This window comes from Canis aureus, chromosome 4, assembly GCF_053574225.1.
Source record: "Canis aureus isolate CA01 chromosome 4, VMU_Caureus_v.1.0, whole genome shotgun sequence".
NCBI classification, from domain to species: domain Eukaryota; kingdom Metazoa; phylum Chordata; class Mammalia; order Carnivora; family Canidae; genus Canis; species Canis aureus.
In genome coordinates this window covers 50,392,930-50,465,018 of record NC_135614.1, presented here as the reverse complement: position 1 = coordinate 50,465,018, position 72,089 = coordinate 50,392,930, and the positions used below count along the sequence as shown (strand labels likewise).

The 72,089-nt window shown below is 34.6% G+C and overlaps 1 long non-coding RNA gene across 1 annotated transcript; it reads left to right on the top strand.

Moving 5' to 3' along the window:
* Window positions 1-37,460: 37,460 nt before the first annotated feature.
* On the top strand, window positions 37,461-54,640 carry LOC144311881 (uncharacterized). Its single transcript, XR_013377371.1, has 3 exons — window positions 37,461-37,605; window positions 38,162-38,196; window positions 54,558-54,640. It is a non-coding gene; the product is annotated as an uncharacterized LOC144311881 (long non-coding RNA).
* Window positions 54,641-72,089: the final 17,449 nt, after the last annotated feature.

The following is a 72,089-nucleotide window of genomic DNA, read 5'->3' as shown; positions in this document are numbered from 1 at the left end:
GTAGTGCAAAGTAAATGAAAAATTTATATAAAATATTCCTCACAAGTTCTGACATATCATGGACATTTAATAAAAATAAGCTACTTTTAATACTATTATTTATCTTCTATGAGAGAATCTATGATAGATGTAATAAAAACGGATGCTAAATAGATATCTATAGATAAAGATTGGATGGATGGATGGATAGATACATGGATCAATGGATCAATGGATGGATGGAATTGATGCAAAGATCCAATGTAGAAGAAAGACCTTCCATGTTAGCTTTTAAAAATTCAGTAGTCTTATAAAGTAGATACAGATAAACATAAATATGTTTCTGTTTTTGTTCATCCTAATAAGTCTTGTCTAGAAGATGCATGGCTGATGAAGAACTTGTAAAGATTAACTGAGCAACAGACAGGGATTTATGTTAATTGAGCACCTCTGAACAGGTCATATCTTTTAATCTTCATACTGGTTCTATTTAGTAGGCCAGTTTTATTTAGTTTTAATTTACAAATGAAGGTTCTGATGGCTTAGGGACATGAAATCATTTGCCCAAGGTTTCATTTAAGTGGAAAAGATAAGACTGTCTTTAGCACTCTTTTTACTTCATCTTAATGCCTCTCATTAGGCTCTTCCCCAAAGGGTGGTTTGCTTTCCTGAATCATTTTTAAATGGTATGAAACACATGGTTCAAAACGTAGGGTATATCTTGGTTTTCTCTGCGAGTTTGAACTAAGGTGACTTCCTATTCTGTTAAATCCTCATATTAAGATATACAAAGTGCTAAAGACTGAACGTTGTATCACCCCAAATTCGTAAGTTGAAATCCAAATTTCCAATGTGACTACACTTGGAGGTGAGCTTTTGGGAAGCGCTTAGGCCATGAGGGGGGAGTTCTCATGAATGGCATTAGTGCTCTTATAAAGGAGACCAGAAAGAGTTTTCTTGTTCCCTCTACATTGTGAGGACACAGAGAGAAGACAGCATTCTATAAAACAGGAAGCAGTCTTCATCAGACAAAATCTGCCAATGCCTTGATTTTGAACTTCAAGCCTCCAGAATTGTGATAAATAAATGTCTGCTGTTTATAAGCCACCTAGTTTATGATATTGTGTAATAGCAGCCTGAACAAGACATAGGGCTGTAAAATAATTAGGCCCATTTGTAAAAAACTTTTGAAAATCTCAGATGGGCAAGACAGTCATTGCCAATTCATTATAATTTGTATTGTAATTATTCAACCAATTTGCCCTTCACTAATATATCCTGATCTTGGTATTGGTCATACCTTTACAGAGAAAAAAATTAATGTCAAAATGACAACTTTATTGTACTTTTTTTCTATTAATTCTGCACTGTTTGTTTACTTTATGAGATGAAATCCAAGTTTGTCTTATGATACCAAAACCAAACATCTAAATGAATTTGGTCATGAAAAGTTCATCATTCTTCTTAGGGGTCAGAAATAGTCTGCTATAGGCTTGACTCAGTTAAACTGCTTCTAGAAACACTAAGTTGACCCCGGAGATACAAGCCTACATACACATAATTTTTTAAGTGTTAAAACATTTACCTTTGTCATAACAACAACAACAAAAGAATTAGATCTTAAAAAAAGAGAGAAGACATCATTCGATTACAAGATGGCATCATATTAACCAGTGTTTTTTTTTAAGATTTATTTATTTATTTATTTATTTATTTATTTATTTATTTATGAGAATGAGAGAGAGAGGCAAAGACAGAGGCAGAGGGAGAAGCAGGTTCTATGCAGGGAGCCTGATGTGGGACTCAATCCTGGGACTGCAGGATCACACCCTGAGCTGAAGGCAGATGCTCAACCACTGAGCCACCCAGGTGCCCCTTAACCAGTTGAATTAAATGAAAATGATTATGATAAATGATAACAATTATTTTACATTCACTATCTGCTGAATGCTGTGATAAGCACATGGGTTATTTTACTTAACTCTTCACAGTAAGTCTAGAAGAAAAGAACAATATGATCCATAGATGAAGCACAGGATTTTGAAAGCCATTTCCATATAGGAAAACTAAGATTTAAAAGGGTCAAAGATATGAGCAAAGTTACACAATATGTAGTAGGGGAGCCCTGTATTCTACGTCTAGGGCACCAAAAACCATGCTCTTAAGTTACCGTGTTTCACATTAATACATAAGGGAAGAAGGCCACATAGTACTTATATACCAGGGGCAGGGATGATTAGAAACCACCATTATCAAGGATGCCCAATATTTAAAGTGAACTATACTGATGGTAGGAGAAAAGTTAAAGATAACAGAACATAGATTCATTTGCTCCTGAATCTGCTGTCAGTTAGTAGCTTATTTTGAAACATCTCTTTGGGAGAACTCCCCCTCTCATTTTTTTTATTAAATAAAAATATAATAAAGCACATATGAAGAATGATAATACATAATACTTGGCCATGTAGCAAATTAGTGACTTCTCCACATTTTTTAGGATCATGTTATAGTACAGTTTGGAAGAAGATGACAAGATAAATGCATAACATATTTTTGTTTTATTGATGGTTCTCACTGCTCCTTCCTGACCCTGTTTTGATTTGTGGGGCTCTTAGCAGTGACAGTCATAACAGCTGGATTATAAACACTTAGGGTCCAGATTTTCTACTTTACAATGTGAGGAGTGACCCACTCAGTACTGTCTTACTGAACTTTTGGGGACTGAAAGCAGCATTGTGGAACAAGTTAACTATTTTGCAGACATGGCATTACAATAAATGATTCCCTTAGCTGAATGATAATACATTTCCAACTCATTATTATTTCACTGAATGCCACAGCCCATTAGAGGATGAGTGAAATCATGATTACCTACATTTAAAAGAAGGAGAACAAGAAGCACAGGAACATTTAAAAAAAAAAAAAAGGAATTGTGTGACCAAGCATCTGTCTTTAACCTAGGAAGGGTATTATGACTCAGATGGTATTATCCATTGTCATGTAAATCTTATTTGGAGAAAATGTATTCAAATTCCAAAAGAAAGATTTATCTTATACAGAATGTGGGACTTCAGAACCTTGAGGAAAGGGAGGATAGTAGGAGATATGAAGGAACCATGTAGCTCTCAATTTATTTAATGCTTGAAGGCAAAGTATTGGATGGAATTGGACATCACAAACTAAAATGTGAAAGAAGCCAGGCAGGAATGTTGTGGGCAAAGGTATCCACTCAGCCTTGGCTGACAGCAGCCATGTAGAAACAGGCTTGGGGCAGGACACATTTCAATTCAATGAGAGAAACCACAAATCTATAGTTTTCTATCAAAAACCAATTTGACACAAACAAAAAGCAGAAACAGATGCACAAAGACAGAGAGCTGATGGTTTCCAGAGGGGAGAGTAGTGGGTAATGGGATGGGCAAAATGAGGGAAGGAAAGTGGGAGGTACAGGTTTCTAATTATGAAATGAATAAGTCACAGGGACCAAAGGCACAGTATAGAGAATATGATCAATGATATTTTAATAGGGTTGTACCCTGACAGATGGTAGTTACACTTGTGTTAAGTATAGCATATTATATAGAATTGTGAAATCACTATGGTATATACCAGAAACTAATGTAGCATTGTGTGGCAACTATATTTCAATTTCACTTTTTTTTAAATCAATTTTAAATTTTGAGAATTGTTTCAAGGAAGGAAGATAGATGTATGGTACCAAATATCATGGATCTAGATCACACTCCTCCTCCATAGATGACCTCTAGGTATAATCAATGCTAAAAGAAGCATCTAGTCATTGGGTTCTAGTATATTATCCTAGACTTATATCACAGTAGGATAATATCTTTCTGTTGGCCTGTTCCTAAGTTTGGTAATAATATTTGTATTACAGTCAACCTGGAAAGTAAAGAATATATAGAAATAGTCTCCATTTTCTGAAGACATACAGTTTTCAAAAATAAATTATTCTTTGTTCAAAATCTGAGAGTCCTAATTATTATTCCTAGTATTCTCCTTAAACTAAGACTCTCACTTATTAGCAGAAATAAATATGATTCGAGGAATGTATATTGACTTTCTGTGAAGGGGAGGGCATTTTATTTAAAATTATTCTTTCCTCGGTAAAGCTAATGAAAGAGCTGAAGATTTTAATATAGAGCATTGTGCTTAGAATCTGAAGCCATTACCAGTGCATTAGCCACCCAAACTGCCTTTGCTCAACCCACTTATTTTCTCATTTTTATAAATAATTTATTAAAGGTCCTGGCTTTTTATTTGTCTTACTATACCTAATTAAAATAGGGATAAAATAAAATTTGAATAAGATTTGCTTAAGAATACTTAATTGATTGATAAGATAGATGTTTTTTAAATTTATTTATTTTATTTATTTGTTTGATTGGAGTTTGATTTGCCAACATATAGCATATCACCCAGTGCTCATCCCATCAAGTATCCCCCCTCAGTGCCCATCACCCAGTCACTGCAACCCCCTGCCCACCATCCCTTCCACCATCCCTTGTTCATTTCCCAGAGTTAGGTGTCTCTCATGTTCTGTCGCCCTCACTGATATTTCCCACTCATTTTCTCTCCTTTCCCCTTTATTCACTTTCCCTATTTTTTATAATCCCCAAGTGAATGAGACCATATAATGTTTGTCCTTCTCCAATTGACTTACTTCACTCAGCATAATACGTTGAAGCAAATGGTGAGCATTTGTTGTTTCTAATGGCTGAGTAATATTCCATTCATACATAGACCACATCTTCTTTCGATGGACACTGAGGCTCCTTCCACAGTTGGGCTATTGTGGACATTGCTGCTAAAAATGGGGTGCAGCTGTCCTGGCATTTCACTGCATCTGTATCTTTGGGGTAAATCCCCAGCAGTCCAATTGCTGGGTCTTGGGCAGATCTATTTTTAACTCTTTGAGGAACCTCCACACAGTTTTCCAGAGTGGCTGCACCAGTTCACATTCCCACCAACAGTGCAAGAGGGTTCCCCTTTCTCCACATCCTCTACCACATTTGTTGTTTCCTGTTTTGTTAATTTTCCCCATTTTCACCGGTGTGAGGTGGTATCTCATTGTGGTTTTGATTTGTATTTCCCTGGTGGCAAGTGATGTGGAACATCTCATGTGCTTGTTGGCCATGTCTATGTCTTCCTCTGTGAGATTTCTGTTCATGTCTTTTGCCCTTTTCATGATTGGATTGTTTCTTTGCTATTGAGTTTATAAGTTCTTTATAGATCTTGGGTACTAGCCCTTTATCTGATACGTCATTTGCAAATATCTTCTCCCATTCTGTAGGTTGTCTTTTAGTTTTGTTGACTGTTTCTTTTGCTGTGCAGAAGCTTTTTATCTTGATAAAGTTCCAGTTGTTCATTTTTGCTTTTGTTTCTTTTGCCTTCGTGGATGTATCTTGCAAGAAGTTACTGTGGCCAAGTTCAAAAAGGGTGTTGCCTGTGATCTGCTCTAGCATTTTGATGGATTTTTGTCTCACATTTAAATCTTTCATCCATTTTGAGTTTATCTTTGTGTATGGTGTAAGAGAATGGTCTAGTGTCATTCTTCTGCACGTGGCTGTCTGATTTTCCCAGCACCATTTATTGAAGAGACTGTCCTTTCTCCAGTGGATAGTCTTTCCTGCTTTGTCGAAGATGAGTTGACCATAGAGTTGAGGGCCCATTTCTGGGTTCTCTATTCTGTTCCATTGACCTATGTGTCGATTTTTGTGCCAGTGCCTCCCTGTCTTGATGATCACAGCTTTGTAGTACAACCTGAAATCTGGCATTGTGATGCCCCTGGCCCTGGTTTTCTTTTTCAATATTTCCCTGGCTATCCAGGGTCTTTTCTGATTACACACAAATCTTAAAATGATTTGTTTCAACTCCCTGAAGAAATTCCATGGCATTTTGATACAGATTGCATTGTATGTGTAAATTGCCCTGGGTAGCCTGGACATTTTCACACTATTCATTCTTCCAATCCATGAGCATGGAATATTTTTCTATCTCTTTGTGTCTTCCTCAATTTCTTTCAGGAGTGTTCTGTAGTCTTTAGGGTATAGATCCTTTACCTCTTTGGTTAGGTTTATTCCTAGGTATCTTATGCTTTTTTGGTGCAATTTTAAGTGGGATTGACTCCTTATTTTTTTATTTCTTCAGTCTCATTGTTAGTGTATAGAAATGCCACTGATTTCTGGGCATTGATTTTGTATCCTGCCACACTGCTGAATTGCTGTATGAGTTCTAGCAATCTTGGGGTGGAGTTTTTTGGGATTTCTACATACAGTATCATGTCATCTGCGAAGAGGGAGAGTTTTACTTCTTCTTTGCCAATTTGAATGCCTTTTATTTCTTTTTGTTGACTGATTGCTGAGGCTAGAACTTCTAGTACTATGTTGAAGAGCAGTGGTGAGAGAGGACAGCTCTGTCGTGTTCCTGATCTTAGGGAAAAGGCTCCCAGTGTTTCCCCATTGAGAATGATATTTGCTATGGGCTTTTCATAGATGGCTTTTAAGATGCTGAGGAATGTTCCCTCTATCCCTACACTCTGAAAAGTTTCGATCAGGAATGGATGCTCTATTTTGTCAAATGCTTTCTCTGCATCTATTGAGAGGATCCTATGGTTCTTGTTTTTTTCTCTTGTTGATATGATCTATCATGTTGATTGCTTTACAAATGTTGAACCAGCCTTGTATCCAGGGGATAAATCACACTTGGTCATGGTGAATAATCTTCTTAATGTACTGTTGGATCCTATTGGCTAGTATCTTGTTGAAAATTTTTGCATCTGTGTTCATCAAGGATATGGGTCTATAATTCTCCTTTTTGGTGGGGTCTTTGTCTGGTTTTGGAATTAAGGTGATGCTGGCCTCATAGAACAAGTTTGAAAGTGTTCCATCACTTTCTATCTTTAGGAATAACTTTGGTAGAATAGGTATTGTTCCTTCTTTAAACATTTGATAGAATTTCCCTGGGAAGCCATCTGGACCTGGACTTTTGTGTCTTGGGAGGTTTTTGATGACTACTTCAATTTCCTCCCTGATTATGGGCCTGTTCAGGTTTTCTATTTCTTCTTTTAACAGTTTTGGTAGTTTGTGGTTTTCCAGAAATGCATCCAGTTCTTCTAGATTGCCTAATTTATTGGTGTATAGCTGCTCATATTATGTTTTTAAAATTGTTTGTATTTCCTTGCTATTGGTTGTGATCTCTCCCTTATCATTCATGATTTTATTAATTAGAGTCTTTTCTCTTTTGTTTCTAATAAGGCGGCTAATGGTTTATCTATCTTATTAATTCTTTCAAAGAACCAACTCCTGGTTTTGTTGATCTGTTCTACAGTTCTTCTGGTCTCTATTTCATTGAATTCTGCTTGAATCTTTATTAACTCTTCTTCTGCTGGGTGTAGGTTTTATTTGCTCTTCTTTCAACAGGTCCTTTAGGTGCAAGGTTAGCTTTGTATTTTGTTTTTTGAGGAATGCTTGTTTTGTGATGTATTTCCCTCTCAGGACTATTTATGCTGTATCCCAAAGATTTTGAATGGTTGTATCTTCATTCTCATTAGTTTCCATGAATCTTTTTAATTCTTCTCTAATTTCCTGGTTGACCCTTTCATCTTTTAGCAGAATGCTCTTTACCTCCACGTGTTTGAATTTCTTCCAATTTTTTTGTGATTGAGTTCTAGTCAAATCATTATAATCTGAAAATATGCAGGGGACAATCCCAATCTTTTGGTATCGGTTAAGACCTGATTTGTGTCCTAGTATGTGGTCTATTCTGGAGAAAGTTCCATGTGCACCTGAGAAGAATGTGCTTCAGTTGCATTTGGATGTAGAGTTCTGTAAATATCTGTGAAATCCATCTGGTCATGTGTATCATTTAAAGCTCTTGTTTTGGGGGCAACCTGGGTGGCTCAGTGGTTTAGCACAACCTTTAGCCCAGGGTCTGATCCTGGAGACCTGGGATTGAGTCCAACATCGGGCTCCCATCATGGAGTCTGTTTGTCCTTCTCCCTGTGTCTCTGCCTTTCTCCCTGTGTCTCTCAAGAACAAGTAAATAAAAACTTAAAAAAAAAAAAAATAAGGCTCTTGTTTCTTTGGAATTGTTGTGCTTAGAAGATCTGTCATTTACAGAAAGTGCCATGTTAAAGTCTCCCAGTGATAGTCTATTATTATCTAAGTATGTCTTAACTTTGGTTATTAATTGATTAATATACTTGGCAGCTCCCAATTTAGGGGCATAAAATTCATAATTGTTAGGTCCTCTTGTTGGATCGATCCTTTAAGTATGATATAGTGTCTCTCTTCATCTCTTAGTACAGTCTTTGGGGTAAACTTTAATTTATCTGCTATGAAGATTGCTACCCCTGCTTTCTTTTGAGGACTATTTGAATGGTAAATGGTTCTCCAACCTTTCATTTTCAGGCTGGAGGTATCCTTAGGTCTAAAATGAGTCTCTTGTAGACAGCAAATAGATCAGTCTTGCTTTTTTATCCAGTCTGAAACCCTGTACCTTCTGATGGGATCATTAACCCCTTTCACGCTCAGAGTTACTATTGAAAGATTTGAATTTAGTGTCATCATAATACCTATTCAGTCCCTGTTTATGTGCTTTGTTTCTTTGGGCTTCCTCTTTCTTTTACAGAGTCCCACTTAATATATCTTGCAGAGCTGGTTTGGTGGTCACATATTCTTTCAGTTTCTTCCTATCTTGGAAGCTCTTTATCTCTCCTTCTATTCTGAATGAGAGCCTTGCTGGATAGAGTATTCTTGGCTGCATATTCTTCTCATTTAGGACCCTAAGTATATCCTGTCAGCCCTTTCTGGCCTGCCAGGTCTCTGTGGAGAGGTCTGCTGTTAACCTAATAGTTCTCCCCATAAACATTAGGGATCTCTTGTCTCTTGCTGCTTAAAGGATTTTCTCTTTATCTTTGGAATTTGCAAGCTTCACTATTAAATGTCGAGGTGTTGAACGGTTTTTATTGATTTTAGGGGGGGATCTCTCTATCTCCTGGATATGAATGCTTGCTTCCTTCCCCATATTAGGGATGTTCTCAGCTATGATTTGTTCAAATACACTTTCTGGTCCTCTGTCTCTCTCAGAGCCCTCTGGAACCCCAATTAAAGGTAGATTTTTCCTTCTGAGGCTGTCATTTATTTCCCTTAACCTTTCTTCTTGATCTTTTCATTATTTTTCTCTTTTTTCCTCAGCTTTCTTCCTTGCCATCAACTTGTCTTCTATTTCACTCACTCGTTCTTCTACCTCATTAACCCTCATTGTTAGGACCTCCAGTTTGGATTGCATCTCATTTAATTGATTTTTCTTTTTGGCCTGATTAGATCTAAATTCTGCAGTCATGAAGTCTCTTGAATCCTTTATGCTTTTTTCCAGAGCCACCAGTAGCTTTATAATTGTGCTTCTGAACTGGCTGTCTGACATCAAATTGTAATCCAAATCTGTAATTCTGTGGCAGAGAGTACTATTTCTGATTCTTTCTTTTGTGGTGAGTCCTTCTTTCTATTCATTTTGCTCGATGCAGAGTGGCTAAAGACAAGTTGTACTAGATGAAAGAAGAAATAAAAAGAGAAAAAAAGGGAAAGGGGGAAAAACCCAAACAAACAACAAAAAACAAAACGAAACAAAAAACTAGGAGGGTATCATCTGATTCTATATACTGTAAGTCCCTCGACTTCCCCTGAAGCTTTACAGCTCTGCTCAGCCCAGAACTTGCTCCTCCCCTGTCTTCTAGCTGGTCACCTGCTATGCTGATTCTCAGGTGTGTGCACTTGGGGGAGCGGCCCTGCCCCCTGCCAGGTGCATGGTTCAGTGGGAGCTGTTTATCCTGTGAGGTCCTTGTTCCCTGGCAGCCTCACTCCATCCCAGGCACAGGGTGACACCAGGAGGAACAGCAACAGAGAGCGGCCAGCTCTCCAGCCCTGCCGTCAGCTCCCACAGTAAGTACCGCAGTCTCCCAGTCCGCACTGGCCTGGATGCTCCGGAGTGGGGGCCCCTGACCTGCACAGCTTGGGGGTCCCAGGCAGCAGGAGTATCCTTGCTGTCCTGTGCCCTCCTGGCCTCCATCTGTCCCCGGGGGAGCGCAGGATTCTGGGCTGTGTCCCCTGGCGCCCTGGGGTCCTGCCTGAGTTCCCTGCAAGTGCCTTTCCGTTGGGGAAGATTGGTAAAGTTCCTGCTTCTCTGGGACTGGGCTTTCTTGTCCTGGAGGCTCTGGCCTCCCGGCCTTAGCCGTCTCCTCGCGGGGGCCCCTCCCCCACTGAATTCTTTTATTATTTATTTTTTTCCGTCTTCCTACCTTGTTAGAAGCACGAACTCTTCTCCCTGTAGCATTCCAGCTGTTCTCTCTTTAAATCTCAGGCCAAACAAAAAAACAAAACAACCCCCCCCAAAAAAAACAAACAAAAACAAAACAAAACAAAAACAAAAACAACAAATAAATCTCAGGCCAAATTCCTAGGTTTTCAGGATGATTTGAAAATTATCTAGGTGTGTTGTTGGGGACAGGTGACTTGGGGACCCTACTCTTACCATCTTCAGGATAGATTTTTTTTTTTTTTAAGATTTTATTTACTTATGTGACAGAGCATGTATGTGCAAGCAGAGGATGGGACAAAGGGAGAGAGAGAGAGAGAATCTCAAGTAGACTCCTAGTTGAGCACAGAGCTTGGGGCTGGATCTCATGAACTTCAGATCATAACCTGAGCCAAAATCAACAGGTGCTTAACTGACTGAGCCACCCAGGTGCTCCTGATTGATATTTATAAGTATTAAATGGAACAAAGAAAATCTTCTTGGATGGCTGCTGAGTGCTCTTCTCTCAAAGAAAGGTAGTCATCTTTTAACTACCACATTAACAAAATCATCCATGTATTTTTACCTATGGGCTTGAGTCTAATAATTTTGTTTAAAAATCAGATTTTTTGAAGGATTGTACGTTTTTCCCATAGCTACTAACTACTATGACACTGGAAAATTGATGACATTTTACTACTATGGGTCTGGATAATTTGGGTTTATACTGTTGAGGAATACAAGCCATATTTGATATGTTATTAATAATATAAATTTTAAAATGCTGACATACAATTTTTATTTACCATGCTCTTTATAAATAGATTGACTATAAAACAACACTGAAATTTGCTTCACAGTCACAGGACAGTAAATCACTTATTTTAATGTATACACAGACTCTGAGCCCCATAAAAATGGGTCTTATTTTTACTCACTGAATACTTAGCACTTGGAACACAGTAGACCACATACACCTGGATTTAATGAGAATTTAAGAACACGAGGAAGTGTGACTTCTTTTGTGGTCATCTAATCACTTTCTTTGATATATAGATATTTTAAGAAACCCTAAAACTGGGAAGGCCATATTATAGATTATGAGTGTATGGGTAGCTGCTAGATTCCCTTTGTATTTAATCATAGCACTGGCAGACAATGGACACTGTTTTGAGCATTCTTATGAAACACTTGCCTATGTGGCTGGTGTCAGAATATTTGGGCTATCCTTGATAATGATGATAATGATAATGATAATGATAATGATAATGATAATGATAATGATAAGAGTTTAAAAAAAAGCAGCTCTTGACAGCTGTTGACATTCAGAAGTTGGCCTGAAATTCACAGTTATGATGTGCTATTTTATTGAACACAAACCATGCCACAAAATTCCATCCTCAGACAAAGTTATTCTGGAACTATAATCAAATAAGATTAAATTCTACTATTTAATAATTTTATCTAATCACAAACAAAAACTATGTCAGTATGCTACCCATAAATAAATGAGTGATTGCTAACCTCTTTAACACAACTTTGTTTTCATTCTCATCTTCCCTTCTAGTAGACAATATTTGTTGAGATTATGTAACAATAGAATTCCCTTCCCTTTCTGGCAGCATCCAATCTAGACATAACCCTGATTTCTTTAGACTCTCCTAAGCAAAGCCCAAATCCTATATAGGCTCTTTTAACACCTTCTTAGTACAACGCTCCATGGTTTCCCATGATATGTGGTCTTCCTTGCTGTAGCCACTAATAAACCCAGCTTGGCCAACTATGGATATATTCCTGGAGTTCTTTGGCTAGAAAGCATTGACAATGATGATAACAGTAGCAACAACAATAAAAATCGATTGTTCACTTTACTGTAGCCACAATCCTCCTAACTACTTCAAATGTGACACACACACTCAGATCATTCATGCTTGCTGCTCTTTCTGTCTGGGTGATTATAAACCGAACATCTGTATTACTTCAATCCAAGTTCTTCCATGTTGATCAAAATGACTGCTGAATATTAAGCTGTTCCAAAACTCAGAGGTTTAAACAGTGTGATTTTATTCTCATTCATGAGTATGTGGACTGTCTATGGGTCAAATAAACTAGATTGCACTTGTCTGGTGATCTCAGCTTCAAGCTGTAGGCCCAGCAGAATCAGGCTTCTCACTGTGGGTTGAGGTCATGTATGTTCCATTTATTTCATTCTGTGGCACTAAGTGAAGGGACAACAGCTACCCATAAGTAATGCTGTCAAACAAATGGCAGAGCCACAAAACAGGATGCCTAAAGCAAAGCACATTTCATGCCTTTGTTTTTTCCATAACTGCTAATATCCCATTGACCAAAGCAAGCTACATCACTGAGTTTGAAGTCAAGAAACATGGTAACGAACTCCTTTGTTAGTGGTAGCTATATGCAAAGTTATAAAACAAAGGATTTAGATATATGTATGGTAAAGAATTGGGATACAACTCGATCTCTCCATAAATTTCATCTTTATAGAGAGATTTTCCTTAATTATCCTATCTAAAATCATAACCCCTCCTTCCCGTTGCTTCCTTCTTATCAAGCTTTATTTTTATTTAAAGTACTTACCACAGTCTGCTTTATGTGTGTAAGAATATGTTTGACTGGGTATCTTTATTTTGAATTTGCACTTTGCTCTATAAGCACACAGATGTAAAAAAAACTCCAAGGAGTAGAGAATTTAGTCTGGTTTGTATATTGCTGTATCGTCAATACTCAGAGTGAGGACACTAGGATCCTACTACCAAGAGTAGGTCCTATGAAGATAAAAACATCTGTGGACTCAACTCTGACTCCTCAGTAGGTGGTGGAGATCATTAGGATTCTATAAAAATAACATTTACCAAGCTAAATGTGAAATAAGAATATTGCTGAAACATTATATTATAATCCTCATGAATTATCACTCAGTTGAAATGTGCATTTTAAGATGGTAGGGAAAGGTTTAATGGTATTTATTAAAAGATAGCTTGTATTTTATTTAAATAGGCTGTTTTCTATTTAGAAATCAACATATAGAAGCAACAGAGGGTTGAATTAAATCTAACAGAGGACTAGAGTAAAAAAAAATTAACACAGATTTAACCACCTAATAACTTTGTTGTACATGATGTTGTTTACTCTGGTTTCTTTTTCTCATAGTGTTCAACTGTTTTTCTCTTCTTAATGACTGTAAGGGCAATTTGTTTCTAGAGGTTTCATAAAAAATAACTATGACTCACATACTTACACATCTTGAAATATAAACAAGCATGGTGAACTGGATGACTCATTTTTTTCCCTTATTTTGTTGAAATGCTTTTCTGAATATAGTAAGGGTATAAGTCTACTTACACAAAGAAGTTGTGGTAATATTTTGTAGTTAAGCTGAAAATTATAAATTTATTATTAAACCTTTAATGATATAAAAGTGAACAACTATAATAAGGGTGGGAAATTTATTTTAAAAAAAAGTCCAATCAGGGGTCACCTAGGTGGCTCAGTTGGTTGAATGTCTGACTTTTGATTTCTGCTCAGGTCATGATCTCAGGGTCCTGGGATCTAGCCCTGGAACTGCTCTGTGCTCAGTGAGGAGTCTGCTTGAGTATTCTCAATGGAGAATGGAAGAGTTTGCCTCTCCCTCCACTCTGTCTTTCAAATAAATTTTTAAAATCTTAAAAAAAATTAGCATCAAATGTGAACTCAATATATTAAAACTACTCTGGGATTGACATTTGCTAATATGTGAGAGAAAAAACATTGATGCATTTTAAGAAAATTTTGAATGATCATAGATAGCTCTTTTTAACTAAATACAATGTTAAACATCCACGTACTTGAAAATATATTCATAAAATATAAACAAATGATAGAGATAAGTTTACTATTTCCATTTTTAGATCCAGATTTCTTGGGACCAAAGAAGTTCTAAAATTGATTTTGGATTGTGTAGAAGTTATTGCAATACAGGATCAGAGTTGGAAGGGTTTTAAAAGTCAATTCATTGAACAGTGTCAAAAACTCCTGTACAGAATCCCTCTCAGATATTCATCTGTTTTCTATTTGAGTAGTCCAAGGATGGGGAACTCATTATTACCCAAGACACTATATGCTAGCATTGATAATCTCTTTTATAGAAAGAGTCTTCCTATGCTATGCTCCTGAAAAGTGAGGATACATAAGTGGCAAGAAATTCTCCTCTATTTCAAAAGTATATAATCAAAATTAAGACTTAATTTCCAAATGTTGGACCTTCAAAATTTCCCTCCAGGCATTTGGCTGCAAATATTTGAAAAATTTTACTACAGATTTCTTTGTTTTCTATTTGTTTCTTTGTTTTTTTAAAATTATTTATTTATTTATTCATGAGAGACACAGGGAGAGAGGCATAGACACAGGCAGAGGGAGAAGTGGCTCCCTGCAGGGAACCCAATGGTGGGGGGGGGGGGTCGGAATCTGGGATCATGCCTTGAGCCAAAGGCAGACATTCAAACGCTGAGCCACCCAGGCATCCCCAGAATTTCTTTTAACAATAGATTTAGCCCTCTTTTCAAAATTGTAGAAACAGATTCAGAAGAAAAAAAAAGATATATATGTTGGCAAAATTATAATCAAAAAGAGCTTAGACTAGAATCTAGGATTTTTTTTTTAAACTTATTTATTTATGAGAGACATAGCGAGAGAGAGAGAGGCAGAGACACAGGAGGAGGGAGAAGCAGGCTTCGTTCCGGGAACCTGATGTGGGACTCGATCCGGGGACTCCAGGATCATGCCCTGGGCCAAAGGCAGATGTGAAACCGCTGAGCCACCCAGGGATCCCCTAGAATCTAGGATTTTAAAGCACAGTTGAAGATTCTAATTCAGTTCTCATTTTAAAGAAGAATCATTTGGGTATCTACATCTATAAACTGAAGTATATAATGATTATTCATAAGTACATAAGTGAAAGATAATCATTTTATTCCTGTCATTCATTCATCCTATATTAGGCACTTAATAGCTCATGGATACAGAAGTTTTAATAAAATCATTATGAAAGTACAGCAACAGAGATCTATATACAAAGATCTTGTTACCAACCTAGTCAAAGAAACATAGGTGCAAATTTGACATTTACTAATAGGCAATGCTGATGGTTATTTTGGTATCTCAGATTGAGAGTGAGATTCACTTGCTTGTGCAATAAATTGCTAAAGACAGCGGTGTGACTGCACAGCCAAGTAAAGCCCTGAGGATTGAACCATAGTACTTGGTTCTACTCAACTGAACTAATAAGCACAGGCTTGAGCACTCTTGCTAAAACCTCTTATCTCCATCTAGTTAAATGTAAACCACACAAACAAGGTCTGAAAAATGTACCTCAGTATAATCTGCAGGTACTAATCTCTGTTAATTTTTGAGGTACAAAAGGAGATGGATAGTCCATTGCTCTTGCCTTTGGCATGAATTTAGTTTGCTTAACATGATATTATCCATTACTTTATTGGAAGATACAAGTTTAGATGGCAAATACTTCTAATGGCTATCTTTTTTTTCTCTTAAACTTACTGGAAATTAAAATAAAAAAAAAAAAAAAAAGGAAGATTGTATGAGGCCCTAACAGAAAATCCAATTCCAGAAAAACCAGGAGGGAAATCTCTTCCTTGAACAATAGCTCTTTATTACTTTAAAAAGGAAAGAGATTTTAAATTTATTTGAAATAGGAATCTTGCAGTTTTTTTTTTTTTTCCAACATGAGATTCTCTGTTAATAATTTGTACTACATAATGGCCATTTGAAGATGAAGTGACTATGTAGAAACCATGTGTTTGAGGTCCATGGAACTATCTGACATTCATAGTTGTATAAATTACTCTCAATATATTGGTAGATGATCTGTATTAAGATAATACCCTTGGAGTCCACTGCCAGGAAGAGACGAATAATTGTATAAATGTGTTGTGCCTCATGGTGTATCTCTTAGCATATTTCTTAAGAGTAGAGAGAGAGAGGTACATTAATATTAGTCATCTAATTCTTTTAAAGTATTAACTATTTGTAGATAAGATAAACAAAAGCTTATTTACATAACAATGATTGTTAGACAATGAATTTTCCCTTTTTGTTGTTTTTTAAAGATTTTATTTATTTATTCATAAGAGACCCAGAGAGAGAGAGGCAGAGACACAGGCAGAGGGAGAAGCAGGCTCCATTCAGGGAGACCGACATGAGACTGGATCTAGAACTCCAGGATCATGTCCTGGGCTGAAGGCAGATGCTCAACTCCTGAGCCACCCAGGCATCCCAAACAATCAATTTTCCAATCCACATTCTTATTCATCAAATCTTGTCAGTCCTACCTCCTAAATAATCTTTCTTTACTCCGTCCTTTTTTATTATTCCTGCTACAAACCTAATTCAGGTTTTTAATATATCTACCTGAACAAATTCAACATCTTTACTGATCTTCTGTAAATAGATCTGTCTACTAAATTTCTTTCTGACAGCTTAGGAAAATTGTCCAAATACATTAATATCTTATATAAAATTCTGCATATTTTAGCTTCGAAGTACTTTAAATTAGCTTTACACAGTATCTTGTGTGATCTCAAAGTTCTCCACTATCCAGTTACCCTATATTATTTTCCTAACCTGCATCTTGCTTTTGCATGTATTGTTTCCTCTAACCTGGATTCCTATCTTCCCCTTAATCTACCCAGCAAACTCTTGTTCATATTTTAAGCCCCTTTTCAAATGTCATATACACAGTCATATACACATATACAATGTCATATGTCTTATTGTCATATACACATATACACAGTCTGAATATCTATGGTATAACTGGCAGTATTTTGCAATGAATTCTAATAGTGCTTTGAACATCCTACCACATTGTATTGTACTTATTTGTATCTGATCTTTATATATGTTATTTTCTGTGACGTTACTGTGAATTATTCAAGGACTAGGACTATTACTTAGTCATCTTTGTATCTCTGAATACAAAGCCTTCAAATGTTGGACAAAACTTGGCAGGCTAAATTAGTCTTTGCTTAATGGATAAATGACAAAAAGTAGCATTCAGAATATCCTCAAATCTGAGAGTCTTTTCTATGAAGTGATTACTGCTATTAAATTACTGTTTCAATTTAGTCTGAATCCCATTTATTTAATAACATTCTCCAAATTAAAAAGTCAATATATTATGTTAATATTATGAATAAGTGATGAATATGTATATGAATATATTCATATTTATAGAATAATTATCTTTAATAGCCATCATAAAGATAGTGGCCATGTGTGCATACTTTCATTTATTTACTCAACTAATTATCCATCAAGTAATTATTATATTCCAGAATCTGTACTAAATTTTGGATATACAATGGTAAGCAAAGCTAATCAACTAGTGGGGTAGACAGACAATAAGATTAAAGAAATGTATATATCTTCTGATCATGGCAATGTCAGTAACTAAGACTGTATCGTAACAGAAGATAGAAGTGGCTAGCTACTTAAGGAGGTCAAAAAGTTTCTGAGAGGAGATAACAATTAAGCTGAGACAAGTAGATAGAACCAGTAGCTGTGGTAATTGTGTTTTGTAAGATTATTCTAGGCAGAGGAAAGAGATTGAATCTAGTCCCCAAGGCATGAAAACGTTTAGCATTTCATGAATGAAGAGTGAGCTGTATGGTTACAGCACAGTATAATAGGGAGGCAGCATCCTATGGGGCTAAGAGCTCAAAATCGGCCAGATCATTCACTGCCTTGGCAGTGAAGTTGGGATTTACACAAAAATTTTTAGGAAGAAAAAAAAAAAAAAAATTTTTAGGAAGCCTTTGGCAAGCTTTTGGCAAAGGACTAATGTGATCCAATTTGTGTACCAAAAAATTTTTTTGGTTGCTATGTAAAGACTGAATTAAAGGAGTAGAGGTTGGAAGATCAATAAATTGTGCATTGTCCTAACAAAGGAAAGAACTTTGGTCTGAGCTCTAGGGTAGTGAACAGTAAGATGGAGAAGGTGACTATATAGAGTTACCATAACTGAAAATTCTAATTCACGATTGCCACGTATTAAATCAGTGGCTTAGTCTATCACATATGATGCCAAGATCATAACTTTGGCCAGATGGTTCTATGGGTTTTTTCTTTCCATGATTATCAAGTGTCTAAAATAAGGCTTCATATGGATTCATATTCAGCAGACACTGCGTGTGACAACATGGTTGGGTAAATGCAAAATTTTCTGCCCTAAAAAGACACAATTCCTCAAACATACTTGTTATAAGTCCATATGATCATCTGTTCAGCACAATGATTGGCAACTTTTTACTAAAGGGCAGAGAACAAATATTTTAGACTTTGTGGGCCAGGCAGTTTCTGTTATAACTACTTAGCTCTGTAGTTGTAGTGCTAGTGCAGCCAGAGACAATATGTAAATAAATGGGTATGGGTGTGTTCTAACAAAACTTTATTTATAAAACAGGAAGTATAATTTGGTTTTGAAACTGTCTGATTCACCATATAGGTAAAGTACTACACTTGTTTTGGTTGAGCATATTATTACCTTATACCTTCCCTTGTGCTGCTATACATCTAAAATTAATATTAAATTAATCAAAATTAATATCAAAATTAATATTTAAATATCTTACTAAAGGCTGAATCCAAAATAAATGTAGAATGATTTTGAGAACCAGAACAATAGATATGTTTAAATTTATGATTCTATTTTATCAATCTGAAAATAATTTATTAATAGAAACGTTTCCTGTCTCAGCCTATTGAAATGCCATACTCATTTAAAGACCCCATTCAAATGTTTCTTTTTGTGTGAATTCACTAGCTTTACCTACTTTCTCTGATGAAGTGATTTTGCCTATACTCTATGATCTCATAGATTTTTAGTCCTTAAGTACATTATAGCACTCATTGTATTGAATTAAAGTGTTTATTTATACAACTGCCTTATTTATTATGTTTCAAACTTCCAGTGAATACTATTTCTTACTCTAAGTAATTTAGTTAACTTTTTATCAAACAATGCTTATTAGATATCAGCTATGTATAGGCACTCTTCTAAGCGTGGAGGATATAGGAGTAAATAACACAGGTTTTGTAGTTTTTCTTATAGGGCAATGGATACTACCAAAGGAAATAAATATTTTTCATTACAATTTAAAAGAGTCATGAAAAAAATAATATGATAAAGAATGGTTGGGAGTTTCTTTTAGTTAGGGCTATCACAGCAACCACTTCAAGTTGGTAATAACTGAGATACTTTAGGATTTGAATTATAAAAAACAAAGTGGCCAAAGATCTGGGATATACCATTCCAACTCCGAGTGGGCCTCCACACTTCCAAAACAAAGTATTAGAATACCAAGTGTAACATTCTTTGGATTAAATGATCATGATCGGTTATAGAAACAGAAATAAGAACATTATGGCTAAAGTGTAGGTGAGGACTTGAAATAGACAGGAGCCAGGTCATAAAGAGCCTTACAAACCACCTTGGGGTAAACTGTATTTTCCAAAAAGATCTACAACAAGTACCATCTTACAAAACCTTGCCACTTCCCCTCCTCAAGAAATGGAATGCATGTCCCCTCCACATGAATCTACATTGCTCTTTATGACTGCCTTGAGTAGTAGAGTAATGCAGAAGTAACACTCTCTGACATTCAAACCATATAGGCTGATATGATTTCTGCCTGTTTCTCTCAGCATACTCATCTTTGGAACTCAGCCATTACAGGAAGCTTAGGCCACATGAGAAGCCCCATGTGAAAGGAACTGGGCTCCAGGCTCTCAGATATGACTGAGCTCCTCACCAACAGTCAGCACCAAATTGCTGTTTTGAAGATGTATGTTTGCAGCAATAGATAATTACAGCATGTAGTTAGGAGTTGACCTTACTTCATAATCTCTGCCTGGGAGAGATAAAGCCCTTACTAAATCAATATGAATCTTGATGGAAGGACAGAAAAAAAAAAAACATTAATAAACAATAGCAGAAATTTGTTTGTCTGGGTAAATGAACTCAGATGATTTCGAGGACACTAATCTTAGCTATGATTTCTAAGTGTACTTAAATTCAAACACTTATGTTATAATAGGCTGTTTTTTAGAGAAGTTCACAGCCAAATTGAGTAGAAGGTACAGATATCTCCTATATATCTCCTGCCCCCACAAGTGCCATTACCAACATCATCTCCTTAATTTTACATTTGGAGACATCAATTCATATTTTATAAACTAGTTGCTATAGAAACAAGTTCCCTTAAATTATTGAATACTTCATATGTTTTAAGTAAATTTTTATTGAAGCATGACATATATAATAAGGCATGCACAAATAATAAGTATACAACTTAATGGAATTTCATAAAGAGAACACACCCCTGAATTCATGATCTAGATGGGAAAAAAAAAAGACCCTCACCCCTAGTCCAGACTCTTCATATCATTCCTAATTTCAACTGCTATCCCCAAAATTAATCACTAACCTGACTTCTAACACATAATTTTTGTCTGATTTAAACGTATGTAAATGAGATCATACAAAATGTACCTTTTTATGGTTTTTACCATGCTGTAGTCTATAGATATAATTTCATTCATTCTCATTACTCTACAATATTTCACTGTATGTATTTATCAGAACTGATGCATGCTACTCTCGATGGACATTAGGGCTGTTTCCATCGTTATTATTCCTACCAGGAACATACCTAGGAGGAGAGCTGCAGGGTTAGAGGCTTCATATGCCTCTGTGTTATATACACTGTATTTAAGATTTTGCCAGAGCACTTGTACTAATTTTACTAGTTTATACTCCCTCCATGAGTGTGTGAGTGTTCCCGTTGCTCCCCATTCTCATCGAGGCTTGCAGTTGCCCATCTTCAGTTTATGAATTCTGGTGAATACATAGTGGCATCTCATTATGCTTTTATGTCAATTTCTTGATGACTAATGCTGCTGGGCACAATTTCATATTTTATTGACAATTTGGGTATTTTCTTTCGTGATCTATTTGTTTAGTTTGTCCAGATATTCTAGCATTATTTCCCCTCTTCTTATTGATTGTATGATTTTTATGTGTATATAAATACATAAATGTGGGATGTGTATACACACATACAAATATATACATATTTCAAATATGTGCCTTTTCTTGCATAAAGGTCTAAAAGTATTGCAAATATTTCCCCTCACTATGTGTCATTATTTTTCACTTTCTTTTTTTTTTAAGATTTCATTTATTTATCATGAGAGACACGAGGGGGTGGGGGGCGGGTACAGACACAGGCAGAGGGAGAAACAGGTTCCATGTAGGGAGCCCAATGAGGGACTCGATCCTGGATCGCCAGAATCAGGCCCTGAGCTGATGCTAAACTGCTGAGCCACCCAGGCTGCCTGATTTTTCACTTTCTTAGTAATGTCACTTAATTAACAAATTCTTTGTTTTAAGACAGTCCAATTACAATTTTTTTAATAGTTAGTGACTTTTAGGGTTCTGTTAAGAAATATTTGTCTATCTCCAGGTAATTAGAATAATCTGCTATGCTTTCTTCTAGGAATATTTTATAATTCAATCACAATCCATCTAAAATTGATTTTTATGGGTAGCCTCGGTGGCTCAGCAGTTTAGAACCACCTTCAGCCCAGGGCCTGATCCTGGAGACCCAGGATCGAGCCCCACGTCAGGCTCCCTGTAAGGAGCCTGCTTCTCCCTCTGCCTGTGTCTCTGCCTCTCCCTTGCTCTCTCTCTCTCTCTCTCCTGTGTCTCTGCCTCTCTCTCTCTCTCTCATGAATAAATAAATAACAAATCTTAAAAAAAGTTTAAAATTTTTTTAAAATATTGAAAAAATAAAATTGATTTTTATGTATCAATATCTATTTTTTCCATATGCATATCAGATTCCGTGAAATTTACACAAGATAATATTTTATGTTTCCTTTTGTGACTGACATTTTGCACTCAATCTAATGTTTATGAGATTTATTAATGTTATTTATGTTGCTATAATTCATTGCTTTACTTAGATAATATTTCAGTGTATGTATATACTATGATTTATTCATTCTCTAGAAACATATTCAGGTCACTTCCAATTATTTGCTTATTACAAATGTTGCTTCTATGATCACATTTTTCTTTGGTGAACACATATATACATTTCACTGGGTACATATCTTGGAATCAAAGAGATAGGTTAGATGTTATGCACATGTTTGGATTTGGTAGATACCTAAGGAAAATTTCTAAGATGGTTAAGTAATTTTATAGCCCAAACAAAAGTGTATGAGCTCTTGAGCTTCTCTAATTCATCAAATCACTTGGTATTTGTTCTGTCTTTAAAATTTTTGTTCTTCTAGTGATGTGTTGCCGTATTTCTTATCATTTTAATTTGCTTTTCTCTGATAACTAGTGGAGTTTAAGAACTTTTTACACATTTACTGGCCATTTGGATATCTTCTTTTGAGATATATCCATTCAAGATACTTTTCCAGTTTTCTATTAAGTTATCTGCTTTTTCTTATTCACTTTTTAGATTGTTAAATGTATTCTAGATGTAAATGTTTTGCCTGGTGGATTGTCTCACTGAATAGTTTACCTTTTTTTCCTCCCTTACTGGTGTTTATTAATAAACTTTCTAAATTTAATGTAGTATAAATTTTTAGCACTTTTGTTCAGTTAAAGAAAGTTTTTGCTAACCCTTAGGTCATGCATATGTTCTCGTCTTTTCTTCTAAGTATTCCACATATTTATAATGAATAAAATATCCTACCTTACACTTTATAAGAGCCAGGGTATGTTATAATAACAAAGTTTTGGTCTGAATGATTTTCAAAACATATCAAATGTGTGTAGAATCTGTACTAAACTCCCTATCTTCTTTTTACTGGTAAAATATCTTGAAACTATCATTTCTGCAGTTTTTAGAGGAGGCTATCAATTATTTTATGTTTAGTATTTAATCGAACTTTCTGATGATCTAAAAATTTAAAGAGGTTACAATGGCTAGTTCTATAATTGCCTTTTTAGTTCCTATTTCTTTTTATGTATTGTGCCAAGGATAAAGTAAAGATCCAAAATTGTTGTCTGTGTAATGAAGAGAATTGAGAAATGAAAATTAAACATGATTCCTAAAGGTTTCAGAATTGCCTAAATGCTGCCAAGGTGTTTCATTCTTGCTGATTAAAAATCCACTATGAAATGTAAACTGTATCCAAGTGTGAAGTTTGACAGAAATTAAAAGTATGTTCCTCTTCTAAATGACAGATGCACAAGAGATTCACATACAACAGATGCCTGGTCACTCACACAAACTCCTGATCATTTTCTAACACTTCAGACTGAGTGATTTTGACTGCCATTTGTTCCAGACCAAAGACTTTAAGGCCAGACGCAAATGTCTTTTAAATTTCATCTGATTAATATCCCTCAACAGCATATTTGTCACTTCCAAAGACTCCACATGTTGTTCTCCAAGGCAAACCTACTCTGAATGGATCTGGGGAAGTAATGAGGCATGTTAAGTAAGTACTATTAGATTCTAATGTTACTGAAACTCAGTAATCCTCACTGCTGGAAATTAAACATTAAGTTTCTGAAGCAGAAACATTAAAAACAAAGAGGTAAAGTTTTAATTTAAGTCTGTAGTTTAAGTCTTACTAAATAAGCTGCTAACACCAATGTATAGAGTTGATCAATGAATAATAAATAATACATTAGGTTATTCAGACAGCACACAAAACGAACCCTATTTGACCCAAATTTTCATAAAATTTCTAAGACAAACAAGATCAGGTTTCTAATTTGGCAAACCAAATTTTTAATTTGGTTCTGAGAAAAGCAACCCCTTGGTTTTTTTTTTTTTTTTTTTTTTTTTAGTATTTCAAGGTCTCAATTCTATCCTGAGCAAAATGAGTTTTATAAGATCTTAAGCTCAAGAACCCTTCCAACCTTAGAATTTATGTTTTCTCTTTCATGAGTCATCTTTGACCTTGAAGTGAAAATGGAAGGTATTCATTCACCTTTAAACACCATAAAGATTCATCTTTATAAAAACTCATTTTTGTCTCATGATATTACTAAAATACAACTTATTTGGTGTCATGGGAAATGAAGGAAATAAAAATCAATCCCCTGGAACACCTTCAGCACCCTTCCTTCTTAAGCTCTCCTATTAAATATCTTCTCTTTGAAAAGATAACAGAAATGCATGTTTTTATTTGATTACCAGATTCTCAGGCTCTGGATGGAAAAGAGAAATCCTCTAGATCAATACCATGCTACAGAAATCTAATGCCAGCCACAAATCTAAACAACATATGTCATTTTACTTTTTCTAGTGGCCACATTAAGTAAAACAAATAGGTAAAAATCATTTAATAACATATTTTAACTAGCCCAATACGTAAAAATATTATCATTGTAATGTGTAATAAATATAAAGTATTAATAAGATATTTACTGGTTTTGTTACTAAATATTTGAAATCCACTGTGTATTTCATCCTTCCAGGACATGTCAACTTGGACTAGCCACATATTAAATGTCCAGTAGTTACATATGGCTGTTGGCTATCACAATTGGCAATGTAAATATAACATATTTGCAGAAAGACTTGGAGTAAATTTTTTATTTCTATCTTGGTTCCTTTTGTTTTTCTGCCTTCCTTTTTTTTCTTAGTGATCAGATTATACACCAAACTGAGCTTTATTTTCTTTTAAACTAGTAAAACACACTACTGGAGTTAAACAGTTTTGATAGACATGAATTCCAAGAGAGACATTAAATTGTTTATAATTACTAACAGTTTACCTTAAAGTTTTTTTTTGAGGGGGAGAGGAGATGTCAAAAATAAAGTCTTTTTAATTGTGATTTTTGTTTTTAATTGTTCTCTCTGAGATAAAGCTATGTCCATCATTCACAAACTATGTCAACTTTGACAAATTAATCTGACTCACTAAGTTTCAAGTTTCCATTCCTAATATGGGGAAAGAATATTTTGTCATGTAATTGTTCTAAGAATTTCATGAAGTGATGCTTATACACCTAACACAAGGCCTGATATAAGCACTACTAGATGTAAATAGACATACTTGCTGTTTTCTAGGTATTTTTCATTTAGTGGATAGCACAAATGTTTTCTTTGTAAGATTTTTCATTTATCATGAGAAGAAAAAAAAATAATTAGCTTCTGCAATTCTCAGACCTGACAAATAGAAGTCACATTTATTCAAAGTATTCATCTGCTCAAATAGCAAGGCCTCACTGATCTTTTAAACATAATAATTCAATTCATATTCAGAAAACAAACATTTTTTTCCAACACAACTCTAATTTTTTTTTACTATTTTGTACAAGAAATTCAACTACATGACAAGATTTCATGGCAACTTCTGACCCAGCAACTGCTAGTTCTAATGTTAAATAAGATTTCACTCTTTTGATTTCTAATAAAAGAGAAATAACTCACAAAATATCTGTAAGTTTGCATTAGTCAATTTCAACTCCTTTGAAATGTTTTTCTGATTATGCTCCAGAAATGAGAATGTACAGTGCAATCTATATCTCATTTTTATCTCATGAAGATTATGTCTGCTATTGTCACCTAATTTCACTTTCATTGTCCTTCTACCCACTCACCTAATCCATTCTCTGCACAGCACCCAATCATTTTCTCAAAAACACAAATCAGATTATATCACTTATATATCCAAGAACTCATATTACTTTCATTCATCTCCCTAGAAGTTCCCCAGACCAGTCTCTGTCTCTGAACTCATCTCATCAGTCAGTCACCACTATGTCCATTTGTACTGGCCTTCTTTCTTTCTTCCTAAATCCCATGTTTGATGAACAGTTGAGGCATTTGCATTTATATATATTCTACTCTCTACCATATATTGCCTGGAATATTCTACTCACTCTTAATTAGCATGCTGCTCTTATTTCAAGTGTCATCTCCTTAGAGAATTTTCTCTGACCAAACTACCTAAAAAATAAATCTAATTAAAATCTGAATTATCCTCTCTCCACATCCCATCATTCTCTATCCTATTAATATTTTATTTATTGCTTCTCTCAGAATCTGAAATTCTGATGCATTTGTTGCCCTATTTAAGGGATTCATCTCTCTCCCTTTCCAACTAAATATAAATCCTTGAGGGGAAAGACCACATCTATCCTATTCACATGTGATTCTCCATACCTATGAGATTTTGCTGAGTAATTAATAAAATCCCTACAGAGGAACTGTGCTGATTCTAGTTGGTCTTATTTTCAGACATTATAATGGGTAGTACTCCAGGGATTGAAGATTTTCAAGGCAATGGAAGACTTGGCAAAAATAGGGTAATAGTAGCCACATCCTGCTCTTGCTTCCATATGGCCTGAGTATTAAGAACCCTAGGACTCCAGCAGTCTGGGACACCACTTTAACTCTTGAAATGCTCTCTCTTTTTCCCTCTTTCAGGGGTGTCTGCTGGTCTGGGACTACTTGCCCCTAAATGAGAACTGAGTTGTAAAGGGAAGAAGAAGACAGTAAAATACAGTGGGAGAAAGACCAGGTATAGATGTAGGCTTTAGACAAGTGAACCTGAACAAATTGTGTAATCCTCAGAGTTTTGGTTTCTTCACCTATAACATAAAGGTAATAGTCATCTTTGCCTCATAGTGTCACTGAAAAGATTAAATGATATAGTCCATGTGAAGTTTCCACCACTCATTAGCAGTCTGTGAGAGGCAAATATTTTACCTTGCTTTATATTTTTCTGACTCCTTTTACTCAGATTCTAGTAGGTATAACTGAAAACTCAATGGATTTGGGTAGTGGAGAAAGAGAAGTGTAGGTAATAGAATCATCTATACAATCTAGGTTACCTTAAACCTAGCAAGTCCCAAGGTGAAAATACAAAGAAGCTTTATTTCTCTTTTTCTTCTTTTTCTTTTTCTTCTTCTTCTTCTTCTTCTTCTTCTTCTTCTTCTTCTTCTTCTTCTTCTTCTTCTTCCTTCTTCTTCCTTCTTCTTCTTCTTCTTCTTTCTCCTTCTTTCTCCTTCTTTCTTCTTCTTTCTTCTTCTTTCTTCTTCTTCTTCTTTCTTCTTCTTCTTCTTCTTCTTCTTCTTCTTCTTCTTCTTCTTCTTCTTCTTCTTCTTCTTCTTCTTCTTCTTTTTCATAATTCTTTCTTTGTATAGAGTAGCAGTGACTTAGGCCAGAGTAAAATTTAGAGATTCCAAAGTTCCTTTCCAAAACCAAATTATAATGCATTAACAATGCATTATTATAATTCCTGATAGATACTTCTTTATGGAATACCAGTAAAATAAAAGCATACCATTAAATTTATATGTAAAGTACATATAAATATGTTTTTGGCAGATAAAAGCAAAAGGTAGAGAGAGCAGATCTCTGGTGAAGAGTGAAATAAAAAATAGCTTCTTTAGAAAACATAGAAAATTATAAATTTAGGTGCTACTACAGGAGAATTACATGACTCAAAATATTTCCCAAGTAGAGAAACAAATCATTTAGTCTTTAGAATTCCTCTCTCCAAAAGCAAAAACATGTTTAATTATTGACAGCTCCTCAGATGTGGCTTGGGAAGTAAGAAAATGCTCTATTAGTTTATCATTTTATAACAGGCAATATGGTAAAAACCTCTCTGGGGCTAGTCTCTATTTGTCCTTTTACCTGAATTCATTCTCCAAGGACATTTACAGGATGTTAGCTACAGAGGCAAGGGACAGATTAGCTAAAGGTTTATATACAAAGCTCTTTCTCCCTTTGTGTATGTAAATTGAGGGAGAGAACTAATCATTCAAGCAGTCATTTCAATCATAAGAAAGAAAGAATAGGTTAGAAGTATAAACAATGATTAATGAGAATGCTATCAGCAAAGAAAGTAAAGTTTCCATTTTAATATGAAGGCGCTTGAAACTTACAAAATAAAAATATATCTACTTAAAAAAGACATTTTGTTAGTGCACATGAAGTTGCTATAAATTCTTAAAAGTGGACCCCAAATATGCTGCTTTATAGTTGTGCAAACAGGACACAGGTAATAGTTCATAGAATATTTACTAAAATGAGATTTCAGGAAAATGATACATTAAAATTTATTTTTCTTCTGTTTATATTATTAAAATAATTAAGGTGGTTACCTTTCGACAAAGCACTCCATCTGTATTCTGTCGAAGTTCTTAAGGTCTTTACTATTGGACTAATTATCAGTTCATATCCTTCCATTATTTTAAACACAAAACACCACTAGAAGGTGTTAATGATTAATCTGAAATTTTGTAACACTCCGCAGAGGCATTTTAAGCTGAAACAATGCAGTACAGTAGTTGAGAGCCCATGGGATTTAGGGTCACACAAACTAGAACTGGATAATCACAGTTCTGCTGCAAAACACTATGTAGTCTTTCTCAGGATAGCTACAATAAGTTATCAGTTACTTAAACAAAAAGTAGGGATAATAATGGAAACTAATTTGTTTTTAAGATTTTATTTATTTATTCATGAGAGATACAGAGAGAGAGAGAAGCACAGACACAGGCAGAGGGAGAAGCAGGCTTCATGCAGGCAGCTTGACATGGACTCAATCCGGGGTCTCCAGGATCACCCCCCGGGTTGAAAGCAGCGCTAAACCGCTGAGCCACTGGTGCTGCCCTAATGGAAACTAATTAAAGTGGTTCCTAAGTTTTAAGAGATACATACTGGAGGTATTGAGAACTACTAGGCATACAGAGAGAACTCCTTAAGTGACGTACTTTTAAGGAAAAATAAATTAGGGGCAGCCCAGGTGGCTCAGCCTGTTAGCACTGCCTTCAACCCAGAGTGTGGCCCTGGACACCCGGGATCGAGTCCCACCTCAGGCTCCCTGCGTGGAATGGAGCCTGCTTCTCCCTCTGCCTGTGCCTGTGCCTCTGTGTGTGTGTGTGTGTGTGTGTGTCATAAATAAATAAATTAAATCTTTAAAAAAATAAATAAATCATTGATATATAACACACAGAGATGTAAAAATTATCCACATATAGTATGATCAACTTTGACAAAGAACACAAATAATTGTATTCTTGTTGGTGTCACCGTATCTGTTTTTAAAATTTATAGTAATGGAGTATGCAATACGTACTCTTTGTGTTTCTTTCTTTAAACACTATGCCTATAGGTTCACATTGTTCTAGGTGGCAATAGTTCATTAATTCTCACTGCTCTACAGGATTTCTTCGCATGTTTGTATCACATTTTACTATCCATTCTGTTATTGATAGACATTCAAGTGATTTTCAATTTTCAATTGTTACATAAAGTACTTTATTAACATATTTGTATATGCCTTTTGGTGAAACCATATATACATTTCTGTCAGATATACAGTTAAAAATGGAATTGCTGGATCATAGGGTATGTTTATATTAAGCATAAATAGATCAGAAAAGTTTTCCCAAGTGATTGTACCAATTGGTTGTAACTACTTATACTTCCACCAACAAATTATGAAAGTTCTAGTTGCTCCACATACTCACCAATACATAGTACCAACAATCTTTTTTATTTTAGACATTCTCCTAAGTATAAATGATGTACAATAACTTCATATGTTAAAAATACACTTTGATGTATTTTGACATATATACATATATGTAACTATCACAATTGAGACCAAAAAAAAAAATCATCATTACCTCTCTATTTCCTTGTGCCCCTTGGTTATCCATATCTGCCTTTCTACTTTCTCCTGTCCCCAACACCACAGCAAATATTTGTCTGCATTGTCACTATAGATTAGTTTGCATTCTAAAGTATTTACATACATGCAGTTGTACAGTATGAACTCTATTCTGTCTGGTTTCTTTCACTCCACATCATTGTTTTGAGTTTTATTCATGTTATTATGGCTATTAATCATTCATTCCCTGGTATTGCTGACCTAGATATGCCACACTTTCTTTGCCCATTTACCTATTAATGGATATTGGACTTGTTTCTAATATTTTGCTATAGCTGCACCATGAACATTTACAAACAAGTATTGTGTGAGCATAGGCTTTCATTCTGCTAGGGTAATGCCAAGGAGTTTTTCTAAACAACTTTCCCAAAGTCGTTTACCATTTTACATTCCTATCAACAATACACAAGAGTATCAGTGATTCTACATTATGGCCAATATTTGGTACGGACAGTTTTTAAAATTTTAGCTATTCTATGGGTAAGGTACCTCATTGTGGTATTATTATCATAATATTATTACCATTATATAATTCATATACCATAAAAATCACCCTTCTAAATAATTAAAGGATTTTTAGTACATTAACAGAATTGTATAGCCATCACCACTGATTATAGAATATGTTTATCACCTCCAAAATAAACCATCTAACCATTAGCAGTCACTGGCAATTCCCCCATTCCCAGCCACTAGAAACCAGTAATCTACTTTCCATCTTTATGGATTGGTCTATTGTGAGATTTACATAAAAAATGAAACATGTACATTTTTGTGAATGGCTTCTTTCACTTAGCATGTTTTCAAGGTTCATCCATGCCAGAGCAAGCTCTGAAGTCAGGTCAAATAAAGAAAAGCTCTGTGTATGAAGCTTTTTCAAGGAACTTCCAGTAAGGTAAAAGAGTGAAAACTGTCTGGATGGGATTTCTTGGAGAGCTCTAAATATGGCCTGACTTTTCTAGTGACTATTGGGCTGCTGGTTTTCATAGTGTTGGTTTTCAAAGCTACTATGAAGCCAGAGAGAGAGAGGTGAGAATATGGGAATAATACAAGTTTAAAAACCACTGTCAAAAAGTTAAAAACTTAAAAAGTTCACTGTTCTTGCCAAGAATCAATTGCTTTGAGGCGGCTGCTCAGATTGCTACCTCTAAGCATTTGGTTAATTTCCAGAGCTTTGGAAAGTTGATTGTGGCAATTTTACCAATGTTCTCATAGCTTTTATGGAGTAACAAGTTTTTGGATGTCCTTTCTAATCAATTGATTTTATTCTGTGAAAGCAGTCTCTCAAATCCTAAGTGAGCTGTCCTTTTGCTGGTCAATTCATAGAGGCTACAAAAAATTATTATTATTATCATTAAAGATCTTATTTGAGAGAGAAAGAGAATGAGCAATAAGGAGGAGCAGAGGGAGAGAGAGAGAGAAACAGACTCCATGCTGAGCTGGAAGTCTGATTCAAGGCTCGATTTCCAGGACCAGAAGACCACGACCTGAGTCCAAGGCAGACACTTAACTGGCTGAGCCACCCAGGCACCCCAAACTACTTTGAAAATGCACATGAATACAGTTGTTTCATATTCTACCAAATATGTTGGCAGTATGGTGGACATAAAATATACAAAGAGCTACTAAATTTTACCATAATCTTTCCGATAAATTTGAACATTGTACTGCCACATATCTTTGAAGACAAACAAGTTTTAAGGTACTTAGAGCAGTTCTTTGAATTGTGAGCTAAGGGTTTATTAGAATTCTACATATGGAATTTTATTTCCGGGTAGTCTTGGTGAGCATCATCAGTCTACTACATAAGCTAAATGTACACGTTTTTTTTTTTTGGGGGGGTGGCAAATTCCAAATAATTAGTACTGAGTAGTGTATACCAAGGATAGTTTAACTTTATGTTTTCTTCTTTAAGATAACATTAAACGGTTATTTCCCATTTCTCAGAGTCTTTTTTCCCTTTCCTTTTCTTCAGTTGTAGAAAAATAGTAAGTTCAGCTATAAAATCTATGTAGTTCCAAATTCTTTAAATTGCTTATCTGATATAAAGTTAGACTAATCTCACTCCAAGTTTCAGAGTTTAAGGGATTGTCTAAAGGACAAAGCTTTGATCTTCCTTCCTTCAGAAAGTTCTGATTACAGGTTGTACTTCCTCTCTGGTGCTTGTGATGAAAATAGAGAAGTAAAATCTCATTGTAATTGACACCAGTGGACATTAGAAAGGATCAAACATAGTCTAGACTCAAGTGTTTGCTTGTATATAAAATATGTGGATACCAGAGGATATATTTACATAATAACAGCCTATTAACACTATAATATCTATGTAGTATTCTAATTTTCATAAGGCATTTATATTATCTGACAATATTACAATAATGTCTCACATTTTTTAGTGCCCAAACATTTTATAGAGAACAATTATAATAGGAGAATGAAATTATCTCATGGTTTCATTAATGTTATTAATACTTCAGTAAGTCTTTCTGAATATTTTTTGTCCTTTAAATAGATATTGGAAGTGACAGAAGAGGGTGGTTGAGGACAAAAGTCATTTTTTAGCACTGTAATCTTTCTCTAGGCTTTGTCTTTCTGCCTCAGTAAATATAATAATATGATTACCATTTTTAAGTTGCAAAAGGCCATTAAATTGCAGAGAAGTACAAAGGGTAAAATGACAAATATCACATAAACCACCATCAAATGTACATATTTTCTCATATTTACTTCACATACCTCTCTTTCTAGCTGCCTACCTATCTGTCTGAAATAAATTATTAAGGCTGAGACAGGCATCCCCTTTATACTTCTTGCCACCTTATTCCCATACCCTCTTCCCAGGGAGAACTATTGTCATGAATTTTGTACTTACCATATTTGCATACCACATTTTTGTTTCTAGGAAAAATATACCGTATTGCTTCCTGTTTTATAATTTACTGAAACATGATCATACTATATGTATCTTTCTGTAATTTGCTTTTCATTTGTCTTCAATGCAATATGAGATGTGAGAAAGGGAAGGATATCTATTTTTATATAGATAGATCATATATACATACCGTAATCATAAAATTGTTTATTCTTTGTGAAAAGTAATAGAACTGAAGTGTCTGAATTCAAATTACACTTAAAAAGAAGGCAGAGAAGCACTTTAAGGCTGTACAAGCCAAACAAAAGTCAGAGAGTAGAGAACAGAATAAACAAAGCTCTTCATTATATTTACTATCTCAGAAAAGCAAAGAACATAATTGACTCCAGGCAAAAATATTCCACATTATAAAAGAGTTAATTTGTTATTCTGACACAAAACTGGGAGAACATCAGAAAGCATAATCTTTTAATTTCCAGTACATGATTGTTACTCTTTTTAGGGTGTTTATTGGAAGAAAATTTCTCCATTAATATTAGATAAATAAATAGCTTATCTACAGTATTCTCCTATTAATTAAAACATATTTTGAATACTCATTCATTTATTCTGAAGCAGACCATATGATAATATTTTATTTTTTTTCAAAATCAGAGGGACTAATGAATATTTCCTGAGCACTTACTATTTGCCATTAACTAAGCAACAGAGACATAACTGAAGAAAAACAGCAAAGTCTCTTCCTTGAAAGAGTTACTATTTTAGCAGAATAAGAGCTCTGATAAACCCATAAACACATAATTTCTCAGTTGATGGCATGTATCTAAAGCAAAATAAATCAGAATGAGGGTCTAAACAGTTGAATGCCGTGTTTAAGGTGGGGATGATCAACTAAGGAAGGTCATTCAGGTAAGAGGGATTTGAGCCAAGACTTTAAGGAACTAAAGGATTAAGCCATGTGTATAACTCATATATAAATATGTGTATACATATAAATATAAATGAAAAAGAAAGAATTGCTAAGATTGTAATATAGGGATCTTGCAGCAAGTAAAACAAGTAGAATTTCTAAGATAAACTCTGTTTTATGTTCTAATCTCTAACAAGAATTGTTAGTTTATGTTTTTTATTTTATTCTGAATACTATGGACTTTGTTTCTCTTCCTATAAGTAAGCTTATGAAAAATAATTGGGGGTTATGTTTGAATTCTTGTGTATCATAAAACAGTATCTCTATTTTACAAATGAACTGGAGATTCATTTGGATTACCCCAAATTTTCAGAACTAGTAAGAGAGAGAGCAGGAATTCAAATCAGTGTTTGCTGGCTCTTTTAGCAGTAATCATCTCATTTCTATGAAGCAAATTTTACCTCAGCTTGTTACAACTTCCTTTCTGATTGTTCGATAAAGTGCTACCTTAATTCCTGCCTCAGCACTTTTTTGAGGTGCCTCAGGCTTGCCGGGATTGCCTCTTCATCACCAGCAAACTCATCCATGATCCTATTACGTAGCTATTCCTGACCACTCTGCCTTCATGAGCATCCCTCCGTGGCAAGTCTTCCCTAGAGGAAACAGTTTGAATATTCCAAATCTTGCTCCATTTATATTCTTACACTTCATGTGTGGATCTAATAGAGCTAAGTAGTCAATAGAATTCTTAATTTTTCCTGTATTTATAATATTGGCTTTACTTCTGGATCCTGGAATTTTGAATAGCACTTAATTATTCTTAGTTGTAACCCACCAAAGGTCACTCCAAACCAATTTAACTATTCCCATCCCTGTTTTTTAACACTCATTAGCAACAATATTATATATTATCAATTTCAGCAGAGACAGGTGTAGAAATGCACATGTTATTTGAGTTTTATCAAACCTGAATGTTTATTTCTAATGAAAAAAATCGAACCCTTTATTTCCGATACTCTACTTTTATTTTAACTGTCACAATATCTTGTAGGTCATTATTTAACACTTCAAATGCTAACTCCTTAGTATAATAACTGGCTAGTCTCTTAGTCACTTTTCCCACAGAAAGAAAGCTCAACTTTTATTTGCATCAAGAGTTGATGACCAATTAACTGGTCACCAATGATTTGAATTTGTATATTAAGTAGGTATAATTTGTTGATGGTAATTTGGAAGGAAAGCAACATTGTAACAACTTAAGGGGTGATCCAGAAAGGAGTTTGCATAGAAGTGTTTGATGCCCCATATTTGTAACCAATCTATTTTTTTGGATCACTATCTGGCCTAGTGAGTAAAGTAATATATCTCACTGATTTAGACAAAAGCATACATCACTTCTTCTGGAGGCAAATTTAGTAGACCTTAATTGTTGAAAGTTACTGAACTTCTCACTTAATTCATAATAATCTGGATTTTAAAATGAAAATATCAACTATTATAAGGTTTATCATTAGCTAGAGAAAGTTTTATCAAACACTGAATAGTAACTACAGAGATGATGCTCATTATATGCTAGTTTTCTGTCCTCTTTTATCCACAGATTAGGCAACATGAAGATGGAAATACCATAGTCTGATTGGTGTAATTAAGAATCAAGACTCTGGAAGGGCACCTGGATGGCTCGGTTAAATGAACAACCCTTGATTCCAGCTCAGGTCATGAGGTTGGGGTCCTGGGATCAAGCCCCATGTTGGGCTCCGTGCTCAGTGAGGAGTCTGCTTGAAGATTCTCTCTCCCCTCTCTCTCTGAAATAAATAAATAAATAAATAAATAAATAAATAAATAAATAAACAAACAAACAAACAAACAAACAAATAAATAAATATTTTTTTGAAAAAGAATCTATACTCTGGAATCTCATCACCACCACTTGTTAGCTCAGCACATTAGAGAAATCTGGAAACGGTTGTTAGCCGATCATTATGGTTATTCTTTAGAAACAGAACTTCAGAGCTTATAAAGGAATTATATACAGGACAAAACAGGTCCACAGTTCAAGAAGATCTGGAATAGAAGACAGGGAACCACAATAGGGCCTAATACTACAAGCAGTACAGGTTCTTAAACTTAACTACAAAGAAAAACAAAACCTTTGCAAAAACTTAATTAGAACCACTGTTATTTTTCTAGGCTCATCATTCAGGAGCTAGGGTAAGGTAACAAAGATACTGGAATAAAGGCAGGATGTACCATACTGACCCTAACTTGTCCACCCTCTAGGCATGAAGACAAACAATATGTATTATGGAGCTCTAGATACTGTTTTGTGGTACCCTCACACCAATTTTACCTCTTTCTTCAGGAACTCCCACCCTTTTCAGCATTCTTTGTCAGTAACTTCTATGGTGGGTTCTTCAATAGCTTTGTCTTGGGTAATATGTATGAAAATGAGAAAACACATGGTACCTCTGACAGCTCTAGTTCAAAGGTCTGAGTAGGAGTCTAAGGCAAGCCCCATAGCCACAGGAGCTTTCGCATAAGGCACAAAAATTAACGGCAGAGTTACTATAGATCCTTAAACTGTACCCCCCTCTTGTAATGCTTTGCTCCAGCCATTCCTCTGTTTAGATATTAATATCTTCCAAAAACATAACCTCATACACTATCACCCAGCTGTGCTCTGGGGATTCCGGCAACTTTTTCTAAAATTAAAACAAACAAAAACAAAACAAAACAAAACAAAACAAAAAAACCCTATTTTTAGGAAATAAAAAGTATGAAAGTGTCCAGTTATCTGAATCACTTAACATCTAGATTATCCTTTAATGGATAAGAGATTCAGAGATCTATCCCAAGGCAGAGTTTAGTTTTCTTGACCTTAGCTTTGAACCCAGTTTATTCCATGCCTGGAGAATAACCTAAGTGCTACTTGAATGTTATAGAGAAAAGAATTGTGTTCCAGCAGAAAACTGTACATCAATTGTAGCACACTTTCAACATTTCCTGATTCTGATTCCATAGAAGCTATTTTATAACTCTGGAAGTTGTAGATAATTACAAAATACAGCTTGTCTGTAGACATACAAATTAATTATTTAGAGGGAGAGACCACCCCATGCTCTTCTTTCCACCCTCCACATCCTTGTGAACAATATATTATTGTGTTCATTTGTTCATTTATGTCTATAAATATTTCTGTTCTTTTGAATTCACCTTTAAACACACTATGTTTGGTTACTATACTGTGAGTAAAATAAAATGTTTAATGTGTGTTTATTTTACAATTGTATGAGTATCATTTTATCCTTTTTTTTTAATTTGAAAATTACTTTTAACAATTTTGAGGGTCTTTCACTGAGATGCCTAATGGATATCTGACAGTGCTTGGTAAACTTAATCACCTGAAAAGTGTCCAGACAAATTCCAGAAGTGAATACAAAGCAGAACTCTGCTGATTCTGTTATTCTAATTTTAATTTTCCATTCAACTATGTTTTTATTTTTTTGTTTTCATTTTTTATTCGTCCTTGGTTAATAGGTTATTTGGTGTTCTCTCTGAATATATTAGAAGAGATCTATTCTCTTATAACAACAGACAGTCTGTGGATAACAACAGACTATTTGGTTAGTCTTCTTATGTTCATCTATTTGTTATTTTTGAGCTCAAATCAATTAAGCATTTCATGCCCATTGGAAAGAGAACAGGGGTTTATTGAGATCTTAACCAGTGAGTTTTTGTGTGTCAGTGTTTACTGTTGATCCATGGCTGAAATTTCAGAAATAAAAATGTAAGTTCTATGTCTTTCTATCTACATGTCAATGTTTAGGAAAAAATTATCTTTCATTCTGTACTTAATATTTTCTATTTTATACCTACATAAAGATATAGAATGTAATCTATTTACTGCTAGTTAGTAAAGACAGATTGATTATAAGGTCTGTTAATATAAAGGGGCACTGTTATGACTGGCTTATAAAGGTTAATAAGAACATATATAAATACAGTATTCCTAAACTCCCCAAAAATAAGGAAATCTGATTCCTAATACTTTAAATATACTAGACTAAGAAATTATTTTTAAGAACACTAACTCAGAAACATTTAGAGAATCTGCTTACATAATTTAGGTAAATCTTTGACAAAAGAGATTAGTTAAAATTTTGGTTTAATAAAAGCTGTATCTTCTCTGATTTACCAATATTACCTATAAAATACCTTAAAATTTGGGGTAAAGCTAAAATAATTCAAACTGAATATTCAAGATAATAAAAGGTATAAATTTGTGTTTAACTAGATTGAATCAGTATGACAAACATTATTTCAATAATAATTATGTTTTACAGCATGTCCATTTGAACATGATTCCCAAGATCATAAGGTAATTTACAACTTTGAACTGATATTAAGATAATGGATATTCGTTAGAGGACTAGATGATTTCTAAGTAAGAATAAAATACAAAAACATTGAGCACTACATATCATTTTAAGTTTATATGCTCTTGTTTCTTATTTTTATATGCTACATTGAGGTATCTTTGAGTGTTAGTGAATATATTGTGTTTCTTCCCACCACCATTTTACCATTTCTTTCATTTTAAAAAGTTGTATAACAGCCGTTAGTAGATATGGAAAATTGTGTCATGGGAATTTATCAGTTCTGCAAATCTGCTAAAATAGAGAGTGTGACAAAACAGTTCTTAATTATCCACATCATCTCTTCCCCTGAACAAAGCAATCATAAACAGGATTTGGACTTTTTTCTCTTTTTGTTCTCTAAATTTCTTTATACTCTTTGAACCTATTGAGCATCCCAAAGAACAATTCTTTATTTGAGTAGGTAGGTTATAATCAGTGATATCTACTGTATTGAAATTGAAACTAAAATTTTTATTTAATGCTTACTGATTCATTTGAAGATAGCAATAATATATAATCATTTTATGATGTCTTAGTAATTTTAAAAAGTTAGTTCTGAGCTCACAGACATCCTGAGATCTGTCCCAAGTATCAATTTGTTCCAGAATATAAAAGAGCATAATGACAGGCAAAACTGGAAAATTAAATTTGCCTTAACTTACTGCATGAGTCCTGAAAGCTATGAAATGCATTAACATCTTAGCAAATTTATTCAATTTTTGTTGACTTGTTTCCTTTGTTTGTTGTTTATTGTCTTAGCTTACAGTATGAATGGTCATTCCTCTTCTCTGTGCAATCTACTGTGATAGCACAGATTCTGTATCTTAATGAAATAATTTTCTTTATGTTCACTTTAAGTCCTTGTGCATTTAAGTAAGTAAAGCTCCTTCAATTATGAAGTAGCTAAGATTATTTACAAGTATGTTATCGCTTATGTTTAAGTATTTTATTGTTGTTTTCAAATGTGTAGCCAATTACAACTTTCAGGCCTTATGATTTTAAGTTAAATTTTTAAATTACCAGAAAATTTGATTTGAGCTTCCCAAATACAAATCTTAAATATAAAATAAAATAAGAATTTTAGCCTATCTTTTATGCTTAAACTATCTTCTAGATTTCCTAGAAGTACCCTGGAAAATCACAAAGATTTTTTTCACCCTATAAAATAAATGGAAATAATTAGAAATATTAAGCATATTTTAAATATGTGAGAAATAATTAACATAGTTTATATATTAATATCTACAAGTATCATTGGGAGAATTACCAAATGGAAAAGCTGCTCAGCCTTCCATAGATTAAATTTATATAGTTAAAATGTAATTAATATAACTATTTTAGAGATGGCATGTTTCATGGGAAGTCTCCATAAATTATTCAGTATCCTTGCTTTCTATAATATGTTTTAACCTCAGAAACACTGAAATATATAGTAAGAAATAGTTCTGAAAGGTTTTCTATATTTATGGGAATCTTCATGGTGGTTTGCCTGATGATATTAGACAAAAGCAATCTGGTGTCAGTAGCCACAAATTATTATTTAAAACAGAATTATCCTACTATCCAGCAATTACATTACTAGGTATTTGCCCAAAGAATATGAAATACTAATTCAAAGTGATAATGCACCCCAATGTGTATAGCAGCATTATCTACAATAGTCAAATTATGGAAATGGCCCAAATGTCCATCAACTGATGAATGAGAAAAGAAAATGTAGATATACACAAGGGAATATTAGCCATAAAAAGAATGAAATCTTGTCATTTGTAAGGACATGAATGGAGCCAGAGACTGTTATGCTAAGCAAAATAAGTCAGAAAAAGACAAATACGATGGTTTCACTCCCATGTGGAATTTAAGAAACAAAACACATGAGCATAGGGGAAAAAAAGAGAGGAAAATCAAGAAACAGACTCTTAACTATAGAAAACAAACTGATAGTTACCAGAATGAAGGTGAGTGGGGAGATGGGTAAAATAGATGAAGGGTATTAAGGAATACACCTGTTGCGATGAGCACCAGGTATAATATGAAAGTGTTTTATCACTAAATTCTATACCTGAAACGAATATTACACTATATGTTAACTAAAATTTAAAAAAAAACTTAAATTATTTTATGGCTATAACCTCACTTCTTTAATTTGGATCTAGCATCTTCTAGACCATTAATTTTCAAGTTGATCACATACATCAATACTAAAAACGGAGTTTGCTCTTTTTATTTTAATACAGATATTTCAAACTCACTTCAGACACACTGAGCCTCTTTACGGTCTCTTTATACTATATGTTCTTGCTATATTCTTGCTGAAAATTTGCTGTATTTTGTGTGTGTATGTGTATGTATCTACCTATCTCTCTATGTATATATGTATATGTATATGTATAGCTATAGTTATAGTTGTGTATATATATATATATAGTTATCTCAATAATGTTTTCCTTTTTAATAATCGTTTATTTTAAAGCATAGATGTAATGTTCACTTCATCCTTTGAAAATAACCTTAATCATTATACTTATAGACATTTTGCTAAAAATTTTTGGGGGACTAGTCATATCTTTTTATTTCCCCACACCCCAGCATCAACTTTATGTTCTTGTCAGTTGTATTATTCTTGTTATAAATTCCTATCATATTTTTCTCTTTTGAAAACTATCAGTAATAAATTAGCCACAGCCATTTTAAATCTGATCTACAGAGGTTTTGTTTTACTTTGATCCTTCCCTGATTTTTTGCAGCTATAGCCCGAGTTCTTGTTTTACTCAAAAAAGGACTATCTCAGAGCTCTGTGAAAAAGGACTGTGCCATGTATTTCAAACATTTGATACTTCAAAGAATGACTCTTAAGTACAGACTTCTAATGGCATCCTTTGAATAATTTTAATACTATACAGGGCTACTGAGTAAGAATTTCCAGAACTCTGTCACTGGAAAGCAGAGGCACTCATGAGATCACTGACCCAAGATCTAGGGAAATAAGAATTAAATAGGACTGGATGAATTGTTGAGAGATGGTGGGTTTTAAAATATATATATGTTAATATATTTATTATAATAAATACATATATATGCTATATATTATACATGCATATTATATTGCATATGTCTTACACATATATATATACATACATATGCATTATACACAAACACATAAAGCCTTTGTTTTTGAGAAATCTGTAAATACTAACAAATAATTTAATAGCACTGGTAGGCTGAACTGAAATTTAAAAAAAAAAATGATACATTTTCACTGATAGCCAGAAATTCAGAAACTTTATTTCTCTTTACTTTTCATGGCAGTATAGTTATTTCCATAGGTTCTTTAACAATCTGTCCTCTTTTTTCCAAAACTTATTGGCGATGTTGGTTATATAACCAAAGACCTGCCCAAAATGTCATGTCCAAGAATGATACTCATACAATACTGAGTATCATACTCATAGTAGCCGCTTTTAAGGCACTTTATGGAACCAATTCTTGTAAAGCCTTCCCAGAAAAAGAGGTCCAGTATCTGGCTTACAGGGTTCAGCCCTACAGGAAGAAAGCAAGGTCACTTCCAGGCATTCTAGGAACCCTAGGATATTTTGGAGACCTTGAGAAGAAAGGTATTTTTCAAATATCTATATGTTAGTAAAACCTGGTGGAGAGAATTTCTTCTGTTTTTCTTCCTAGCTTCAGAATAGCAAATAATAAGGGAATTAAAAAGCCCAATCTGAGATTTTTTATGATAACATCTACTGTAGCATATTTTAAAAGGCCTGTATATTAAGTAAGCACTCTTTCTGCCCTTATATAAATAACCAGGTCCAACCTACTAAGACTGGTAGCCTTATTTTGTGACCAAAAAAAAATCATCTTTTTATGAGTTTTTTTTTTTAATCATAAGGGAGGAAACTATAGGGAAAAATCTATCCTTCAGTGGAAATTACACACTGCTTGAAGCAAATCTTTCTGTTATCTGATTCTGTTTCTATCAGAGCTATTGTATAATTCTGTAAGTTGTAAATTACTGATAGCAATGCAGAATAATTTTTTAGGAAGGAAAAGAGGACTTCGGTGCAGATGCCAGCTGCTCACACAAAGAGAATCAGGAATATAGATTTCTTCCCTGTCTTCATAACTAAAGTCTTAGCCTCCCCACACTTCTAATGTGAGGCTACATTCTTAGCTTCCCTATAGCTCTGGTGGGGAACGCTGCTTCCTGTTTAAGCCAGTTTAACCTTGCCAACCTGACACTGTATAGAGTTCAGGAATGTGGGGAACAAGAGAAAGAATTCTTGATCCAGAGTGTAGGACTAAAGACTAAACTTTGTTAGTTTTTCTTTTATAATTTCAAAAGATATGAAGGTCTTATTTATTTATTTATTTATTTATTTATTTATTTATTTTTAAAGATTTTATTTATTTATTCATGAGAGACAGAGAGAGAGAGAGAGAGAGAGGCAGATGGAAAAGCAGGCTCCATGCAGGGTGTCCAACGTGGAACTCAATCCCGGGTCTCCAGGATCACGCCTTGGGCCAAAGGCGGCGCTAAACCACTGCACCACCTGGGCTGCCCTGAAGATTTTAATAGTAATTGTTCCTTTGTATTTTTCCTTAGGGACAAATTATGCATTATAAATATACTATGTATTTTTAAAATAGGAATTTCACAGGAGGTACAAATAATACAACCCAAGATGGTAATGAGTGTGCAATGTCCCTGTCACTGTCCCTCCATGAGCAGGGCCTTCTTTGAGAACCAAAGAAACTCCATAAGAGCTAAATCTAGTACCTTTCTTCTTAATGATTGGGCTATTTAGATACTTTCAAACTTAACCTCTAAGTGTGGCAGAGATAGAAGACACCATTTACCTATTATAAGAAACAAATATATTGGAAAGGAAAAAATTTTGGGTTAGTGAAAACAAGAACCACTCTTTTCAAAGAATTTGCCAGCATAGCATGTTTTGATTATAAGGTCTGAAATATTTCCTTGATATTATCTTTTTCTCTTAGAGGGTACACGGATAAGGACTTACTGGCAGAGATATAACCTAAAAGACACTGCCCAGAGCAGTGGCATAGGAAGCTGGAAGAATCTGACCTCTGCAGTTCCTGCATATGCCAACCAGGAAAACCAGCCCTCAGAGGCTTGGAAGTCTGGACTTGCATCTGATCTGCTTACTCCTCCCTCAGGCATTTCAGACCCTGAGGATTGGCCTTTGACTCTCTGCTTTGCAGAAGGAAGGAAGGAGACCTGCAATCACAACATTATTTAGCTCTTGGGTTCTGCCTAGATCTAAAGAACTTCTTTGTGTTGAGTATCTTCCCTTTCATGAAGTCGACACTTTAGACCAGCCCACGCTGTAGGATCAGATTCATGACAGATATTGGTCCTGACCTTTAGTATCTCTACTATCACAAGAACAGACTGCTTGCATCCAGGACTGGGCTCTGTTTAAAGGCTGACACTAATTTGTTTCAAAGGAACCTGCTGATTTTCCTTTCTTCTAGGACAACTCTGTAACATATGGCTTGTCCTTTGTCTGGGTTTACTTTTTTGAAGAGCCTATCCCTTCTAGGGCAGGTCTGAAGTGTTTCTTTCTAGGGCAGGTCTGAAGTGTTTCTTTCTCAGCACGGTCTCTGTCCTCAGCAGAGTGGCTTGCTTTCACTGTCAGGGGTGATCCCCAAACTTCATTTTCTGAATTCTATCCTGATTGAAATCTTCTCTCCTTATTTTGGATCTAACTTAATGTTATGGTTCTCTCCCAGGAAATGAAACTTAGAAATTCATGCTCAGGGCAGTTTGATGTGCCCTTTCTTCTCCAGTTCTCCAGTTGAGTTGCACTGTGCCAGATTTTGTCTTTTGAGGAAGAAAGCGAGGACTGAAAAATGTATTTGTTCTGTTCTCTAGACTGATGTGACTAAGTCCATGGCCAAACTGAAATGAGGATTCTCAAGGCTGTCTTTTCCTACCCATAGGTGTAGGTTAGCAAGAGCACCAGGGAGGTTGGGTAGCATCTTTTCTGTAATCACTTCTTCTTTATGATCTTATTAATGGTTTGTTCTAAGAAACTGGGAAACCTTGGCTGTGGAGTCTGCTCCTGAGCAATGGGTGTCTGACAGAAGAATGGTAATCTAGTAAATGGGCCAGGATTGGGTCTCTCTCAACTGATATGGTCATATGAACCAAGGATCTTAATAAGTTTCTTTCTTACCCAAAGGGCCGTATATTAACTCTGTCCAACTGTACCACTTCGAGTTCTTGGCTTTCACCACACCATTTCAACAACTTAGAAGACTGAAATTTTTTCAGGAATTTTTGTTCATCTCCATGTTTACATTCAGAATTTTCTCTATTCTCAACTCCAGCTTTTTAAAATAATCTGTTCTTTCCTGTTCTTTCCTTTACTCAATCTAGACATAGAACTCAGTACCATCTTGATGTTTACCTAAAAAATCCACTTCCACAAAAAAGTATCACCTATATGTAACCTCCATGAAAAATATATGATAAGAGCAACAAAGCAACAAAGAGGTACTAGCACACCCCTTGGAAATAATTTAACAATATCCGTTGGTAATTGTTCCTCTTTCTTGTCTTTTTGAGCTGCTCTGCCTCTGAAGACTATCGAGTCCCCTGTCTACCCATAGAGTACTCACCCTGATGGTAATCTTTCTGCCAGGTCCCTATTACCCCCAAAATTTTGAATTTCCCTATACTCATACCAAGCAGTCAGTACTTACTTTACCCCAACATGCATAGGTATGCATAGGTATGCATGTTGGGGTAAGGTAAGAGTTGTTGATAACCTCTCCTTAGCAAAGTCCAAATGCATATGACAGTACCTGGGATGATAAAAAGTAGGATTCACAGTTGTGTTAAATTATATCTATGGTTACTTCCTCCATAAATGGTTGCTTGATTTTTCTCTTTTATTCTCTTTTACCCCAACTACTACTGGCTTTTTAATATTTTTAAATAAATGTAAAATTTTAGTTATATATATATATATATATATATATAACTAAATATATAGTATATATAACTAAACATATAGTATAAATGTATAGTGTGTGTGTATATATATATATATATATATATATACACACACACATACCTGTATATGATTCATACATGCACAACAGAGTGACACTAATGGCAGTTTCGTTATTAACAATATAAATTGCTGAAATCAAGCACTGCTTTATTTATTTACTTTTATATCTTCAATTCTCCTCTAATTTTAATGAGACTTGGCCTGGGACATCCAAGTTTTCCACCCATCTGTTGAGGTTTCACACCAGAGTTGAAAGCTCTCTCTCTCTCTCTCTCTTTTTTTTTTTTTTTTTGCCCATTCTTTTCTATAACAAAGGCTTCTCCGTAGCCATCTGCCCCCCACCAAAAAAAAAAAAAAAAAAAAACTCTTAGACTTCAATTTGCTCCTTTTCCCCTTAACTACCCTCCCTCTACTGCCAGAGATCTTTCAGTTTGGGAAATTCTGACCACACATCCTAGCATTTTTGGCATTGTCATTTATGTAAAAACTCAACATGCAGATTTTGGGTGTTATACATTGAATTCAAGTCCCTCTCTGGCCCTTATCAGCTGTGTAAATTGGTGTGAGACATCTTATTTCTTTGATAATCAATTTTCTTATATATAATATGAAAATTAGTAAAAAAAAAAATACATGTAAAACATCAGTCTATGAAAAACAAAAACACAAAACCTACACACACACTCACAAATACAAGCATGTGATGAAGACTCCTAAAGAAGCAGGGTAAAGAGGAAAATCTAGCGTATTGTCTAGAAAATATAACATAAAGCTACCATAGTTAAAGCAGTGTGGTACTGAAAGAAGCTAGATAGGAAATGAGAAAAGAAACAGAAGTTTAGATATCCACTTAAAATACCCATGGGGATTTTGTATTTGACTCAAGGCACTTCAAGTAATTGGGAAAAAGTTGCAATGAACACATTGTGTTGAAAAAAAATGGGTAGCTGAGACATGATGCTCAGGGGAGGCTGAGTTAGTGTTTAGTAATATCTGAGTACTGACCTTTCTCTTCTCCTCCAGGTAAGAACAGGGACTTGCTGACACAGCTTTGACAGGGAATCTGGATGTTTCTATAAATTTTCTTGGCCTGATAATAAAAGCCACAAGATGGGTAACGGGCACTGAGGAGGCAACTTGATGGGATGAGCACTGGGTGTTATGCTATATGTTGGCAAATCAAACTCCAATAAAAAAATTACAAACATTAATAAATAAAAGCCACAAGATAAAGAGGGCTTTGTTATGGCAAAAAACTTAGCTGCTGCTGAGTTCTTCTCCTTCTCCTTCTCCTTCTCCTTCTCCTTCTCCTTCTCCTTCTCCTTCTCCTTCTTCTTCTTCTTTCTTCTTCGACACCTAAGCTGTCCAGACCCAGCCAGCCCTGGTGAGGTGAACAAAAAATCAACCCTCCCAGCTTGCTAATAGTCAGGACTTTTAGGTCCAAGGGAGACTCCTACTGAGTAGGGCTATGCTTCTCATCTGGGAGGGAACCTCTTTTTTCAATACTCTGTGTTTCTAATAATGTGCTTTGAATTCTTCTCATTAATTGATGACCCATTGAATAGCTGAATAACCCATCTCTACGGTACTAAATTAATTCTTGACCTTTGAAAAAAAGTCCTTACTCATAATATAAAAACTGCAAATTAAAAACAAGTTATCTTTTTCAAACTGCCTGATTGGGAAGGATGGCAAATCTAAAAAGTCATCACATCAGTTACAAGGGAAAAGGCAAACACCTTTAATTGGTGTGATGGATAAATGGTTTCAACTACCACAGAAGACAATTTCATGGTATCTTTACAACTTTGAAATGCATATGCCTTAACCAATAATTCCATTCCTAGAAATGTATCCAAAAGATTACTCACAGATGTATATTGAAGAATTTCATCATAATATCTCAATGACAGAAAAAGGATTGGAAATAACAAAATATTCATTGGCAAAGATCTAGTTAAGTAAGTAATACACATTCATGGAGTGCATTCATACAGTGCTAAGCTACCTAGTAGCTTGAAAAGAACTGAGCAATTTCCATGGTGTGATATACAACATCTAAGATACATAAGAACGAGGTGAAAAAATATGTATGTTAAGAGGTATGTTACATGTTTTATTCATTAAAAAAATATTCAGAGACAGAATTATTGTTTGCAGCAGAATTTAAAGAAATTTATTTGGCTTATTTATAGTTTCCAGCTCTACAACAAAATCTTTGTGCTTTCTCTCTCATTCTCCCCTTTTTGTTTCCCCTCTCATTATAGTCTCCTTTTCATAAGAGGAATCTTGGTAATTAACTGTGAGGAGAAGATAGCATTCGAACTCAATCTTTAAATATTTATCTGATTATACTATTTAAATTTTCTATCTATAGAACAGAATAATAAGTGTACAGGATTTGCATTAATTATAAAAACATGTTGCAAGGATTTCTGGGAATTATGAATGTCTCTCCCCTTTACTTTTTTATACTTAAAAAAAGATTATGACAATGGAAGATAAGTATTTAGCAAAACATATTTAAAAACCTAGATACTATGTGATCACTGACTATGTGATCATTTTCAGATTCCAAGGTGGTACCAAGGTGAGGACAAGCAGTCTATCTGGGAGGTGACCCTGATAGGCATTAAGAGAGGAGCAGGGAAGTGAGACAGAGAAGGAAAGACAGCTTACAAAGTGCACATTCTCATATCAACTAACTAGATCTTAGTCCCACTGGGATGAAGCTGGGGATCAGGGTGACCCACGTATCTCAGGCTCATACCACCAGGGGACTGCTGGTTGAGCATTAATTCTCTGGCCTTTTAAGCCTGCAGAGGCCTAGGGAGAGCAGACTCTGACTGCCAGAGAGAATCCTCAGGGATCAGAAACTAAGGGCTTAAGAACTAAGGGCAGCTGTCCTTTATCATGGTAATATCTGAGAGGGGATGAGTAGGAAGCTTCAGGTCTGCCTTAAATATTGTGACAACTGCTTAAAGTGACAGCGCATTTGATTACAACTTCCTGTGGTCCAAAGTTCAAGTGTGTCTTCTCTCTCTGCTGCTCTGATTTGGTCACTCCTGAGTATCAGGAGCTGGTAAAGACTTCTAAAATGGACTTGGCTGAAAGGGAAATGAGGTCAGTGGAAAACAAATGAACTTCAGATACACTAGGGGTATAGTGTTCATTTAGGTTTGCCTATGAAGAAGGTATTCTGGTTCTACAAACATCCTTAGTTTTTGTTTGTGGATGCTCCTCTCCCATGCACACACTTTCAGTTCACACAAATTAGGACAAGTACATGCCAGTTCAAATCAGGACAGTTTTTAAAAAGGCAAAAAAAAAAAAAAAAAAAAAAAAAAAGGCAGGTTAAATCCTAGGATCTATGCTAAGAATACCAGAAAAGACACCTTTTTTTTTTTTTTTTTTTTTTTTTTTTTTGCTTCAGAACTTAAGCTGGAAAAATTTTCGCCCTGGTACTTTTGTCTGATATGTGATTGCAGGGAAGAGGACCTCTCTGGGAAGGAGCACAAGGAAAGAAAGCTGAGTTCAAGAGAGAGAAATTAGATTCAAAGGTATCATTTAGGGGTGCAGGCCATTTTTACCCATGCCCAAAGATCAACACTGGGTTACTAGAACTTCCTTAAAAAATCACTTGGAGTAAGATATGGATTTTTATTCCATAGGTTTTTGGTTTTGGTTTTGTTTTTAAAGACTTACTTTCTTTTTGTTGTTGTTGTTAAAGAGAGAGAGAGAGCGCATAAGCACAGCAGGGAAAAGGACAGATGGAGAGGGAGAATCCCAAGTGGACTCCCTGCTGAGAGAGGAGTCTGCCCTGGGGCTCAGTTCCACCATTCCAAGATCATGCACTGAGCAGAAATCAAGAGTCAGACACTCATCTAACTGAGTCACCCAGGCGCCACAAATCCATAAGTTTTCTAAATGCAACATTAGGTTATCAGATTATTGTAGTATAGGAAGTATTTTTAACATCCTATTTAAGGCACTTTCAGTAATAGGTGAGTCTTTAATAAATAGAAACTAGTGTGACCTTGTGCAAATGCCTCAGTATCCTTAGTAGTAAAATGATGTAAATCATTGAATTGACATTATAGAGGGGTTATGAAAGCTAAAAACTCTGATAAATGCAAAGACCTTTGTACACTTCTTGGCGTATATTACTGTGATCTCCATGAAGGCTAGGATTATATTTGGTATCTATTTTTTTTAATCACTATAAATCTGGCACTAATCATACCACTTGCACATAGTAAACCATCAACAAATGAGTACTACACTGATACATGAATGGAAGGAAGTGGAAATGATACTCAAAATATTGAGCAGGGGCACCTGGGTGGCTCAGTGGTTGAGTGTTTGCTTTTGGCTCAGGTCATGATCCCAGGGTCCTGGGATTGAGTCCCAATTTGGGCTCCCTGCAGGGATCCTGCTTCTCCCTCTGCCTACATCTCTGTGTCACCCTCTGTGTCTCTTATGAACAAATAAAATCTTTAAAATAAAAATTTTGAGCAATTGTTACTGTACCAACACTATCAGTAGATATTGGACAGTCACAAGCAAATACAGCTCTACAGGCATGCATGTCTACTGAGAATGAGCTAGGATGAATGAGAAAACAAATATTACAATGCAAATTATATGTAAATATTTTCTTATATACAATATATAATACCTTGCAACATTCTAAAGCTTTGGATAGCTCTGGTTTTGCCTTCAGAGGAGCATATATGCGGTGATGTTGCCCACTGCTATTATTTTATAAAAAACATTACCAGCATACATTATCTTGATCACAGGACTCTTTTATACAGAATTCTTTAGTCTTGAGAAAAGAATCATGAATGTACATCCTTTCAATGTTTTCCTTTACAAGCAACGTCTGACCCGTCCTATATAATTCTGTCACTAAAAGGATGCTTTAAGATTATATGCTTAGTATATGCACGGCACTCCCACGGAAGTAATTCCATTTTAAAAGATTTTCAATATGTTCTGGGGCTGACTTTACTGTTCTGAATCCTTACCCTTTAATAAGTACCATTTTTAATGTTTCCCTCCACTCAACAGGTCTTAGAATATTACTGAGAATCATAGGGTTTAAGGTTAGGCCTTGTATCACATGGAAAGGTCAGAATAGATTCAAAAATGCAAGCCCAGCCCTTTTAACCCTTAATTTTGAAAATACACAAAGCCTAGGTCTGCCCTAGGACAGAATCCAACAGTGAAACTGAAAAATGTATTTTGCTTGGGTAATCTATTCAAGAATTCAAGAATATATATATCTATCTAGTTGCATGCTATTTTTTTTTTCTTTTACCATCTCACCTTATCAGGATAATTTTTCCATAGTCTCCATTGACTCCAGGAATACCTCTTTCTTTTACCTCTAGCTCCTCTTGATTTGTTCTCAGAAAATAGGAACTGATTTCAATATGCATTCATTAATTCACTGAACAAAGGTTTGTTTAGAGCTTTGTGCTTTCAACCACAAGCCACTGAACTAAAACCAATCAAAGTAAAACATAATGAGGATCCTAGATTCCCTGCACCAGAAATAAAATTATAATATTCAGCCAAAAGTCTATTTGCCAAAGTCAATGGAATATTTCACGTTTGAATCACAACTGGTGATTCAAATGGTCTATTCCCATAGTAAACACTGTTTACTCTGTTTTATCCATGGTAGGCCCTTGACAGAGCCGAACTGAATTGTATTTGACATTCATTGGATTTGGCAAGTGACATCACTGTTTAATCAGTTACTCATAAGCATTCTACGTTTGTCATTATTGTTTCTAAATCACAAACAAGTTGAAGATCAACAATTATTTGGTACTTTGGTTTTCAATCAAAATAAACCCAACAGTATATCAGTCATATCCACACCCACAATCTTCCATTCCATTGTAGTTTTAATAATAATTGCTCCAACATAGTGGACGAAATCCTCTGAGATAATTTTCCTTTTGTATTTATCAAAAATCACAAAAACTATATTTCACTGCACACGGACCATCCATCTTCAGTTTATGATTTTTTCTCTCTTTCTGTACAAAGAAATTGAGCAGGAATCAAAAAATAAAAGGTAAGCATTCTAGTAAAAGAACAAGTTCTCTATTGATTTTCTAGTTCATCTCATAAAATCCCTTTCTTTTCTAGAACTGTCTCCTTTTTGAAAATGTCAGAAAGGAAATGACCTTTGCAGTATTTCAAACTAAAATATGTATCATGGTATTGTAGTTATTTTATAAAAGGTCAGAAAATATTTTCTAATGTAAAGATTGCTGGTCCAGAAAGCAACATAACATTTTTAAATTACACTAATTAAAATCAATGAATGCATATATATTATACATTATATATATGTAATATGTGTGTGCACATACACATGTATATACCTCCACATTTCGTATGTTCATATGCAAGATATTCTTTTTTTTCTTTCAAATAACTGAAAAACAAACATTTACATTCCTCAAGGTTATTTATTGCCTATGCCTTCTATTTTATTTTTGTATTCTTTCTAGAGCATACATATTGTAGGCAAGGAATATAAGGGGAGTTCATCATATACACATAAGTATATAAATGCAAGAGAGGTATTCAAATAACTGCTTACTAATTACATATAGTGAACTGAACTCTAAAGGCTCTATTGTTTACAGAACATAATGATTTAATAGTGACAATTCTTATTAAATACTAAATAACATGTATAAATTAATAATATTATATGTTATATATTATAAATACTGATACTATATCATATAATATAAAATCCAAAGTTCTAAGTACTGGGATAATATTAAGAAATTATCAAAATATATTTTGTTCATCCATATGTATAGTTCCTTTAAAATAGTTTAAAAACTGAAGATGTAGAAATAACCTAGTTACTTCTCAGATTTGTCCACAAAACATCTATTTTCTTAACTATAGATCATAGAAAGAAGACTATGGTATCATGGCATCACTATACCATGACCTTTTAGGGAAATGATATATATCTCCAAGATCTCACACCAAAATTCCCAGTTGTAAATTATTTTTCTTAGTAACTAAGTTCTTAGAGATGCAAAAGTAAGTACTTTGGATCAAATATTTGTGCTTTCAAGGGAGAGACAAGTATATGAAATACAGCAGAGCAACAGGAGGTAATTTCAATCATCAGAGCATCAGAAATCAATTTGTATGAGAGATACACTTTAAATGGTAAAAATACTTGACCTAGGACTTTGGTACATTTACTGGCAAGTAACATAAACCAACTCTGGCAGCTGCAAGCTGCTATATACTCTGAATTTATAGAGCCTTGGGAGTTTGGAGACCTAGGCTTAGTAAAGCAAGTTAGAATAGACAGCTACTAAAAACACAGACTTTCTTTTTTGTAAAAGGAAAAGTTTAGGTACCACTGCTGTAACTGATTAAATGAATGATTCCTAAAAGTATATCCTACCACACTACTTAATCAACATTAAAAATTCTAGATAGGAGTATCCAATTAGCTAACCTAACTCAAAAGCCATGTTAAATCTAAGCTATGACCTAAAACCCAAGAGAAAGCGAGGATCTGATTGTTCAAGCTTCAGTTTTAGAACATGCAGTACAACCTCTCACTAAAGGTACCTGAAATGTAGAATTCCTCTTCAATAGGAATAAGGGGGTGAATACAGAATTTTTTCTTTTTTTTTTTTAATTTTTATTTATTCATGATAGTCACACAGAGAGAGAGAGAGAGAGAGGCAGAGACACAGGCAGAGGGAGAAGCAGGCTCCATGCACCGGGAGCCCGACGTGGGATTCGATCCCGGGTCTCCAGGATCGCACCCTGGGCCAAAGGCAGGCGCCAAACCGCTGCGCCACCCAGGGATCCCCCAGAATTTTTTCAAAGCAGTGTTTACTATACTCACACATGACAGTAAGAAAAATTTTCTCCATTCTATACATAAGACATTTTGTAATAATCTTCTGAAGTTATGTCATTGATTTATTTATACATTTAACTTATCATTTTCAATGGCTAAAACATAGATCCCATAAGAACTGGGATTTGCATATATTGTTCAATGTTTTATCCCCCTAATCTAGACCAGATATTGGTAATCAACACATAGGTAATCAATAAATATTTTTTGAATGAACTCACTGATAAATAAAAGGGTGTTATAATGAGTGGAAACCACTACTTCCCCAATGTCTTTGCCCAACTCAATCATTTTGAGTCACTTTATCACGCAACTTTGAAGCCTATTTGGAACTTCAAATAATTATTTTATAAACAATCGATTAAAGGAAAGATGAGTAGTTTGCCACTGTCTTTTTTAGATTTAGCAATTTTATCTCCATATCCTCTTATAGAATGAAGTATTTGACCTCCTTTTCTGATGGGCAGTGTGCTAGCTAATAATGAATTTGTAGTGACAAAGAATTAAGTGTGAAACAGCTGCTTCTGCCTGGTCCCTCTGAAACTATCAAACTTCAAAAAGACAATTTCTAAATTTCAGTGGAATTTGGAAGATAAATGTAAACTAGACTCCTTGCAGGAATTTTCACACTGAGTAATTTCTAGCTATCACTCAGGATGTGAAATAAGTGATGATCATTTTTTACGATAAAAAATGTCTAAGAAATATTGTTTGCTTTTCTGTGGGTAGTTGTGGGGAAGATAATGACATATCAAGATTTAAGATTACACATAATAATTCTGGATAATGCCTCTGTCTAAAACCTTCTTGTCCTAACATCCAGCCCCAAGTACATGTATGAAGAAAGCCTACCTCAACTTTCAACATGTCTTTCCTTTGGTGCTTCCATTACATCCTATTTTATTTTAGAAATTACTACATGTGTTCATATTTAGTTTATTTATCCCCATGTCCCTACTTAAATGTTATTCCAAACATAGAAAACCCATCTTACTGATCCTGTGTTCCCAGAACCTAGCTCAGCATTGTGCAGTACACAGAGTATCGTACATTTTCCTTGAAATATTAATTGATATAGAGTGAATATAGTCCTATAGCTTGCTGAAAATCAATGATAAATCTGACTTCTGTGTTAAATGAAGAAAGGTAGCATGTTAAAATAACAAAAAACTTCTATTCCTGAATATGGAATGAAATTCCCTTTTATTTGTTAAAAAGTACACATTTGTAAGTTTAAAAATAGTCACCAATAAATAATTAACAAGAAAAGACCATTTCCTGAATATGAGAATAAAGTTTAGAGACAATAATATAATTATAACCTTTCCTCCCTTAAAAGGTGAATAGAGAAGGGTAACCACGATTGTAGTCAAGCAACAGAAGAAAGAAAGAAAGAAAAAAAGAAGAAGAAAGAAGAAAGAAAGAAAGAAGAAAGAAGAAAGAAAGAAAGAAGAAAGAAAGAAAGAAAGAAAGAAAGAAAGAAAGAAAGAAAGAAAAGAAAGAAAGAAAAAGAAAGAAGAAAGAAAAAAGAGAAAAAGGGAAGAAAAAAGATAAGAAAAGAAAAAAAGAGAGACAGAAGAGTGAATTAAAAGTACTGAACAAGATAAAGTTTCTTGTCTTTACCAACCTGCCTGGGATTACTTAGAAAACAAGTGGAAAAAGATTGAAAATCCCAATGACATGTTGTTTATGCCATGGTACTTTTAGGTCTATTTCAAAGGAGATTTCAGAGTTCCCTTCAAAATAAACAGTCTATCTCAAGGTTCTTCTGTTTTCCAGGTGCCTCTGGACATCCAGTAATTTCTGCAAAGTTTTTTCCCATTAGTAATTTCCAGTTTTCACAGTTTATAAACAGGAAGGACAAGAAAAAATTCCTCTCATCTTTATAGCTTTCACTGCAATAGGGCTTCTTTTGCAGATGACATGGACTGTAGTTTTGTTAGATGCTAAAAAAGCAAAAAACAAAACAAAATAAAAAACAAAACAAAAAACACCTCTAAGTTTTTATTTCTTTCTAAGGAACATTTGCTTAAAAACTAAGACAATCAAACTTCTTCCTCAAAGATTTAATGAGAGGGCAAAACTCTTGCAGGGAAAAAAAAAACAGGCCTCGTAAACATTCAGTGTACCATACATATTTAGCATAATGCAAAAGTGTTGAATCATCCTGTAAAATAATTTTTAATTAAGAAAATAAATATAAAGAAAAAATATTCATAATTTAAGTCTTCACGTAACTTTTGTATTTAATCTTTGCTGAATGCTTGGGAAAATATTATTTTTAATTACCGAGAAGTTCCTGAACATTGTATGTATTCCTTGTTAAATACTAAGCAAAAGTATATAGTTGAAAAGTAAATATTTCCTTTAAACCCAGCTCCCAATGCCCTGGGTCCTATAGTGAGGAAAACAGTACTTAGAGTTCTCTTCCCTTTTTTTTTTTTTTTCTCTTCCATTTTTTGATGGACCTTTAGCATGAGGGAAAAACTAAACTACTGTTGTTTTCATCTATGGAAATTTTGAAGTTGTTATTTCCAAAGTATTATCTAGCCTATTTTTTAGCCATAAGACTAATGTTAATTATTCTTTTATTTTATACTACTCATATTCAGATTACATTTTTTCTGTAACTTCCTTTTTAAACTTGGAAAATCTACTGACACTAGTTCACGTTAACCCACTTTATTCTTTTTTAAAAATTTTAAATTCAATTAGCTAACATATACTACGTCATTAGTTTTAGTTGTAGAGTTCAATAATTCTTCACTTGTGTAAACACTCAGTGCTCATCACATCATGTGCCTTCCTTAACGCCATCACTCAATTACCTTATCTCCCCTCACTCACCTCCCTTCCAGCACCCCTCAGTTTGTTTCCTGTAGTTAAGAGTCCACTCTGTTCTTTTTAACTGGTGCATAATATTTTACAGAATTTTTGTAAGATCATTCATATGTCAAGTTGGTTGAAAGAATAGTAAGTGTAGTAGTAGAGAATTCTAGATAGACTTGAGGTTCCATAAGAAATAAAAGTGAGTGAATAGAGCAGAAAGAATAAACATGGCGAATTCAGAAATAAACTGAGGATAAAATGAAGATCAAAGGGGGAACAGATAAGAGATACAAGTTTGCTAAAATGTAAAATACCAGGAAAGCAAAAAGCAAGAGGGAATTACTAATCGCTGTTATATTTTTGATATTTGTTTATTATAGAACCAAGAGGACTATCTGATACATTCATCTATTTAGAGCCTAATAATATATGCTTGGGAAGCAATGATAATAAAAATAACTCTTAACCACTTACTTGAAATTTAATATGGGCCAGACACTGTACTCTGTGTCCAGTACTTGTACTAAACCTTGAAAAGGTCTCTTCAGCAACTTTTCATTTATTACTTAGTGAACACTTTCTAGATTCCTCTTTCCTTCATAACCACATACAAACCAGCAAGCTCTTTGATCTTGCAGAATATACCCCAAATGTGACAATTTCTCATCGCTCTCACAGCTCCCCTCTAGTCCATACCATCTTCATTTTTAGGAAATATATAATAGGAAAATATAATAATCTTCTAACTAGTTTCCTTCCTCCCACCTTTCCCCATACAGTTATTTACCATCCAGCAACAAAATGTTTTTGGTAATAAATCATATTATGTCATTCCTCTTAGTCAAAACCCTCCAATACAACAATAAAGTTTCAATCCTGGTTTACAAAAACACCTATTTCCCCAACCTTGTCTTCTTCACCCAGCTCACTTGGTTTCAGGCACATTGGCCTTCTTTTCACTCAAAGCACCAAGTTCATTCCTCCTCAGAACTCCTCACTTTCTGGCTTCCCACTGCTTTGAATGATCCTCTCCCAGAAATTTCCACAGCGACTCCCTCAGTTCATTTAATCTTGATCAAAGACCAATTTCTTAGAGAGAATCTCTCTGACTACTTTGTTTAAAATAACCCCATCACACAACTACTTCACGGATATTACAGTTTTCTTCCTAGAACTAATCATTGCTATTTATTAATAATAGACTCTTTTTTTTGGTTTATTATATATCTGCCCTTTTGGAATAGAAGTTGCATGAAGGCAGAGACTTCACCTAACCTGCTCTGTATCTCAAAGATTTAACAGCAGTGTTCGCCAAATACGGGATCCCATAAATATTCATGGAATAAATATTGATCAATAATTCTTTGTTTAAGTATGTCCATTTTTGCTTTCAAGCTCAGAATATTATCAGTTCCCTTTTTTGTGTCAGGTATTCTTTATTATATATTCATCAGAGCTTAGCAAAAACAGCTAAAGCTAGATATTTTGGATATTATATAAGCTTAAATTGTTAGGATTTTGTAGTTTTCTTCACAATAATCCATTAATAGTATTAGTGCCACTGTTTAAGTTTTATAACTTTCTTTATAAGTTTAAAACTTTTATAACTTTTAAAGCTCAACTTCACTTCTGTTAGCAATTGGAAAATGATAGTGTAAGGTTTTCTTTCCTGAGTTCATTATTTCATTACAAATCATCCAAGAAGCTTGTGCCTTGTTGAAAGAGCTAAAGTTCAAGACATTTGACCCGCAGGTAGCTTACCTATTCCATCAGCTTTAGAGAAGGCATCAGTTTTGTTCCTTCCTCTTTGCTTTGTTTATTTGCAATTACCCAGTGATTTCTTGAATAAAGGTAATTTCTATACAATTTGAAATTGCAACCCAAACAAATCAGAAAGAGTTTAACCATATGATTCCATTGAATCATCCCAACCACTGATATGGTAATGAAAATAAATGTTCCCATTGTGTAGAGTAAGACATTACCTGCTTTCTTAGACTCCAGGTCTATTATACCAGGCAGGCACTGGATTCAAATCCTAGCTTCAATACTTCTTACCTAATAAAGATATGGTGTGATTTCAAAAGTGAATGCTCTTGGAAGCTATTCATCTAACTGACAAGAGCAGCAGGAATTCTTAGTGAGAAGTAAATATCAAAATTGCCTTAAGAGACCCACATCTGAACTACCATAGCTTGAACTGAGAATTTTGGGGCTACATTTTAGAATTTAATAATGAATGGGTTTGTGATTTTTTTATTCACCTGAAAGAAGTTTAATTATTTAAACACCAATAGACTGTAATTGATGAATATCTTTTCATAATAACCGTTCACAATGCTTCCTTTGCCATATGCATTTATTGGAGTACATTGTTGTTAATATACAGAACATGTTCACAGGACAACTTCACAGAACTCAGATAAATGCCCAGTGGATTAGTGGTTAGTATCACTAACTCTAGAGTCATGGAAACCTAGGTTCAAATCTCAGCTTACATCCTTCATAGTTGAGTGACCTTGAATAAGACTTTTAAAATGTTCAGATTGTCAAACTAGATGACTTCCCAGTTACAGGAGTAGAAACACAACTGCTCCAGATCAAGTTAACCTCAAACTAACAGTAATTGTAGAGGTCAATATTATTGAGTGCTTTTTACCACAAATATAGTTATCATCTGAGATGGCAGCATAACATAAAGAAGTTGCATCATTATGTTGTATACCTGAAACCAATGAAACATTGCATGCCAATTATACTTAAATTAGAAATATATATATTTACTATATGAGTGTATGTTATGGGTTTAGCACTCTACTAAACACTCTACTTGTGTTATCTCATTTAATCAACACAAGTGGTCTATAAAGTTGATATCATTATTTGTATCTCCCTTTACAGGTAAGGAAACGAAGGTAGTGTTTTGTATTCTGCCTATGTCTCAGTCTATCTGGGCTGTTATAGTAAAGTATCAGAGACTGGATGGATGATAAACAAAAAGAATGTATTTCTCATAGTTCTAGAAGCTGGGAAGCCCAAGATGAAGGCAATGGCAGATTTAGCATTTAGCGAAGTTGATTCATAGATGTGTCTTTTCATTGTGTCCACAGTGGTAAAAGGGACAAGCTAGCTCTATGGGATCTCTTTTACAAAGAATAGTAATTCCTATTATAAGGACCCCACCCTCATGACCTAATAACCTGCCCCAAACCCCAGGGCATAATACTATCACTTTGAGGGTGATTTCAGCATATGAATGTTGGAGAGACACATTCAGACCATAGCAACCAGTTAGCAAGTGGTATAGCTAACATTTAAATTCATTTGCTTTGACTTCACTGGTGTTGTTAATCTAGCATTGAATGATTTCTACATTTTTTAAAGCAGCCTATCCTTTTCCAAATGCAATTTCTTGAAAGAGCAGATAAGAACAGAGTTTATATTATTTAGTGAGAAGATGAAAGGACTCCAAACCCAAATCTGTTAGATTCATTGCTCCTGTGAGGTGGGTGGACCAAAAGAGATCTGAGGTACAGATTAGAAAATTCTTTATCTAAGCCAACCCTCATCTGTCTATAGCCCCCATTATATCTAGGCACATGTGGCCATTTACATTAATTAGTTAAAATTAAAAATAATAAAATACCAGGGTGCCTGGGTGACTCGTTGATTAAGCATTTGACTCTTGATTTCAGCTCAGGTCATGAGATTGAGCCTGTGGTGGGCTCTGTGCTCAGCAGAGAATCTGCTTGGGATTCTTTCTCTCCCTCTCCCTCTGCCCCCATGTCCATTCTCTTTCTAAAATAAATAAATAAAAATCTTTTAAATGATAATAATAATAAAATATCCAGTTCCTCAGGCACATTGGTTCCATGTTGAATACCCAGTGGCTGCATATGACTAGTGGTTACTATATCAGCACAGATATAAAACACTTTTATCAACACACAAATTTCCAATATAGCAATGATCAAGAGGAAACCTCAAATTATTGTCTATTACAATTAGAATAAAATTCAACATCCTAGCATAGCTTTTCTTGTCTGATAAAATCTGGACCTTTCCTACTTCCTTGATTTTACTTCATACCAATCTCTTTGTTCACTATGTTCCAGACAAACTGGCTTTACATTCCTCTATTTGCCAAGCTTTTTTTTTTTTTCTGGTCTTGTACTTGTTGCTTTCTCTGCTCATTGTATTCTTCCCCCAGATCATTACATGGCTGCCTTTCTCTCATCCTTCAGGTACTAGCTCAAATATTGCCTTCTCAAAAACCCCTTTCCTGATTATCTAATCTAAATTAGCCCTTCCTTCTCAGGTCTTTTTCTATTCAATTATCCTATTTTATTTTCTTGAAGCACTTGCCACTTTTGAAGTGGCTTATTTGTTCGCTTATTTGTTTGTCTGTTACTTTCACTCTTAAATGTAAACTGTAGATATTAAAGGACCTTGCATACCTTATTCACAGATGCATCCTCAGCTTTAAGCTCAATGACTTTCCATAGTAGTTACTCATTAGCTATTAGTTGAATAAATAAATGAAGGAATGTTAGAGATGAAGTAAGTTCTAGAGAGATTAAGTTACTTATTTAAAGTCATACAGGTAATTGTAAAAATATGGAACTTAGACCCAAAGAGTTTATCAGTTTCAAATTATTACTATTATAAAGAAGTGTTACCCCGAGGGAAAATGAGGTGGAAGATGATGCTCAGGAAACAACTCAAAACCTATTAACAATAAGCTAGAATTCAGACTGTCTCAGGACGAATGCAGCTCATTAGATACAGAGAGTCAGATCACAACATCAGCTATTGGAATTTGAGAGACCCTGTGAAGCAGGCACTGAAACTGAACTGAAATGTTATTACTTGCCAAAGGTAGCCTCTGAGATGACCCAGGCTGAAAGGCTAGTGAAAAAGTGCCTGCCACAGGACCATAATAGTACAATTAACATCAAGAGAATCTTGTAGGAGACAGATGGGGAAGATATCAGGAGACTCATCAGAGGACCATGGCAGAGGGAGACAATAGACGATCAGAGCACCGCTGAGAAAAAATATAAAGTCGATCAGCCAGCAGCACTAATGGAGGGTCAGAAGGAATTGATGGTGAGTACTAGAAGGCCCTGAGCACAGCTGGTAGCAGCAGGAAGAGCTGGCAGTGGGAGAAGAAGGAGCAGCTAATCAAACTGTCTACCAGGCTGATTAGACAAGCAGTGCGATCAGACAGCAGGAGTAAGAGATTCAGCTGCAGGAGGATTAGAAGTATGGGAAAGGCAAAGACAGAACAAGGTCAGTCAATGGTCTTGCTAAGAGGAGCAGCTGATTGGGTAGCATTCTGATCAACCAGCTGTGACAGCTCATCACACAGTAAAGAGAGCCAGCAATAGGAGGAGCAAGGAGGGCTGAAGGGATGGAGCCATTTATAGAATGGAGGAGTCTCAGAGTCACAAAAGCTAATCAAAATTGACAGCAGCTCCACAGAGCTGGGGGCTGGGCTAGTTGGAAGTTTGCAGCCTGTGCCTTTGGTCAAGGGTTTATTTTTCACACCACAAACAGAGCATACTGCTCAGCTGTTTTCTCTACTATCCCAAAGCTCAGGGGACTGTGATTTGAAGTCTCCTTGACAAAGCAGGGCAGAGGCCAAACCTTGGCTCCTATCAATATGGCAGCTTGAGGACTGTTCTGGAACTCTGGCCAGCCTGGCTCGGCAGGCAATAAATATGCAGATACTCCTCTTTTTTTTTCCCTTTTTCTTTCTCTCCCTCTTTTCTTCACCTTTGTTTGTTTGTTTTTTTTTTTTTTAGACCTTACACCTGCATGCTGGAGAATTTGTACAACAGAATTTAAAGATTTAAGTCAAAATATGACCTATCGAGATTCTCAGAAATGTCTGCTCCTTGTTCTTTCAACTTTAGGTACAGTCACTGTTTACACTGAAGTATTATTTTTTCCCATTAATGCACTGAATTTTTTTCTCTTATAACACAGAGACACACACTTAAAGACTTTAAAATTGCATTCTTGTGAACTGGTTTATACAATGGGTTTTGTAAAATCAGAAAACACATGTAAAGCTTAAAAAACAAAAATTTCTGTATTTTCTTTTTTGATTGATTTTAGACTTTCTCCTAGTAAAAGTCTATCAGTGTCAAACCCATCTTCAGTGTTTAGATGACTGGTTGTTGATCTCTAACCTATGTATTCCTTGTGTGTGACAATTTGGGAATCCAAAGGCACACAATAACCAACATCTACATTTTTTGAGTGCTTACTTGGAAAAATGATATAAGAACTATTTTTATCCCTCACTTTACTGGGTTATGAGGCTCATAAGATTAAAAAGATTAAACAAAGTTATATACTAGCAAGTGGGGAAGTTAAAATTCAACCACAACTCTACTCATCTATGTCACATGGGCTTTGTGTTTCCAACAAAATTAAAAGGTACTGGATGAAAACTTGTGTGGGTTTTTACTACTCATCCCATTTTTATTCTCTTCAAGAAATAGAGTAAAGGAGCTTTTTGCCAGGCTTAAAATTTCTTTACAATATGAAAAGTAGTCTCCATACATTTAGAATATAGTAGGTGACATTTTTTCAAGAGGGAGATTGCTATATTTGGAAGGTGTTACAGCTGCTGTGAATTAAACATGTCCTTATCATATCCCTTTATGACCCCTCACATCATCTGGATAAGTGTCTGGACCAAAAAAAATTTTTTTACATGTGATTTTAATGTATGAAGTAATTTATTTAATATTAACTGGGCTTGAAACTGTAGTAATTAAAATAATGTGGTACTAGAACAAGAATAGACAAGATGATTAATGAAACAGAATAGAAAATTTAGTTTCAAGTAAGTATAGGATTTAAATTAATATAAAGGTGACATTTCAGATTGCCAATAAAAGGATGAACTTCCTAATGGCTCTGGGTTAATTTCCTGATTATTAAAAAACAGTAATATCCTTCTGTTACAAACAATACAAAATGAATTCCAGATAGATTAAATTTAAAGTTGGTAGCATCTATTTTGAATGTACTTTACAAAAATTTTTATAATATGCTTGCTTTTTTTTTTTTTTATCTCATGATTGTCTCATCTATTGGTGTTGCTAAGTATGATCATTTGGTAAACAGGTGGCAGCTGCCAGAATTCTCCATTGTGAAAGTACAGCTTTTTTTTTTTTTTAACATTTGTTTTTATTGAAGTTCAATTTACCAAGATATATTATAACATAATATATCTCATATTATGCTCATCCCATCAAGTGTCTTCTTCAGTGCCTGTCACCTAATTACCCCACCCCCCACTTACCTCCCCTCCCGCAACCCTTTGTTTGTTTCCCAGAGTTAGGAGTCTCCCATGGTTTGTCTCCCTCTCTAATTTTTCCCACTCAGTTCCTCTCCTTTCCCTTATAATTCCTTTCACTATTTCTTATAGTCCACATATAAGTGAAACCATATGATGATTTTCCTTCTCCAACTGACTTATTTCACTCAGCATAATACCCTCCAGTTCCATCCACGTGAAGCAAATGGTGGGTATTCGTCCTTTCTGATGGCTGAGTAATATTCCATTATATATATATATATATATCACAGAAGATATACACCACATCTTCTTTATCCATTCATCTGTCAAAGGACATCATGGCTCCTTCCACAGTTTGGTTATTGTGGACATTGCTGCTATAAACATTGGGGTGCAAGTGTCTCAGCATTTCACTACATCTGCATCTTTGGGGTAAATACCTAGTAGTACAATTGCTGGGTCATAAGGTAGCTCTAATTTTAACTTCTTGAGGAAGCTCCACACTGTTTTCCAAGGTGGCTGTACCAGAATATGCTTGCTTTTTGACCTAACACATTTGATAGATGTCCATCACAGCATTTTCTGCTGTAACAAAAATGAAAGATTCATGATGAAATAAATATCAAACAATAGGGGAATCACAGAAATGAAATACAGTGTATACTTGTATAAATGGGCTACTCTATTATCATTACTAAGAATTCATGCTGCAAAACTCATGTAGTATTACTTTTGTAACTAGACAACAAATGACGATTATTTTAATTAAATATAGAAAACATATGAAATACATATATATACAATAAACTACTATAAACAACTTGAAACCAAAAAGGGCATTTTTGGTACTAGTGCCATCTTATTCCAAGTGGGAGCTAGAGTGGTCAGCACTGTAACCTACTTAGCAGGCACATGATAAATATGTGATGATGTCAAATATCACACTCTTAGGATCATCTCATAATTTTTCAAAATTAATTTAAAAACACCTTTTATCATCACAATCCTCATGGATAATAGCTTGGGTAAGTGTTTAAAAACTAACCCTTTAGTAAAATACTTCTTCCTCTAATTGTTTTTTAAACCTTAATATATTATGTAATTTTAAATACTGTATTATAAAGTATTTTCAGTTCAACTATAAACCAGTGAAGAAGAATAACTAAGGAAAAGTTAGAAACACTGGGTAATTCTCTCATATCTGTAACCTCCCTCTTCCCCAACAAATGTAGTTCAAGGAGAATTTCTTCCCATGAGATCTTTTGAAGGATCTTATTATTCCAAGCTTAGCTGTAAGTGAAAATCAGACTCAGTGTTATACTATTCTATTATACATGAGTCTTTCAAAGAAGTAGTACATTTTTGTCTTCCTGCCCTCTCTCTAGGAGATGGAGAAAAAAACAGAAATAATCATCCCTTTCTAGTTCATGACATGGACCATAATGATTATTTTAGTGAATTCTTCATAATCAAGGGCATGATATGTAAGAGTCATATACACTTTTAAGATTTTGAACAACAACAAGAAAACAAGAATCCCTAGCACTGGACTAAAGAACACATTGATTTGTTTTTAAATGTAAAGAGTATCACTAATTAGTAATAGTAACTCACAATCAAGTGAAAGGAAACTTGGTCAAACCTATTTAATCCTAAGAAGTACACACATTTCTAAGGAATATTGATCATTAGCAGTAATATGATTACTTGAGTATATTTTCTCAGGAAAGAGTTAATTTCTAACAGTATAATGGCAGTTCTACAGAAAGGATCTCACTATCAAATATGGTAGGTTCCATCAGTTAATTTTTGTTTGCTTGTTATTTTTTTGTCACTGTTATGATTTTTTCCTATTAAGGATGGAATTGTGTTGGAGAAATTTATATATTTATAATAATGATGATTTAGGAACATAATGCAAGGACAGGGATTAGATAAAACATAACTGATTCTGGGATTGAATCCAAATTCTCATTAAACTAAATGGGCTAACCCATTAGATGCATAATATACAAATTCATAGTTAGGTTAATGAAGGAATATCCAGAGCAGAAATAACAGACTCAAATGCTTACAGGGTCTAGGAAGGGATCACAGATGTGCATACTGGGCTGCAATCATTTAGAATGGTAAAGATTATTAGAATCTACTTAAACCTTCAAAATTCAATTAAAATAATTGTGTTGGGAAGTGAGGGAGGGCACTAAAAGCTACTTCCAGCTCAGAGGTTGCCAGTTTTGGTCTACCAAAATGACTAATATATAAGTACATCTCCAATCTTAGATACTCAAATGCTAGAATCCCTGTGTATAAGACAATCAAGTTTGTGACCAGTTATCATTTGTTCTTTACTCAAGAGGTAAGGCATTTGCCACTTGCTGAGGAGAGAGAGAAGATACGTCCCAGTTCCCTGGGAGCTGATAGTTTAGGGAGTTTATCATGTAAATTAATATATAATACATGGCAATTAATTATGATAAGTGGTATAACAAATAAAAGTACAGTAAAGAGGGGCATCTACTAAAAATAGAACTAGTGATATCTGCACTGAGTCATCAAGTATAAATAGGAATTACTCAGCAATGAGTGTGAGAAGGACCTCAAAAGCAGGAAAACAACATATTATACATATTAGTGATTTGACATCTTTATCATTCCCTTCCAGTTTTCATTTCTCAATGTACAGTAGTTACATAGATATAGAGACACACAGATAAATAAAAGATGCTCACTCAGTAGCAATTATTATTAGTATTAGTATTAGTATTGTAGGTCAGTATAAATTGATGTTTTGAACTCAGCCAGACTTGGACTCAATTTTGCTTTCTGAACTTTATTAACTGTGTGACATGTATTATATCACTTTAACTCAGTAGGCAAGTTTCTTTGTGTAGTGAAGATAGCAATATTGACCCACAATGCTATTGTATGGATTAGATGAAATAACACACAGAAAGTCCAGTTCCTGCTACATAAAAATCATATAAAAATTTTAAATTTTTAATTATCAGGGAAAATAGTATCCAGGGTTAGTCAAAAGAGAGAAGAAATTTTAGAATAAATGAAATGATACTAATTCATCTACATTATTACTTCAAACCAAATTTGGTAATAGTTATTTCTTTTTTCGGAGAAAATCATTGTGTGCTCAGATGTCACACATGGTCATATTTTTCTGTCGCATCATTTAGAGTTACAGCCTTGATTCTATCCCTTGGAAAAATGATTTAGGATACTACAGGTTTTTGTTTCTTTTATTACAGATTACCTTCCATAAGAGTCACTTGGCCTAACTTTAGAAAATTTTAAAACTCTAAAATGGATAAAATTTTCCAGGCAACCAACTTATGTTTATTCTTCAGGTTGCTTATGATAGGAATGTCAATCTGAGCCTTCCAGGAGAACAGTTACCTTTCCTAGAGTGTGATTACTCTTTAAATATAAAAGCTGTTGCTATGCAGAGTCAGTGTTCAATAAATAACATTCTGTGTTAATTGCCATGAAGCTAAGGTGTTTCTTTGCTTCCTATCTGAACTAAACTATGCCAACCTGGTGGCAAAATAAGTGATTCAGTCATTCCTATTGAATTTGGGCTAGTAATAAAATGTGTAGGAAAATCAAGCTACCCATGTCATATCTAACTGACAATTCTAGCATTTTTCCACATGTCTAGAATACATTGACATCTTTAATATTTCTGTAAGTAGAAAAATACTATAATAGCTAATATAATTATGCTTATATGAGGAGATCAAAAATCTCAGGACTACATATAAGATTTACATTTATATCCAAATTCTGATCCAAATATGTTTATGTAATGTGACCCTGAGTATTTGAAATTTATAAACCTTGATTTATCAAATGTTTATTGGGCACATATTATGTTCCAGATCTTGATCTAAATACTGTTCTCATGTACCGCACTTCCTTTAAAAATGGGCGTAAAACATTACCAGGGCAAGTATAGTTCAGTAAGACAACATTTGTTTATGCTTTAAATTGGAAAATTATAAAGAAAATGACAAATCTGCCCATACACTCATTGCATCTGTCCATTTTTTGAGCTGTGCACAGGATAAAGCAAACATTGTTTCCTCCCCTTATGAAAGACAAAATAGCAGATAGTTATTTTCTGAAGCCTCCTTTGTAACTATGAATCAGGCACAGGAGCTATGCTATGTGAAGATGAGCAGACCCTAGAGTCACAGGGACCGGAAGGAATTTTGGTGTTCTTGAGGTAAATGTAGGAGGACTACATTCCTAAGGAATCAATGACAGCAGTGTTCCTGGCAATATAGAATGTGCTGAGTCTTAGCACCAGTGTGAAGATACCTAAAACAAAGAATGTACTATATTTTTGTACATTGTTGAGTAAATGTCCCTCTGTTTTTGTCAATTTCACAGAGCATAGAATCAAGATTCTCCCTTATTTACTCTATAGAAATACCATAAAAACAAAATATCATAAACAGCTCATTTTCTAAAATTTCTACATTATTCAGCTGGGTTCCAGGTTTGTTTATCAGCCCAAACTCCCAATGATTACTGAAAGACAAAGAAATAAGAATATCTCATTTCTGATTGAGTTAAGGTAACACATGGCACTTCAATAAGGGTGTAGACTGAAAACTTCATTCTGAAACATTCGAAGACTTTCCCATTAAGCAATTTTCCACTCTAAATTCATATATACTAAGCTGTTATTGACTGCAGGGCAGATAAGCCTAACCAATTTCACAGAATTACTTTTTGGTATGAGGATTACAGCCACACACAGAATAGCAGATTGATCAAAAATGCTGGCTTCTAGGGCAAAGGGAAAACAGCAGCTGAGACAATAGAGCCATGTCAAAAATCCAGAACGTTTGATGGTCTGCATTTTGCACAATACCAGATTTAGTTATTTGTAATTGGTCTCCTCAACATTCTTGGGAGGATAGTAAAAACAGCTATGATCTTATTTTACAGTTAACAAAAATCTCTTAGCCTCAATTTTCTCATCATTACCTAAAATATTTATTAAGGAATCTTTTTTTTTTTTTCAAAGAAAAAATATCTGATTTCTGCTTTTTAAAAGACAGTTCAGTGCTCTCCCATTGGTCTGAAAAAACTGATCCAAATCATTGTTTAGTATGTAAGACTCCGTGTAGTCTGACATCATCTGTAATAGGGTACACTATGTTGTGCTGTGGTAATAGAGAACCCCAAAATATCAGTGGCCTAATACAGCAAATTTTTTTGTTTTTACTTACACAATGTCTGCCACAGAGTTATCCAATCTTCCCTATCAACTGTCCTTCAAACAATGACTCACATCCAAGCAACTTAGCCTATACAATGTAAGATGTCCTCATTCAACATGGGAGGGAGAGAGAGACTAGATAATTGTGCATGGCTTTAATTTCCTTTGCTCAAATGTGACATCATTCACATAACTCACCCAACTGAAAGGGAGGGAAATACATACATGAGTAAATGAACATTTGAGGATCACTACTGTCCCTTCCTTACCTCCTTACTTGTCATCCTTTAACTGCACCATTCTTCTACCCACACTGAACTCTCAGCTATACCAACTGCTTCGATAAGCCATGCTCCCTCCTCCCACGGGCATTTGCACATCTTTTGCCTGCATGGGGAATATTCTTTCTTTTCTTCCTCCATTTTTCTCTTCCCCAACCCTTCTACCTAGTTGATTTTCATTTTCTTACATTCTAACTAAACATCATTTTCTCAGGGAACTCTCCAAACTATTCCACTTCTGCAAATTAACATTATAGGAAAGTTCCTTCTGGAAGTCTTAGCAGATTTGTGTTTCTCAGTGTGACTATTTAACAAAGGCTTCCCTAACCCACCAAAATGAAGACTACAAGATATCATGACCTTTACTGATTTATGGTTAGTATCCTATCCACAACACATAGAAAAATAACTGGCACATAATAGAAATAAGTATTTGTTAAATATACAAATAAATGATGGAGAATTTGATGTTCAGAGAGATTATACCATATGACTAAAGGTACAATAATTAGTGACAAGACAGAACTCCTACCTGGGTCTTCTGACTCTAAATTCCATTTTCTTATCACTAATCTCCTGTAGGCTAATTTTGGAAATGGGCAGTTTCTTGGAAGGAGGTCATTGGAGACATCTTACAGAGAGCACTTACTGTTAGTAAGAAAAAAAGACAGACATATTTTCACCATTTGCATTCATAGGGCCCACAGCTATTTGAACCTGGAGATCTTCAGGTATATAAGCTAATTATAAAACAATCTTTGTCATCTTAAAAAAGAAAAGGAAACTACTGTTTGTCAGCAAAAAGAGCTTTCAAATTTAAAGGCAAAACAAGTGGTTGCTTTGTGGCTTCTTTCTATTGTCCCTCCACATTTATTTCTGACTGTGGAGACAGACAGATCACATTGCCTTATAATGAATCACCCTTTCTAAAAAGAGTACTCTATTTGCATGAACAATAGTTATGGGTCCAGCTTGATAATGAGTAAAGCTGAAAACCAGCCTCGACTAAGTGCATAGCTTTTTTAGTTCCTAAGGATCACCTGAAAGGAGATAAAATTTTACTATGAGCTAGTCAGTTAAAAAATACTATTTTCTAAAAATAGGTGCATACTGGATACGGTATGACCCCTTTTTAATATAGCATCACTTTCAGGAGCAGGAAACGTAACACGTTTTCATAACATGCAAGTTTCACTATGCTTTATCTTTGTACTAAGTCTAAAAGGCAGAGAACTCCTATCAAAATCAAAAGAAACAGGTCAACACCAAGATATATCGTAGTGAAACTTGCAAAATACAAAGATAAATAGAGAATTCTGAAAGAAGCTAGGGACAAAAGGTCCTTAACCTACAAGGGTAGATATATAAAGTTAACAGCAGACCCATCTACAGAAACATTACATTACAGGGCAGAAGAAAGTGGAATGATATATGGGAAAAATATGCAGCCAAGAATACTTTATCCAGCAAGGCTGTCATTCAGAACAGAAGGGAAAAGTAAAACTATTACTATTTGCAGATGATATGATTTTATGTATAGATAATCTTGAAGACTCCACCAAAAAACTGTTAAAACTAATATATTTATTCAGTAAAGTTGCATAGCATAAAATAAATATAAAAAATCTGTTCCATGCTTATGCACTAATAGCAAACTATCAGTAAGAGAAAAAAGGAAAACAGTTCCATTTATAATTGCATAATAAATGATAAATTAGTTGGAAATAAATTTTACCAAGGATGTGAAAGACCTGTACACTGGAAAACTTTAAGATATTGATGAAAAAAACTGAGGGAGACAAATAAATGGAAAGATATTTCATGCTCATAGACTGAAAGAATTAATGTTATAAAAATGTCCATATTACCCAAAGAAATCTATGGATTCAATGCAATTCCTATTATAATTCCAATGACATTTTTTTCATAGAAATTGAACAAACAATCCTAAAATTTGTATAGAATCATGAGAGATCCCTAATAGCCCAAACAATCTTGAGAAAGAGGAACGTAGCTGAGGCATCATGCTTCTTGACTTAAAGCTATATTACAAAGCTATGATAATCAAAACAGTGTGATATTGGTGTAAAAACAGAGTTTAATGGAGCAGAATAGAGAGCCCAGAAATAAACCCATGCATATATAGTCAATCAATCTCTAATAAAGAAGATAACAATATATACTGAAGAAAGAATAATTTCTTCAATAAATAGAGACAGGAAAACTAGACAGCTACATGCAAAAGAATGAAATGACTACTTTACACTATACACAAAAATCAGATGAAAATGGATTAAAGAACTGATTTCAGATCAGAAACCATAAAACTCCTACTAAAAAATATAGGTGGTAAGTTTCTTGACATTGGTCTTGGTGATATATTTTTTTAATCTGACTCCACATGCAAGGGCAACAAATGCAAAAAGAAATAAATGAGACTAAATCAAACTAAAAAGCATCTGCACAGTGTAGGAAGCAATCAACAAATGAAAATACAAACTAACGAAGGGAGAAATATTGGAAAATATTCTATAAAGGATTAATATCCAAAATATATAAAGAACTCACATAGCTCAATAATAATTTTAAAAATCTGATTGAAAAATGGACAGAGGATCTAAATAGATATTTTTCCAAAGAAGACACATAGGTGGCCAACAGGCACATGAAAAGTTGTTCTACATCACTAAACAATAGGGAAATGCAAACAAAAAACAAAATGATATATTCCCTACACCTGTCAGAATGGCTAGCATTAAAAAGACAAGAAATAAGGACTGCTGGTGAGGGTGAGGAGAAAAGGGGACCCTGGTGCTCTGTTGGTAGGAATGTAAATTGGTCCAGCCACTTTGAAAACAGTATAGAGGGTCCTCAAAAAAGTAAAAATAGAAAAAACATACAACCCATTGATTCTACTTCTGGGTATTTACATAAAAGAAAAAGAAAACACTAATTCAGAAAGCTATTTGCACCCCTATGTTAATTGTAGCATTATTTATAATAACCACAATATGTAAACAACCTAAGCATCCATCAATACTACTCAGCCATAAAAAAGAAAGAAATCTCGCCATTTCTGACAATATGGTTGGATCTTGAGAGTTTTTAGACAATTAGAAAAAGACAAATACCATATAATTTCACCATAAAATATTTTGAAGTCTAAAAATCAAATCAAATGAACCAACAAAATATAGC